Below are 72,089 nucleotides of genomic sequence, written 5' to 3' on the forward strand. Positions count from 1 at the left end.
ACGAAGCATATATATATGATATGAGACAAAAGATTCAAACGTTTCAGAAAAAAGAAATTAACTTTTTTCAAAACATTCCTTTTTTGCAATATATCTGCAAAATACTTCCCGGAGCTAGCAAAAATGCTGAATGAGCAAAAATGTAAAAATAAAACATTCGATGAATATGTAGGTGTCTTGCATTTTTTAATAGAAGAATATACTGAAAGATTTTTCAGATTTTGACTAGCACACTTTTGCTATGAAATTGGCATTTGAACCACATTTAGTATACACATCTAAAGCTCCTATGGAAATACAAAAGGACTTATTTCAGTTATGGGAAGGTAATACCCTCAAATCTCTTTTTGATGCTAAAAAGGATACCATACATATCTGGAAAAATGCTGTTAAATATTCACGCCTATGAAAGCATGCACGCTGTTTACTTTCCTGCTTTGGAAGTAGTTATTGCTTCAAGTCAACATTTTCTGTCATGACAAAAATTAAAACTAGTTTAAGAACACAAATTACAGATGCTCATTTAGAGGACCTAAGGCTGAACGTTGCGAAGCTTGATCCAGATATTCAATTATTTTCAGGCAAGAAATGCAAATATCCCACTAAAAAAAAAAAAAAATCTATCGGATTTTTACATTTCACATACTGTTGCTATGTTGGTTTTTTATTACTTAATACTATTACTTTTTCCTGTTTTTCTTTATAATGTATTAAATTTATTGAAAAATATTTCTCTTTTATTATTTTCATTTGAAGAGTATTTAAATATATGCAGTTGTTTATTAAAAATTATTACTGGCTAATTTAAATGTGGCCTCTCATGTTAAAAAGGTTCGCCACCTCTGATATAGAGTCTCAAAGCCATTTGCAGTTAACTAATAAGTGCAGTAAATTCATATACTACATATATTTAAATTAAATCAGGATTACCTATCAAAGTTATTGGATTGGAAGTGATCTAAAAGTTGATGGTCACTGTTGATCATCCAAAGGACTATTGGTGCACTTAATGTAGGCATATATATTTTATTAATATTAAATATAAGTAGTCTGGTTCCCATGAAGACTGGTTCCCAATATCCACAAAATGATAATCAGTGCAAATCAACCCATAGGAAGTGGAATAAATTTAGATAATTTTTCTTTAATAAAATTGAACCAAAGGATTCCTGAGACATGGTTTCTGGTAATCATACAGCTATTGGTGTGGTAGTTCAATTTAACTTTTAATGATAAATTTAGAAAAATTGATAAATTGAAGGAAAATATCAATTGTAATTGTAGGATGCTGGTGACCATCAAGTTAAATATATCTTGATTTATTGCTGTGCTCCATACTAGTGAATAAGTAATCCTCAAGCTGTAGATCATTGATGACTGCATAGACCAGCAATGTTGTGATTTAGTTTAAATACCTAACAAAATTTACTATACTGTCCATTGTATTTGACCCTCAATCAGTTAGTCACCAATGAACAACACTTTGAAATGACCAGTGTTCTCCAATTTGAATGTCTTACTACACTTCGCCACATCAGTGAGCCTAATGAATTTTACTTTGATATATCACAGGAAATTAAATTAATCTTGAACTTTTGTCACTATATTTAAACAAGAAGCACTATCACATATTGAGCACTGTTAAAATGAAGCACTGTTAAAAAAATTACCATAAAATATAATGTCATTTTATCAAAAGTAAATTACTTTCCTACTTAATTAATATTCATTCTTGCATGTATTTGGGGAAAAAATATTTGTAGAAGCATTTTTATTTGTCAGTATCCTCCATAATATAAGAAACTGGCAGTTTGAAAAATATTCAGCTATTACCATTTTTTAAATACATAAAATGTAAATTACTTGTGAGGAGAAAACTAAAATATTGTCATGTTTTAAAAATTTATAATTTTAATGCATACTAATTAATGTAATTTCTTAAAAAATTACATAATTAATGGAATTTCTTAAACAATTCAAAGTCATCAACAGTTTATTATTATATAACACATGATCAATAAATCGAAACTTCCTTCAGAAATGAGGATGAAAAGGATAAAATGTCAGTTTCAATAGTTAAAAGCATTAATTAACGTCCGAATACAAGATGTTTTAAAATTGCATGATATGATGACAAAGTAAAAATAATAGCTCTGTCTATTCAATGGGGAAAAATTTAGCATATACAGCACCAAACTTTTCAATATTTGCAAATAAAATAAACCTTAATCGGTTGGTATATTTTTTATCACAAAATTGTCTTTGACCTTCTTTACCATCACATTGGAAATCTCTCCAAACTCTTGCAGAATTTGATGTTTTAGGATAAAATAATGCAGGGCTGGGTACATTATCTCTCATATACTGCCAAATATCAGATAGTAAATTAAATGCTTCATAAGGAGTGATAAAGGGCAAAACTTCATCAATATAAGATAATGGTGGAGGCAAGAGCTGACCCATTGCCATTATATTAATAAGGCGCTGGCTAGTTTCTAGTTCTTTTGGAGAATTTGTTGTCATTTTTTCTTGGCTACTGCACCAAAATGAGAGGAGGACAGCCATAACTGCTCTCAAAAGGACACTACAATAACAAAGAGATGGGTGAACAGTAGCAACTAAAGATAATAAATCCCACAGAATATTATGATCTTCAAACATTCTCTTTATATGCAAATCTCTTTCAACTGTAACCTATGAAGAAAAAAAAAAAAAAAAAAAAAGTATATAATGGCAACTAATAAATAATACAGGAACACAAATTTCATCATAAAATTTGGAATAATTCCCATTTCTCCTTAAGGTAATATGTTCAAAATAAAATAACAACACTGTAAGTTTTATAGTCCAATTTTCATAGAAAACACATAGTTTTAAAAGATTAAACGTGTACTTAAGCACATATTTAAGATGGTTGTATGTAACAAATTATATTAGTGATTAACTGATTGCATAAAACTTCAGAAATACAGAAATTTCTTTACTCTGAAGACTGGTGCACCATTGGAGCGATTCCATATAGTGAGTGGTAGCTGACTGATTTGCATTTAGGTTAGGCTGTATATAATTGCATATTGAACTAAAAACACATTTACTATTAATCTAAGCTCTATTGACAATATAATAATGACAATTCATGTACAATGCATAGAAACAAATCATTCATAAGTTATTAATCCTTAACAATAAGCACAATATCTGAGGATCTCCCTAGCAGCAACAGTTTCTCTACTCAAGAGTCTTACAGTGTTCTGAGTACTTGCTCTATCTGAAACAGTTTACAAATTAGTCTTGCCTTTTTAATCTTTCAGTTCTATGTTCTCTGATTCATTATAGTTGAAGGCAATAACAGAGAAGATATAAGGTCATTCACTAAATGGCCTCTTGAATTCAAGACCTTGAAGACAGACACAGTGCAGATTGCTAAAATTACCTGACTGCTACTTGTGAGCAGACCGCACACATGAATTTCTTACCTCTGTGTGGTCTGTCACAACTCACTCAGCAATACAGCTTGCCCAACTAATAGGTAAGAGAACTGAATGCTTAATGCACGTGATCAGATTAAATAAACTGAATTCTAACAGCTGAACTGGTTAATTAGCTACCTAAACTATAGCTTATAATAGGGTTTCTGAAACTGTGGGTCGCAACCTGCACCAGGAAGGCACCAAAAATTTTAGCAGTTTTGATATTTCTTTAACTTATTATATTTACAATTATCAAATATTTTTACACAATGTATCTGAAAATACATAAAGACAAGACAATACAGACAAAGGGAAAAAATTGTTTTGACGCATTCTTTTTATAATATAAACGTTTATTTTACTTGCTTTCACGTGGAGCTGTCATTTTGTCTGTTACTTATTTAAAATTTTCACATTGTTCTATGTCTGAAAATTAGAAATTAATGACCTAAAACTGCAATAATATATTACAGTACAAGTGAAAAAACTGACAGTTTCACTCACGCGTGTGTTGAATTTGCACAATACTTATGAGGTCCCACAAAATTTTTGTAAGTATTACGGGGTCCTGCGGGTCGCGAAAAAATCTCAGTGATAAAAAGGGGGTCGCGACTGAAAAAAGTAAGAAACCCTGGCTTATAGCATTACTTGACTAGAAGTTATGGATGATATATTTTAAACCAAAAAAGCAGCTCAATTATCTTCCGTTCTGATTAGTTTTATTTTGATTATCTCCATCAGCCATGCTGATTCAAATAATATGCTACTCATGTTCAGGCCTCCCACATCAAATGCTTTCTATTTTTTTCTTTTGTATCCTTATTCGTAGATATCCATATTTGTCTTTGTACTCATACTTCCACAGGACTCAAAGTAAAGAAAATATAAGCAGTATAGTCTATTCAACTCAGATAAGGCTGGTATACACATGACAAGAACTAGACTATCATGTGTTGAGCAATTAATCGTTCTTGAACAAGTACTTGTAGCACATTACTCAAGCACTCACAAACGGTGTAAATATGCATCATGTATGCTTTTATCAGTCAGAAAAAGACTAAGATTTGTATTTTAATGATTTACTCTTCCCAATAATGCTGCAATTCCTAACTTGCCAAAGAGGTTTTAAGAAGCAATGGATATAGTGAATCTTCATATTCATGAATCAATGAATAACTACAATATTGCACAAATCAAATATTTGTATGCAAGCCTGGAAATGGTAATTCCTTTTTCATAATTTTAAATTTTGGGATACTTTATGATTATCTACACACCCCTGAAAAGTATTCCTGAGGCAATCCTTACTTTTGCCAAAACAGATAACTCGCAATGTTGCTAAAATATATTTATATGGCAACCCAGTTATGTTAGTGCATGAAGTAAACAACAGTCATTAGAATTTATTTTTAATCCATTGACTGCATATTTTTTTTCTTATAAGGAATTGTAATGGGATTGTGGAGTTTGTCAGATGATGAAAAAGAAAACATTGCATTTCTTCAGAAATATGGTGTTTTGTCCAATAGTAAAAAGGGAATAAAAAAATTTGCATTCGATTAACCCATACTTTGTAACAGATTGAATTTTATGGAAACAATTTATGCAATCCTGATAGTTTTTAAGCGAAAACAGATTGTTCTATGCAGGGGACAACAACAGTTTGTTCATTTATTGCATGTTTTTTGAAGGTGAAATAAATCCCTATGTATACAATGAGGAAAGGGGGAGGGAAGTGTTTATTGTGAATGTTTCTTGCGTGCTTAATTTTATTAACTGACTGTTGCTTTGTGTAATTCTTAGTGTGCTGCCATTTTTGAAAATGGCTTTTCTCTTTCACATCTTCACTTGTCAAAAAATTAGTTGCTAATGGTTGCAGACTTTTCGAAAAAGAAGTGCAAATATTCAGAAAATACTCCTCCACCCTGTAAATAGATAAAATGTACCACTCCAGTAAATAGATATTTTTGAGAAAATTTTAAAACTATTACTGGCATGTCCCTTTTTCACAGAATATTATATTCTTTAATCAATAATAAATATATTTCAATGAACTGAAAATTTTAATCTTTTAAAAGAAGAATCATATTATTCCACATATGGCATATTTGTTTCACTAGGGATACTTCTTTTGAGTTGGGAACATTTAAACAGACTTACATATTTGTCAAAATCAAAGAAATAACATTTAAAGTAAATAATGATCACTGTGAAATTATGATGGATGTAGAATGATGATGGTTGTCACTGTAGAAGATTGGTATATAACAATAACACTTTTGGATTAAAATTTAGCCTTGCAAATAAGCAGAAAAACTGTGAATATTACTTTACTGATAAATCTAAAATTGAAATTGTAAAAAAAAGTATTAGTTTAAATCATTATATTTTTTATGTTAAAAAAAAATTCAAAAGTACAGCAATAAATAACGACTAAAACATTACAACATAATGATGATAATAGTTAGCAGATATTTTCATTACCATTTCATTTATATTATTTCTAATATAATAAAATAGAAAATAAACTTTCTTTTCATTGAAAATATGACAATACCAAAACCATTCACACTGAAGCATTTTGCTATAATCCTATCAGTTGGATAGTTGAGTGTATAAAAAATGGAATTCACATTAAAAGAAGGCCAAATGGGAAAAATTTCTGATCTAAAATTATAAAAACAATAATTTCTTTATCAACATGAATATTAAAAGCCTACATTTAAAATTTATATTTTGAGGGAAGAAAAAAAGCATTTTATTTATATAAAAGGTGTATTTCATAAGCCTCATCCGATTATGAAATCCCACCAAACATGAAGTTTGTACAGCAGAAATGATTCTTTATTTAGTTCAACAAAAAAATACAGATATAGCACACAAAAAACTTAAATCACTCATCATAATTTTTCACATTACTTCGCCACTGTTCATCCATTCTTCAAAGTCATATATTGTGACTTTTTCTGATCTAGTAACACTAAAAATATGTTACCTTATGCAGTACCAAATATTAATAATTTTTTCAAATACGAGGGAAAAATAGAACTTAAAATTTTCTTTACAAAAATTAAATGAGCTTATCAAAAATTAATCAAATTTAATTTAAACCAAAATGAATTTCTTGTGATTATGTAGTGATGCCATTATTGTCACTAAAGCACACTGTCTGGTGAGAATGTATACTTGTTAATAGTACTACAAGCTCTAAAATGGCATAAAAAATATATCATTTATTCATTTTTTCCCCTAAAATTACTTTTGGTTACTTGAGCTTTTAAGGTTAGTTGAATGCCGGATAGTCGGGCTTTTACTGTACTTTCTGATTATTTGCACTTCAATTGAAAAGTTGAGTAAAGGTATTGATGAATTAACACAGCATAATCAGCAAAAATCACTCACATAGTGACTCCGGTACGCATATATGTAATCCCCATGTATTTGAATACACTTGGATTTGCACTTTTGAAATTCAATGTTGATTTTTCTGATTAGTCTGATTTCTGGTTTTTGCACCAAGTTCATTCGTTTTTGTCACAACAAATCTTATGTGACTGTGGAGTTTATCAGCTCATAGAAAAGAATGCATTGCATTCCTTCAGAAATATGGTATTTTACCCAATAATAAAAATACACAAATTCAACAGTTTTAATTTTTAAACAATCAAATTACATATAGAACTGCAATGTGGTAAATTGCAAGCAAAGTAACAGAATGCAGGTCAGAAACTTGTTTCCAGATAGTCTACAACAGCTGTTCTGGGCAAAGGAATATATGTCAATGAAATTCTGTGAAGAAGACTCTCCAAACACAACTATCATGTAGTATAATTATTTCCAAGAAGTATATGTGTCTTCTATGAAAAAAAGAAAAATGCAAAACAACAAGAGGCTTTTGGATGCATCATCGAAACAGACACAAGAATACCCAAACCAAAGTTTCTCTCCAGAGTTCAAGAATACTCTTGAAAGTTGCCTATGAGTTTGCAATTTTTCACTGAGGATGCAGATAATGAGAAAATACCCAAAATAATTATTAATTATGTCTTAATTATATGGAACTCATTTATGAGAATTATATGGAACTCCAGAATCATGCATTCCTAGAAGAGATCAAATATTCTTACTATTATGTTTAAAATAAAAAACTCGTAGATAAATAATGCAAAACTAATTTGCTTTATAAAAACATATTACAGCAGCAAAATTTCCCATCTTATTTGATAATATTCCTAGCATACAACAGCAAAAATAGCTTTATCAAAATGCTTTTTGCATATCAGATGTCAGAAAATCATATAAAATCAAATTTGATAATGTGAATTTTGGTTCAAAACACAGACCTATTTACTTACCTTTAAATAATCTTCATCAGGCCATGGTAAACCATTAAACATCACATCAGGTGATATTAATTCTACCATAAGCAGAGAAACAATCTTCATACCAGGAATCAGTGACATATTTGAATTTGAAATTTCATCCAGGGGAAATCGCCAAGATGCTTTACAACATGCCTGTATAACATCAAGTATTACTTGCTTATTAAGCATCACAATGTCTTTAGCCATCTTTTGCTTCCTATTAGCAACCCTTAATCCAGAACCAATAATACCAGAATGAAAAACTGAAGAATGACTTTGTGGAAGAGTAATGGATGACAGATATTTCACATTTTCATTCAAGAGATAAGTAGGACTGGGTGTATTTTTTAAATCAGGCTGCCCTTTTGATCCAAATATCACTGCATACTTTTTATCGATTATACCTTCCAAAAGCATGCGAATGACAGCATGCTGCGCGGAAGATTGCTGACATAAATTTGATAGTAAACTTTTAACATTATTAATTAAAGTAATCTTAATAACCAAATCCAAATTCTCCCTGCCTAAAAGATGAAAAAAATAATTGACAACAGATGAACACACAATAAAAAGAGAACTCATTGGCATCTGTTTGGGATTAACACAAATGGAAAGAAGTTCTACAACAGCATCTGAATAATCAGTATTTCTGCTATTTACTTGTCCAGCCAATACTTCTAAATTAAGAGACATACCTTGAGCTACTAAAGTATGCCACTGTTCTCTTTGACATAGATTAGTGATGTTTTGTATCAGAGTTACTGGTTTTTCAATTCTGTTTGATTTCAACTCTGCCATCTCATGGGAAATTGTAGAACAAAGGGCATTTGGTTGATGCATTCGGATATCTGTATAAATATTACTGACAAAGGGTGCAGATCCTTCAACATTACTTAACAAGAATCCAAGAACAAACACAGTTGCTGGATCTTCACCGTGGAAACAGATAAGCTTTAACAGATTTAAAACCCAGCTAGCTTTACTGGTATCTGGATTAGATAAACAAGTAATTAAATCAGCAACATGACTTTTAAGAAAATGCAGTAGTGGTATTTCAGCAGCTCCACCATATGCACGTCGTTGAATCTCTAATAAAACAGAATCTAGAATCAGACCAGCAGCTTCTCTTATCTAAAAGAAAAAATATATCATTCATTAATTATAAAACCAATCTTTGATGCTTCATTTATTATTATTATCACTAACCCCTCCCCCAAAATCTTGCTATTACAGAATGTAAAACAAGATTCTCTAAACTGCTGAAAGTTTTATGTGTAGATATTCATTAAAAATCTAGTCAATAATCAATAAGAACAAATGACTAGTTTAATATGAAATTATAAACTGACTACTTTGAAAACACATTACTATGGAAAACATCAATCTTTTGGGAAAGAGGGGGAAGTCATAAAAGCAATTTTTCTCCCTACTAACTGAGATTCCAGTATGTCGCTTTCAAACTTGAGCTGGTTAGAGAATCACAAAGTGGCCAATGATAATACATTGGTTGATGTTAGCCAAGACTACGCTTTCAGCCCTTGATTGGCTGCAAAGGGGAGGGTTAACATTTTTCTATCTCACATAAATAATAAGTGAAACCCCAAGGCATATTATTTGGAGTGGTATGTTGCTCATACTTGTTTCATTGTTTTCCATTGCAGCAGGAAAGAGAGAAAGAATTAAAGCCTGAAGAACTTAAGTTCAATCAATATAACAAATTGCACTCTTCTGTAACTTTCTAATTTGATCCAGTTTAATAGTTTTTACAGACTATAACTATTAAAATGTGAAGTTTCCATTATATAAAAAGTAAGTTTCTAATTTTGGAGCTGCAGCAGGTTCCGCAAAGTGAACGCTTATTTGGTACTTTCCTCCTATATCAGCCTTGGCGAGAGAAAATGCCTCCCCCCCCCAAAAAAAAACTTATTTTGGTTTATATTTTGAACATTATAGAAGGCAAAAATTTTTGATTACTGAAATTTGTGGAAAAAATGTGGAGAACTGATAATAAATAAGGATGATAAAACAGAAGTTTTCTATTATGATAGCAATGCCCCAAGCAACTAATGGACAGAGAAATTATATATGATTTTACACTACCGATACTGAAGAAAATGACAACAGGTTTTTGAAAACGAAAAGATTTCAGTTGATAGTTTAGTGCAATTCTTCTTAAATGTTTTTATTCATGACTCCTTTCTTATCATCGAATTTTTTTTTACAACCCTAGATATTAAATATATAATAAAGCAATTAATATTTTGCCGTAAGTAATTTATTTCTTTGGTAAACAGTATACATACGGAGAGTAATAATTCTAAGATTTGTTTCACCTGTTTAACCCTTTGATGTGCAGTGGTTGCACGTTGAAACCACCAATTTTCGAATTTTTTTCTCTTCTTCCTTCTGAAATTTTTGAGTGAAAAACTGATTGATTACTGATCTTTTACCTCTAAATAACACAAAATGATTGCAGAATCATACATTTTTTAGGTCTTAGTACTTCAAATCAAATGCCTTTTAAAATTCGTTTTCAATGAAACAAAATAACTTCCTTTTATTAATATAACTTTAAATTTCCAAAGTTATTCATAGCACAGCATTATTTATATCATAAACAATAAAAAATAGCAATAATTAAACTGCATATATAAAAAGCCTATGTATATTTATGGCATTTGCTTTCTGGTTTCAGGGCGAAACCACTGATCCACTAGAACATTGTGTCACAATGCTCATTATCCTCTAGAGGCTCAGTGGTCATGCCCTGAAACCACTGCTCTTTACAATGGTGTTTGCTGCTTTTCAAATAGGAATTTTTTTTTTTTTTTTTCTTTTTTTTTTTTTTCATGGACATAGATAAAGGGCTTTGAAATAACAGAGTTATTTTATTACTTGCACCAGTGAAAAAGTTCCCCCCCCCATAGATTTTTCTCTCATCTTAACACACTTGCTTTCTTTGATTATATAATATAAGGTACACTTTGCTATAATTAAAAAGAGAAATCGCATATAAGTTTTATTTAAATTAAAAATATTTTGGGATGAAATACGAATAGGAAAAGAAAGATCCGTACCAAAGCCAAAAAGACCAAGACCCCCCCCCTTCAAAAAGAGACTAAATAACCAAGACCCAGTAAAATGCAAATCCAGCCAGTGTACATTTTGTAGCACAAGGGAGAAACTTCATAGAACAAGATACATGTGCGAATCGTGCAATGTGGTCTACACATATACCAAAAAGACAAAACATGCTTTGAAGAGAGTCACAAAAAATTTCTTCTTTATAGGAAAAAAAAAAAAAAAAAAAAAAAACTAGGTGGTTTCCCCCCCTCCTTTTTTTAAATTATTACTTTACTGACATAAATGTTTATTTTTAAATTTTTCCTGACGATTCACTTTGTAAAATAATGCAAAAAATTTACATATAATGCATTTTTTTAAATTAGATTTTTTTTTAAATTCGCAAATTTTATCATTTATTGGAAATGCACATGGAAAAAGGTAAGTTTTTGCCACTACTACCTCAGTAAGTTTCATGGTCCTAGATGCGCGCTGGTTTCTTAGTGCGACTACCAACAACAGATCAATGGGGAACAGCAGATTTTTTTAAATTCATATATTATTTGTCTCTAGTATCATAATATTCAATTTCTAGAAATTTTTTGTTAAAAATTATGAAAATAATATTGCACACATCAAAGAGCCAAAGGTTAGTCAAAAGAAAATCACATTTTAATGAGATGGATCTGCTTGTTTTTTGGTGCATAAAAAATTAATATCTTGGTGTAATATTTGACACTGCTTAGCATAATACTTCTCCAATGTTTTTCAGCTTTCAATATCTGAATTTAATAAATGCTAAAGCTGGAAAAGTCATTTCATGTAAGTATGTGATGCTTGAATGGCAGAACATTTAATGTGATTTCAAAAATTTTGTGATTGGAATACTAGTTCCAATACCAAATTCAGTCACGGATTTTTGTGGAAACTCAGATTTTAAATCTGAATCACTCGACAGCTAAACAAATTCGTTTCGGGATTTATATGGTAGGTGTTTAATCTCCTAATTGTCAATTGATATAATTTCTTTAAAAATACCATTAATATACTTTCTCTAAATGCATGTATCTGAATTAATTTTTCCAACCTCGACTGAGATTGTTACCTACAGTTTAAGAAATGCTGGTTTAATAGAAATTCGTGATATGGCAATTACAAGACTTGAATAATGGAACTTTGTAACTAAAGAAAAAATTATTCTCATCTCTAAAATTAGAAAGAACATATTAGAACAAAAAACAGCTTAAACAAAAATTACATTGAAAGAAATGTTTAAAAACAAATATTTGATACGAGGGCCATCCAGGAAGTAGATTACGTTTCCGTCTGTGTCCGCTAGGGGCGGGGCTAGCGCGGCCATCTTGGGGTCAGAGCGTTGCGCAGCTGCTCAGTCTGCATCTAGCCATGCTAGTGAGAGGTTCGTGCTGTGCTCCGTTCAGATACTGTGACGGTTTGAAATGTCTGCGTTAATTGAAAATCCCGCGAGCTGCGAGGTGCGCTCAGTAATAAGGTTTCTGACTGCAAAAAACTGTAAACCGATAGAAATCTATCGGCAGCTTCGTGAAGTGTATGGGGACAACATTATCACTGAAGGTGGAGTGCGTCAGTGGGTCATAAGATTTCAAAATGGCCGAACCAATGTTCACGACGAAGATCGAAGTGGGAGACCCAGCATAGTGACCGCCGAACTTCTCGAAAAAGTCGATGCTAAAGTCCGTGAAAATCGAAATTTCACAATAACGGAACTTTCTTTGAGTTTTCCACAAATTTCGCGAAGTTTGTTGCACGAAATCATCAGCGAAAAGCTTGGTTACCACAAGTTTTGTGCAAGATGGATTCCAAAAATCTTGACAGAGGACCACAAAAATCAGCGAATGGCTGCAGCGCTGAACTTTTTGGACGCTTACCATAAGGATGGTGACTCTTTACTCGATCGCATCGTTACTGGTGACGAAACATGGGTGAAACATGTGAACTGTGAAACGAAATTGCAATCAATGCGTTTTGATGACGACGCACAGCTGCAAGAAGAGGTAACGAAGTGGTTGAAGGCGCAGGCGGCCGAATTTTTTGACGAAGGAATTTCCAAGCTCGTACATCGCTACGATAAATGCCTTAATTTGTATGGTGACTATGTAGAAAAGTAGTATTTGAGTGTGGCTTTCATCTGTATATAATAAAATTTGTTTCCTATACTTTGTTTATTTTTTTATTCCAAAACGTAATCTACTTTCTGGATAGCCCTCGTATTTATAAAACAAACAAATATTTTGATTCATTTAAGATCATAAATGTTTTATTATTTCCTAAATAACTATTTAATATATTTAATTTTATAATTTCTATATGTTATCTTATTAGATTTAACCTGATAATCTAAAATCTGGAAATTTCCAAAATCTAAAATCACCGAAGTCATGATGATTCTGGATCTCTGACATCCTATTACTTTCATAAATTTTTATAAATGCTTGCATTTATATGCTTTTAATTTTGCTTTTACGTATTTCTGCAACTTTAAATATTATTTGTATTTACTTATTTATTTATTTGATGCAAAATGAATGTAATATTTTATTTATTGTATAATTTATTTAATTTTGAATTTGTGGTCACTTACTGAATTTTATGTGTTACAGCATGTATCATTTTATAAAAATTTTGGTACTTTTATATTATCAGGACCAGATAAAGAAATGTATGTATGTATGTATGTATGGATGGATGTGTAAACGTATGTGTGCTGTTTATACATATGCACATACATACACACATGTATACATTCATTACATTTCTGAATCCAGTCCTGATAACAGAACAGTACCGAACTTTCAATACCGAGTTGAGTGACATTAAAATTGTAAAGCTAGTTCAGGTAAAACTAAAGAAATGAGTAGAAACACTCCTACCGAGGCTTAGTGAACACTTTCAAGGAAATACATTTTTAAAGCCCCTAAGAGTGATTTTCCAGAAAGGGTCTTACTACAGTCAAAAGTCGTTAATCCGGACTCGTCGGGACTTCGGCGATTCCGGATTATCGATTTTTCCGGATTAGAGATCATCAGTTTAAATCTGGTAAAATGGCATGCAGAAATTATAAAATTAAAAATATGAAACCGTAATTTACGAAATAAAGAACAATTATGATCTAAAAAGTATCAAAATTTACAAAAAAAAAAAAAAAAAAAAAAAAAAAAAAAAAAAAAAAAAAAAGGGAAAGCTTAATATTTATTTGTTTACTTTATTAAACATTTCTTTCAATGTAAGTTGTTTAAGTTGCCTTGTTTTTTATGTGATAATACATTCTCTTTAGTTCCTTAAACAGACATAATTTCTTGTTCAATTACAAAGTTCCACTGTTCAAGTCCTATAATTGCTGTGTCGAGAATACCGACTAATTTGTCAATCGAAATTTTTTCGTTTTCAATAACCTCGGTGTCACTTTCTTCGCTATCGGAAGCGAATTATAATGACGAGGCATTTGATTTAAATCATATCAAAGATGGAGTACATCGAGGGGAAATACCACATTTAGTAAGCAATTATAAGCCAAATAAAATAAAAACATCTGCCCTTAAGATAAGGATAGTGTTGACAGATCAACTTCCAATTCATTGCGCTCCGCGGTGTTAAAGATAAACAAAGTTTAGATAAACAAACGTTAAAGTTTAGATAAACAAAGGATATGCCTTTATCCATTTTTTGCAGCAATTCCACTTTTTGTTTAATGGACTCCGAAAGATACTTTCGCTTTGTATATCTTTTACATATTAGTAAATATATATCGGAAATTCTATTTGAAATAATTAAAAGTTCACGCTTACTTTTATAAAATTGCTCTAACAGTCTGCAAAAAATAATAAGCCAGATCCAATTCGAAGATTAAGGAACAACACAATCTGCAACATTAACTGAAATAGATAATTAGATAATTTTAGCTTAGCTTATCCCGTCCATTATACATTAAACGCGCATTTGTAAACGTATTTTGTGCACACGCAAATTCGCAGGCGTAAAGGTCTTACGTCAACGCGACGCATGCGCAGAAAGTTTGTAGCTTTGAGGTCCGGATTATGGGTGTCCGAATTAACGACTTTTGACTGTATATCCTTTTACTAAAGCTATCAATAAGAGGCTCCAGTGGATTGTGTAATTGGTAAATCTAAGCTATTAGTCATGCAACTATTACTATATTGTTCAATGATTACTGCTTAACACTTTGCTTTTGAGCCATTTTCATTACATGCAATATTCCACATCTGTTGGCTTTATCTTTCTCTCTCTAGGTTATTTATAGCTGTTTATATTGCCTGTAAAAGCTGTTATTCAATGTAGTTTAAAGTCTTTCTGCTGATCTAGCTAACTCAGTTAAAAAGACATCCTCAAATCCACAGAAAGTAATAAATAAATCTTCTATTTGGGTAAGTGGGTTAAAAAAATTAAACAAGTTATATGCTCAACTATTAATTATAGTCCTTTCCACACAGGGAAGTTCATTTTGAAATTTATGCCGATCAATACTCTACTTAATGTGACTGGACTAAAATAATATTTTAATAATACTGGTAATCCTATACCCAACAAATCTAGTTTTCAGTGATTTTTTTTTAAACCTGAGAAATAAAAGATCTGATTATTGTTAAGGTTTTGATCTGCTGGGCATTAAAAAAATTAAGAATATCCCAAATACTTAATTTTTGTGTATCACTGAAAATCAGTGAAAATGAAAGTGCCAAATTAAAAATAAATTATTTTATGATTTTAAACTGCAACTATATACTAAAATTGTTTACCTTCCTGTACATTAAATAAAACAGATCATGGAATATAAAGTTAGATTTTAATGTACAGCACTTGATTAAAGAGGACTATCAAAAAATATGTTTTCCACTTTAGTTTTATTCACATTAAAATTTATATTCCATTTTTTATGTAAACAGCAAAATAGCTATCACTGCTTCTAAAACTTCTATAGGTTGCATACACATAACTGTTTTACATTTGCGCATTACAATTCCTTAAAAGCAGAAAACATTCATTCAGTTTACACTAAAAATGAATTTTTCTTTAAAGAGTGAAACTAAGTCTCAATTTATGTAACAAAATTAAAACAATTAATTCAACTGAATTGAATTAATAAACTTCACTTAAAGTGTACATACAAACTGTGAATTATCAAAAATTTAATATAATTGTCCTTATTTTAAAATGTTTATAACCATAATTCACCAAAACACAAAACTGATGCTATCATAATTACTTAATAAATGCATATTTTTTAGAATCTCAGAATTTAAGGAAAGCAGTATTTCAACATTCTCCATATGTAATAGTAAAGCAGAAATTAAGGTTAATTCTCCTTGTGATAGAACAAAATAATGTAAAGTGTGCAACATAATTCGTAATGCAGTGATTTTTTTGCAAGAAGACATTTTTAATTCCATAATCAAAGAAGAAAAAAAAAGCATTTTGTCTAAAGCAACTGTGAATTTTTAGTACTTTTAAACTGAATAAAAAGTAAATCAACAGAAAACTAAGAACTCATCAAGTGCTTAAAAATAAAAAACAATTAAATTTTTTTTAATAACATTTTAACAATATTAAGCTACACAGTAAGATTTTTGACAAAACATATCAATTATGCATTCATATAAGAAAAGGAGTAAACTAAAAAAAGTATGGAAAAATATATTGATTCAATTAGCCTGAAGTCATCTCTATTTTCTAAATCAACTTCTCTTTTGACCATTTCATTATTTATAAGAAAATATTATATTTGCTTGCATATTTTTCCCTACTTTTTTTCAGCATATAATTTAGGAACTACTCCTTTATGGCAAAATGTACAATTTACACACCAGAAGGTAATTATTTTGTGCAAGTAAAAAGAATATTATTGAAATTGATAAATCCTTTGAAATATGTAATATATTAGTGTAATTTTACGTGTGCTTTTCAACATACTATATTTATTATTTAAGCCATTTCTTTAGAAATAATATACATAGCATATTTTTCCCATTCCATGTTTCAAGCAATAAAATTGATACGAAAAGCGCAAAAATATACAAGTAAATGTGCTATATATTTCAAAATGAAAGATTAATTAAAATATACAAGTAAATATGCTATATATTTCAAAATGAAAGATTAATTATTTAAATCAATATTAAATTTTATTTAAATGACTATTTGTATCATGGAAAAATAAAAAAAAAAGTATTTCAGAAATATTACTGCTTTCTAATTATCAATATCCCAATCAAAAGTCTCAAAGTACTGATGAGGCAATGCACCATGCCACCAAAAAGGCATCCAGATATGCATATAGCACACATCTGTTTGAGTGCATGTGGATTTGTACTTTTGAGATTCGATTGTAATTTTTCCAATTAATATTTCTTTTTGCTTTGAGTATAATTAATTTTGCATAATGATTTATAATGAGACGACTGTGGAATTCACTGGACTATAAAAGAGAGAGCATCACACTTCTTCAGAAATATACTACTTTTCTTGACAATACAGAATGATAAAATCTGCACTCTGAAGTTGTACTTCTTAAATTGCAAATTTTATGAAAATGTTAAATGAAAAATAATGCAGGCTCGGAAACTGCTTTCAAGATAACAGTATCTTCTTTACAACAGCTGTTTCTTTACTTATAGTTGGACTAAAAAATACGCATCAATGAAATTTCATGAAGAAGAACTGCGATTATCCCCTAACACAACTATTGATTGATGGAATTACCTCCGAGAAATGTGTGTCTCATCTACTGAAAAAGAAATCATTGTGTTTCTTCAGAAATATAGAGTGTTCCCCAGCAATACAGAAAGATAAAATTTCTTCTCTGAAGTTGTACTTCTTATACACCGAATTTATGAAAATGCAATATGAAAAATTGCAAGCAAAGTGTTAGAATGTGGGCTGGAAACCAGCTTCAAGATAGCAGTACCTTGTTTACAATAGTTGTTTATCTTATTTATTATTGGACTAAATATACATAAATGAAATTTTGTGAAAAGAACGGGGATTATCCACTAACACCCCTATTGGCAGATGTAATTTTTGGCTGAGTAAAATTAAACATGCTATAAATTAATTTATGTGGTTTCAATTTTTTCATCAATTTAAATAGCATAAAAATAATGTATATAAGAGTATATAGAGATTTTAAAAAGCTACTGAATTAATTAGATGAACACTCTTCTTATTAACTTCCACAATTTTATTTGATTGGAATAATTAATTTCTTAACTTTATGTCAATAAAAGTTAATATTGGCTGAACTGTAATTACAGTACTACTTGCTTATAACAAGCCCTGATTTAACAAGAAAATCAAAAATATTTGATTGGTACAATATTAAGTCTATGGGAGCATTAACTCGCTCTTAAGGAGCAAACTCCAGTTTATAGTAAGCAATAGTATTGTGATTCATAAAATTTCTATTGACTTCGATCTCTCCATCTCAACTAATCCTTTCTTGGAAAAATTTCTTCAACATTTTAAAGTCAACCAAAAGTTAGTAATTGTCATAAGCCTTGTGCATATATGACGGCAACCTTTTCAATCTCTGGGAGTGATCAGGACTGAATTTTTACCACCGAATTCTACATGTGTTAACCAGCCAATGGACTAAGGAATCATCAGAAGTAGAATAGAATCATCAAAGATAGAAGAGAAAAAATAGGAACAACCTCAAATGCTAATGTACATATACTCAAAGCAATAAGTTAAATGAATTATGTATGAGAAAATGTTACATCAACATGCATTACCAGTTGCTTCTGTAAGGCTGAATTGGACATTTCTCAAGACGGCAGATCACTAAAGAGGAAGTGGAGATCTTGGTAAATTTGGAAATGAGTGGAGAAGAATTTGGAAATTTGTATATGTTGACAGTGATGTTAATTACTTCCAAGATACCTACTCCCAAGGTTACTGTAGCTGAAATTCAAGCAAAAGCAGATGAAAAAAATAATGAAAAAGGCGTTGATAATAACAAATGTGAAGAATTTTAATCTGAACTGCCCTAAACACACTCAATAGCTTTTGAGTTCAAAGTATATTAACCAACTTCCTTTCACCTGCACAGAAATAAAAAATAAAGCATTTATAATACAGTATGTGTGAATTTTTATGATATTTTCCTAAACCCATTTTTTTACAAGCACTTGGTTATAGTGAGCAAATATCATGGTCCCTTCACGCTCGTTATAAGAGAGTTCCAAGTTTGTAAATTCAAATAGGTTATACATTTTGTTTTATGCATAAAAGTAAATTCTTTGTTCCTTTTTAGTATAGTAAAAGTAAAGAAAAGAATTTCAGAAGTATTAAATTAGTTTTGTGTTAGTGCTTATACAGTTAAAAGTCTTTAATTCGGACGTCCATAATAGGCCCACAGGCGGCCGAGTGGTAAAGTCGCTGAACACTGGTAGTTCGGTCCGAGGTCGCTGAACACTGGTAGTTCGGTAGAATCCCGCGAACGGGCTGGCTGCATGGGTGTTTTCGTGGTTTTTCCCCCATGTGTAACGTGTATAGGAGCCAGTTTCCCTTAGAAAGCCCTCCACGAAGGCATACCTCCCCTTAGGCAGATAGCCCTTGAGGCTTTGCCGTAATTAAATAACCTAACCTAACCGGGTGTTCATAATCCGGAATGATCTATAATTCGAACCTCAAAGCTACAAATTTTCTGCGCATGCGTCAACGCATAATGCGCTACTGCATGCGCATAATACCTTTACGCATGTGCATAATACATTTATGCATGTGTATAACGGACGGTACAAACTAAGCTAAACTGATCTAATTATCTATTTCAGTTAATGTTGCAGATTGCTTTGTTCCTTAATCTTCTAATTGGATCCGGCTTATTATTTTTTGCAGACTGTTAGAGTAATTTTATAAAAGTAAGCTTGAACTTTTGATGATGTCAAAAAGAATTTCTGATTCTGGAGCTACCAAAGGATCTACAAAGCGAAAGCATGTTCCCATGTCCATCAAACAAAAAGTGGAATTGCTGCAAAAAAATGGATAAAGACATATCCTTTGTTTCTCTAACCATTCCGAAATCTGTTTATCAATTTCACACTGCTCCGCCGGGGAAGGGGGGGGGCACGCAATGAACTGGAAGCTGATCTGTCAGCACTATCCTTATCTTCAGCGCAGATGTTTTTATTTTATTCAGCTTATAATTCCTTACTAAATGTAGTATTTCATCTCGATGTACTCCGTCTTTGATACGATTTAAATCAAATTCCTCGTCATTAGAAATATCACGAATCCACATCAAATAGTTTTTTTATTGGTATTTTCTAATTTCGACTATGAGTAATGTATGCTTTACGCATGCGCGCATTGAAAGAAATGTTTAATAAAGTAAACAAATAAATATAAAGCTTTTTTTTTTTTTTTTTTTTTTGCAAATTTTGATACCCTTTAGATCATAATTGCTCTTTATTTCATAAATTACGGTTTCACATTTTTAATTTTATAATTTCTGAATGCCATCTTACCAGATTTAAACTGACGATCTATAATCCGGAAAAACTGATAATCAGGAATCGCCGAAGTCCCGACGAGTCCAGATTAAAGACTTTTGTCTGTATAAATAAAAATAAATTTTGCTTTATTTTTATTGGAACAGAAATAAAGGTCATGTTCAGATAAACAAAATTAGTTTCATTAAATAAATTTTTCAAAAAAATCAAAGTTTATTTATCTTTATGGAAATAAAAATATTCTTACTAACTGTATAATTTTTGAAGTTTTGCAGCAATTTAACTACCTCAATGTTTTGAAAATCCAACAGCAAAATGAGTTGGATAATCTGTAATGCATATATAATAGATCTTCAATTATCCAGCTGTTTGAAGATCTATTTATATATGCATTACAGATATAAAGTTTAAACTTAAATCTAATTTTAAAGTAACATGAAACTAATAGAACTAATTTAAACTGTAAAAGAACAGAAAAAATTATATAACTGAATCAATTGCAATCAGTAATTTTCTAAAAATATTACCCCAACATGAATATACATGGACGATGGTGGCATAATATTCAGTAGACATCTAATTACTTGACAACCACCATCACTACGAAGAAGCAGATGAACCACTAAATTTGCTAATCCTTCAGTTCCAGGAATTTTGGCCAATTTCCATTTCTCGACCTGATGATACATCTTATTCAAAACTTCAGGATTCACTTGAAAATAATTATAAAAAAAAATTTTCTACATAAAAATACAAAAAAGTACAGTATATAATTTTTCTATCACAAAGGAATATTTTTAAAATAACAAGAAGGAATAAATACATTATTTAATTCAAAAATTTTCATGGCTACTATATTTGATTAGCAACTGCCATTCTAAAAAAATAAAAAAAACAATTTACAAAGTAAAGAATATGTGGTACTTGCCAGTTTTATAAATGATTCCCTTGTACCAAGAAACCCAGCACTTTAAAATTAAGCTCAGTGCTTCACAATATATAGAATAGTATAAATTAGTTCATGTAGTATAGTTAGTGCTGTATTTCTCCTTGTTTGTTGTCTTTGCAAAATAGCTTTAAGATTTTTTTTTTTTGGGGGGGGGTCTTCTATCTTTGACGATGGACCAGTTTTTTAACAGTAATAAACATAATAGTGCAGATTTAAAGTATGTTTTTAACCACTGGCATTACTGTGAAGAAATGAAAATATTGTAAATATGAGGATGGTTATATAGAATTTGATTTTTCAGCAACAGAAATGAATGGTGAAGATAGACCACAATGTGTACTGTGTATGACAGTTATTGAGGCAGAGTGTATGCTTCCAAGTAAATTAAAGAGCCACTTAAAACCTAATCACCACAGTACAGTTGGCAAACCTTGTGATTTTTTTGCCAGGAATTTACAAAACCTGGGAAAAAAACGCATCAATATCAAACAGCATCTTACAAGACGACTTACAGAATCTCAAAATGTAAGAAACCTCATACCATCAGAGAACTTATTCCACTGCCTACTGTAGATATGGCAAACATCATGATTGGTGAGTTTGCTGGGAAGCTGCTTGTAAAAGTGATTTTATCCAATAACAGAATTAGTCGGAGAACACAACATGTAGGAGGAGATATCAACCATCAATTAATTGAAAAAAATTAAAGGAGTAGATTTTGGATTGTGGCTAGATAAGTCCAAATATAATAAAAATAAGGATGCTCATTTTATATGCTATGTATGGTTTATAGATGGTACGGTACAAAGTCCGAAATCTGGACTTCGAGACTTCGACGATTCCGGATTTGGAATTTTTTCCAATATTAGATCATCAGTTTAAATCTAGTAAGAGGGCAGGCAGAAATTATAAAACTAAAAAATATGAAATCGTGATTTATGAAATAATGATGGATTTATGATCTAAAGGGTATCAAAATTTACAAAAAAAAGCTTAATACTTATTTGTTTACCTTATTAGACATTTCTTTCAATGTAAGTTGTTTAAGTTGATTCGTTTCTTGTGCTAATACTTTCTCCTTAATACTGTAGACAGATATAATCTCTTGTTTAGTTACATTGTTGAAGTACTGTAACTGCTGTGTCAAGAATTCCGACTAACTTGTCAATCAAAATTTTTTTCGTTTTCAGTAGCTTCTCTGTCACTTTCTTCACTACTGGTAGCGATATTTTTTGGATCTAGAACCAGATTTTGTCATTCATTAATTGATTGATGATTGAGAAGCACTGTCATCACAATGAAAAACTTCTTTTATATCATCTTCATTTATTACCGCTTCTCCACATTTCTTTACAAAATCCATTAATTGGAAAATTTCACCTTTGGTTTGCAATATCCAAAAACCTTTAAAATTTGCGGCTATCATCATAAAATTTAGCTGTCATTCAGTATACATGTTTGGCTATGTATCATGACATTGGTGACTAAAGACACGTTGTTCCGCTAAATTTTATCTTGCTTCTGTCGTGCTCTGCCTGAATTGTATTAGTTATTTATTATATTCATGTCTATTTCTTGTGCATGCTTAAGGCTTATCAGAGTTAAATAATAATAATAAATAAATTCGTACATACACCTAAGACTTATTGAAGGCCGGTGCTAGATATGTTACCGCCTGATGGCGAGGGACTCTGTGGGTCCTAAATTCTATGACCCGGTGCAGCCAAACACGGAAGCAGCACCCTGGTGCTGCTTCCGTGTTTATGTGAATAACAAAGTCAGTTATTCTTAATTCAAATAGCACTAAATGTAATCTTTGGGTGTATGAGTAGCATCAACAAAATCTATTTTTAGCATATGAAAAGAAATTTTTTCTCGTCAAAATTTTTTAGCACATTTAACTTAAATCTGTATAAATTGCCAAGCGTAATGTCAACATAAAAGGTTACCATACTCCTTTATTATTCAATTAGTAACATAAAAAAATTGTTTAGGTATTGCTACATGAGTCATTACTCAAGTTGTCATGTGTTGATAAAGATGCGGTGATGAAAGGAAAGTATAATAAATGATTCGCCAGGTTGGCGTCAGATCAACAATGTATCTATTTGGAATGTTTAGGTTTAAGACGTATGCCAAGCAGATACACATACAAGGGTGCCAAATTACTGATCGTACAAAATGATTGTTTCTTCAGTAACAAGGTATTTTATTCAGTGTCAAAGTGAAATTAAGAATCAGGACTCTACAGCTGTTTTATTGTGCGCGGAGGGGGGAATTAAATGCACATGCGTAAAACCTAGGAGAAAAACTTTGTTAATGATTTTGAGGTCCTGATATCGGACGTCCGGATTTCAGACTTTGTACTGTAATAATATTAAAGACGCCCTTCTGTTTTGTCAAAACATCACTGCTGAAGCCAAGGCTCAGGACCTGTTCGAGATTCTTGATACATTAATATCTGAAAATAATTTGAACCGGACTAAGTGTGTTGGTGTCTGCACTGATGCAGCTCCATGTCTGGCTGTTATGGAGGATTACAGGCACTTATTCGAAGCAAATCCCCAAAGGCACTATGGACTCTTTATTGAATAAATTCTGTCAATAAATACACTCATAAACATCATAGAAATAATATAATTACTCTTGAATTTTGGTTGAATAGGTTTACTTTCACCATAGTGGCACTCAGGCCCTATTCTCAATATTCAACTGGCCCTATTCTCAATGTTCAATTACAATTACATACACAAAAAGAAAGTAAAAGAATATCACATGATGAGTTATCAAATCATTGGCACATGTTCGATGCAAATACCATAATAAAACTCAAATGATATGTATCAGAAATAATAATAATAATAATAATAATAATAAAAAAAAACAGTTTTTTCATTCAGAATTCAGTGACACTTGCAACTAACTTGCTTGCTCAGCAAAGTTCTCCTCTAACTAAGATAAAACTGGTGACTGTATTCTCCTATTATTTCCTTATACTTCCAACTGTTAAAATTAACAGTTTCAAAACTATTATTACAAAGAATGTGAATATAACTGCACTACAATAAAATATTAATAATACGACATTATAACACTGAAGAAGATACACTTAAATTATTACAGCAAAAATTTTCAGCAATTACCAGCTAACAACTACTCAAATTTTAGAAACAAGTGTTTACAGTAGAGATATACAAAATCATTCTACAAGAAGGAGATAAATATCTCAACCATTTCATTTTACCAAATTTTGATTAGGCAGTCATACAATTACTATTCTTTACCCTGTTATTCCTACCATGAGTTCCAACAAAAGCTTCTAGTTGCTTGTCTTCTTTTAAAAGTTTCCACTTGTAACGTTCTGGTAAATTTTTAAAATAATCTCATTTCCAGATTTGCTGTGTGTACTTAGTAATTCTTTGCTATTTAGAAAGTCTGTTTTCACGTACATTAGATAAATCTAGTTCAGTTAGAGTTGTGAGAGGTCTATCTAAAAACTGATCTGTGGCTGTAGTTGGCTGAAACCGGACTGAGAGTTCTTCTGTTAGAACAGTTAAGAATTCTTCCAAAGTTAAACAGTATATAACAACAATTCTTTTCAAATGACTTACATGATTTAACACTGGCTTCCCAAATTCTGCTGAAATTTTGTTACCCGAGCAGAATGAAATTCCTTCATTAGTACAAAAATTCACTACATTCTCATTTGGACACTCAATCAATTTTTGCAATTTTTTTAACTCTACATCAGTTCCAATAAAAATTTTAGAATTATCACTCAATATTCTAGCACATTTTCCATTTCTTGAGAAGAAACACTTCAAGCTTGCAATACTAGATTGGCTAGTTTGGACTGTTACGAAGTCTAAATGTCTGGCTTTTGAAAGAATCGAATAAGACAATTGTCCACCACTCTAATTAGTCCCATGTTATCAAGAAGGACATTCGGGGACACTAGTTTACTTTTGGAATGAACAGACTTACCCTATAAGTTATTGTCTCCCTCCTTTCTGCATGCCTTCATGCCTTCGTAGTATAACTGGAAGCATACTCAGTGAGCATTGGAGAAGTCCATAGTTCAAGTTGCAGTAAGGGCTTTGAAAATTTTTCACCTCACCCACTTCAAAACAACCTAATAACTCTACAACCCCTTTTTAGTTGTTTTATTTCCTCTCTGAACTCATTTTTTGGAAGGCCTCGAATAAAATCCCGACCTCAGCTGTTTTTGTCCATTTTAAAGATAGTACTTACAATTATGGGATTCTTACAATTGATATGGATAAATCTGAAAATGAAACTTAAATACAAATTAATATTAATTTAGAATAATCAACAGACAAATTAAGAATATTATTAAAAAGTTTAGTTCACTACATGCACTTAAGTCAGAATTGTTATGCTGTTCGTTGTCCTTTTTAAGCTTGTTTGGACAAACTTCCTCAACAAGCTCCATTGGCAAGGCCTGTTGTGGAATCTTGAGACGTGTTAGAAAATCACAAAATGGAACTGTTCACAAGAACATCAGTTCGAACATCACAGGACAGAATATCTGCTGGATTATCTTTCTTTGGACAATAGAACCAGTCTCTCAGCTGTGTTAACTTTCTAATATTGTTAACAACATTGTTATATTGTTATTGTTAATATTGTTTCAAATATTGTTAACAATTTTAGCAGATGCTGGTACCCTTAATCCAGGAAACACAATTTTAGCATCTGTCCAACAGCATACTATTGAGGGTTTCTTTTGATCAAACATTTTTTTCACCTCAGAACCTAGATGATCTGGCAGTAATGCTTCAGGTAACTCAAAACGAGGTAACATAGCTTTTTATACGGATGCAAATGACATTTCAATGCAATGAAACTCACAGAATTTTTTTCTTGATTATGAAGTCTCTTACATAAACCACAGTACTGTATGCCCTCTAACTGGTATGTGAGAAGCAATGTATCTCTACAGAATCAGCTTCGGGATTCAACACATGTCTAGAAACAGTAATCTTGTTTAGGTGTGGACACTCACAACAACAATTTGTCCACTCTTGAGTGATATCTGTACATACTTTATCATCCCATATCAATTTTCGAACCCAAAGTTCTTGTAGTAAGAATTTTAGTCTAACAGTGAATAAAGTTATTACCCTAAAGTAGACAAGTATCTTCCCTACAATTTTTAAGATGAATTGTTTAATTTTTTTTTTTTTTAAAGAAATTCTATCAAACTAGTTGTGCCTATGCTCACACTGCTTTGATTAGTATCTCAGGACATTTCTAAGACCTTACGAGTCTTGTTTGAGCCATCAACTTCACATGAATAGATTTTGAACCCTTCTTCTTCCCACCCTTTCTTAAAGAGAAAGGATACAAAGGTGCGAAAGATTGGCATATTTATGCAGCACTTTTTAAAAGGTTAATTCCCTAGTCTCTCTCTACAGGGGAAAACATACAACTTTTGAAGTCAAGAGAAAAAATATCAGCTTTTATAAAAACAACTCAAACTATGGAAAGGAAAACTGAATGATGATGCAGGCAAAGACTTTTTTAATATTATAACAATTTTTGATGTCAAATGAACTTGATCATTTTCAAGATACAAAAATCATGTTTGAAGGGCACTTATCACAGCTAATTAGCTGGTTTGAGAAATACTCTTAAAATAAAAATTTTGATAGGTTTGAAAGGATTCAAGATCCATTTAATACTAGTGCTCCATTTGAATTGACTTCTGCGGAAGAGCGGAATCTTATTGATTATCTTGTGACAACAGTTTCAAAGCATAATTTGGCAACGCAGAATTGACAGAATTTTGGATTTCAATTCCTTATGATATTTGCACAAATATGATGTTGGGTTTTCAGCAGTCACTTCAATAAAAAACAAGTATAGAGCAAAAATCAACATGGAAAAGGAAATGAAGGTAGCTGCATCCATTTTAATTCCACTATTTGAGATTATGCACAATGATTTGCAGGATCATTCATCACATTAATTATTAGTTTAATATTCAAAGTATTAAAAAATTTTAAATAATATAAACACATGTATTTCATGTTGGATATATGCATGTTATTTATTTTTATCTTACTTTTGATTTTACTTAGGGTAGGGTGGCCTGGAAAATTTTATTTCAAAAAAGGTGCTGTGACTTAAAAAAGTTTGAGAACCACTGTATTACATGATACTTGTAATAACAGTATGCATCATATTATATGATACTATATAATGCATACTTTTCATTTTCAGTTCATTTTTTAATGAAGCTGTATGTATTCTTAGGATTGTCATCACTTAGTTAGAATTTGTACCAATGTTTATATCTGCTATTAAATGGCACCACATTAACAGATTCGAGTTCAGATTTAAGAACATTCTTTTTAAAGATTTTAAAATTGCAACTCAAAAAATCCATTTTAAAGCTTTAAAATTTTCACAAGCTATATAATAAACATTTTGTCCTCTTTTAAAACAAAATAAACAAACAAACAAAATGACAAATAAAATATCAATTATGTGATCTTCTAAAACCTTTTTTTAAAAGTAGCCACATGAGCAGACAACCTTTAGCATGCATAGACCAAATGCATGCTAGATGATAAGTTGGCCATGCAAGTGGCTAGTAAATGAAAAATTTTAATTACTTTTTTGAAAAGCATTATAAATACAATAAAAAATAGCAAATACATTTAAATATAAACAACACCTTCCAATTATTTGAATTCCTGCCAAAGTCTTGAAAACGTACAAGGTGTTTTAAAAAAGAAACCGAATTTTTCAAATAGCATACCAACCGGCAAAGGGAATGCACTGCAGCATGTAGTAGCAAGTTTAAACAACAAACTGCTATTTGTCACATTTAGCTACTACTGGTAATTGGCAAGCTAAAGCTGCTGAAATGGGACACGTACAAGCCATTCATCAGATTAGTGTCAAAATAATAATGAAAAACCTTGAAGAATAACATGTGTTTGTGTTAGTGAAATTTGACACAGGCATTTCAGTTGCTTAGTGAAGTTTATGGGGAGCAGTGTACGAGTCACACACAGTACTATAAGTAGTTTAAGCATTTCAATCATGGCAGAATGTTGGTTGATGACGATTCCAAACCTAAGCAACCTTCCACGTCAAAGTTGCTGACAAAGTGGGCATCAGCATAGGATCATACCATCACATTTTGAGTAACAAAATTGAGATGCATTGCATTAGTGCAAAATTTGTGGTGTATTCACTGACTGACAATCAACAGACTCATTTTGAAATCAGTCAGGAACTGCTTGCCACTATTAATGGCAATGAAAACATTTTAAGAAATATCAAAACAAGCAAGAAGATGTGAGTTTGCTGTCATATTAAAGCAAAGTTGTAGTCATTTCAGTGGGTAGGCAAAGAGTCTCCTTGTCCAAAAAAAAAAAAAAAAGCATTCATGAGTCAGTCAAAGATCAAGGTAATGTTGGTTGTATTTTTTTATTGCAAAGATATTGTCCATCCAGAATTGCTACCACATAGTCATATTGTAAATAAGAAAGCCTACCAAGGAATTCTAGTGCATGTTTCATGCCAGCTAGCGTGTTGCTCTTTGCCTGGTGCTATCTAGCGAAACATCACACTCCAGTTGTGCCTCATCCATTGTATTCTTCAGACCAAGCCCCAGCTTCACAAATCAAAAGCCATTTTGAAAGGACATCATTTTCAAACCATAGAGGAGATTCAGGACAATGCAAAAAGAGACCTGTATGCTGTCCTAGAAATGCATCCCAGTGGCTTTCAAGAAATGATGGGAATGGTGTATTGCCAGTCGAGTGCACAATTTTCAAAACAGCACTTAAAGTGTTGTACAATAAGCAATAAAGATGATATAGCAGAAGTTTGTTTTCCTTTTTAACATACCTCTCGTATACTACAGTACAAAGTCCGTAATCCGGACTCGTCGGGTGATTCTGGATTAGGGGTTTTTCCGGATTACAGATGATCAATTTAAATCTGGTAAGATGGCATGCAGAAATTATACAATTAAAAATATGAAACCATAATTCATGAAATAAAGAGCTATTAGGATCTAAAGGGTATCAAAATTTACAAAAAAAAAAAAAAAAAAAAAAAAAAAAAAAAAAAAAAAAAAAAAGCTTAATATTTATTTGTTTACCTTATTAAACATTTCTTTCAATGTAAGTTGTTTAAGTTGCTTCGTTTTTTGTGCTAATACTTTCTCTTTAATTCTATAAATAGACATAATTTCTTGTTAAGTTACAAAGTTCCACTATTCAAATCCATAATTGCTGTGTCGAGAATACTGACCAACTTGTCAATCGAAATTTTTTCATTTTCAATAACCTCTCTGTCACTTTCTATGCCCACATAAGTAAATGCGTTACGTGTATGCATGCATCAAACGCGCATGCATGAACGCTTTACACGCATGCGCAAGTTTTTGGCTTTGAGATCCGGATTAAAGATCATTCTGGATAATAGATGTCTGGATTACAGACTTTGTACTGTATATGAAAAAAATATTTTGTAAAAAAGTATTTAGGCAAAGAAGTATGTTGCCAAAATAGTTATTTGGCAACACATGATGTTGCTGAAAGTATTTATGTTGCAACCTAGGTATAGTCAAAAGTCGTTAATTCGGACACCCATAATCCAGAATGATCTATAATCCGGACCTCAAAGCTAGCAACGCATGTGCGTAAGGCCTTTACGGCAGAGAATATGCTTGTGCGCAAAATACATTTACGAGTGCACGTTTAATGTATAACGGACGGTATAAGCTAAGCTAAAATTATTTAATTATCTATTTCAGTTAATGTTGCAGATTGCGTTGTTCCTTAATCTTCGAATTGGATCTAGCTTATTATTTTTTGCAGACTGTTAGAGCAATTTTATAAAAGTAAGCTTGAACTTTCGATTATGTCAAATAGAATTTCTGATATATATTTATTAATGTGTAAATGATCTACAAAGCGAAAGTATGTTTCGAAGTTCATTAAACAAAAAGTGGAATTGCTACAAAAAATGGATAAAGGCATATCCTTTGTTTATCTAAACTTTGTTTATCTTTAACACCGCGGCGCCGCGCAATTAATTGGAAGTTGATCTGTCAGCACTATCCTTATCTTCAGGACACATGTTTTTATTTTATTTGGCTTCTAATTCCTTATTAAATGTAGTACTTCATCTCGATGTACTACATCTTTGCTATGATTTAAATCAAATTCCTTGTCATTATAATTCGCTTCCGATAGCGAAGAAAGTAACAGAGGTTATTGAAAACAAAAAAATTTCAATTGACAATACACTGTGTACATGGGGAGAACAGCAAAAGAGATTTTTTGAAAAAGTTTTCTTGAAACATCAATAAAAAAAGTTTCTCTTTTATTATTGATATGTCTTGTTTCTTTTTCAATTTGATTCATTGATTGAGTGCTTCTGCATGGAATTTTTACAGGCCCACCAGTTTGAAAATACCTGCTACCATTTGAACATTAGCTTGGCAAGAAAATTATTCTGCAATGAGTTTGCAAAGGCTTTCCAAGCTTGCCAATGAGTTCAAGACTTTTTGTGGAATACAGATATTCAGAAAATACCATACAAATGCAAAATCTGCTGCTTTGTAAGGTACAGAAAACAAAAATCTTCAGAAACAAAGGCTATCTTGACTGCTCTAAAAGCTGGGAAGCAACTTCTTGAATGCTAAATAGATTTTGGAATATCATGTAATAATAAACTTTCAGTTGATTGTTACATGCATAAGTAACCAAAAATGTTTCAACACACATATCAGTAAATTAAAAAGAACATATATTTAAAAGAAATACTAACCTACTTTTACAAATTCGGAGGAAATGACATGTGACAATGTGTCAGACATTGCAGCTAAATGAAGTAAAAAAGGACCTGCAGCTAATTGTTCTCGAGATGCATTGTCAGAGAAACTCTCGTTAAATAAATTTCTTATAGCAGATCGGGTATCACTATCATGATGAGTTGCAAGATGGCCTAGAATTCCAACAACAGATGCTATTTTAGGGTTTTTATTTGCACTTATTTGAGCCTCATCTGTCACATCTTGATGCATAAAGTCTTTCATTCCACAAGCCAATACTCGAGTGATTACAGTATTTGGAAAACATGAACCAATATGTGCAACAACCCAGTCAAAATGAGGCGAATGTCGCACAGACGTTTCAATTAAAGCATCTATGCATGTATCAGGATTACTACTAACCAGTGTTGAAAGGCATTGTGTTGTCAAGTCAATAAGCGTTCTAGTTGGGGGACACGACATCCATAGTTGCAATACTTCTGGAAGACTAGAATGCAGTACACCTCTACGATCTGCATACTTGCTACTAAGATAACCTAAAAGATCAAGAGACCATGTTGAAATCACAGGAGCCCATGTTTCAGGTTCTTTGTCCACATATTCAGAAAGAACTTTATGAACTTCTTGAACGATAGCATCATTGGAACAAGCACTATCTGAAGTTCTATCTTCAATTTCGAGCTTGAGAAAGTTATTAACAGACTCATCAAACAGATTGTATGCATGTTCTAAAGCAGCATCTCGAGCAGCTTCTGTAGATTTAAGCAAACATATTGCTGCTTGTGCAACTTCAGCATTTCGTACCTTAGCAATTCTAGTAGCTCCATTCAAAAATACCTGTAACTGCTGCAATACAACTTCAGGTTTTGGAAAGCTATCTGTTTTCTCATTTGCACTCTCAGGAACCATTCTAACCTGATAGAAGAAAAATAATACATCTTAATTAGTCAAGCAATGCAAATGGCATTTGTTGCAACTCGTACACATTATTCCTTATTCATAGCTTGCTCACCTAATTACTAAAAACATATATTTCTCATCATATGCACTCATTATATATAATAAATTTATCGAAATCGTATTTGAAATGAAGAACGTTTTTTTTGCAATATCTGTTGACTAATTATAGTACATCATACAAGAACTATTGAAAGAAAAATTACAGCTAAACAATTAGAAATATTTTTGAACTGATGTTAGAAACAGCCATAGCAAAGAATATGCATGTTAAGAATGAAAGCTTCAGCAAAACAGGCGTGGCTCCCTCAGACCAGAGAGAAATGGGGGCTATTCATCCAGCCTTAATATCATTTTACGCATAAACAAAATGAGCTGGTGACGAAGGTCAAGGTCACATATATCAAGAATTCAAAGTTCTATGACATCATTTTCCCCCTACCATATCAACGTAAATCAAATCAGTGATCAGCACAAGTAAATTAATTAATGGATTATTTATTTTGAGTAACAAAATCTACAAAAATCCAAGTTTAAATTATTGCAAAATGTTTTGCCAAAAAAGGAATCCTATACGTTCTTTGAATCTGTACACCTGGTGATTTGGCAATGAGAATTTGTTCCTCTGCAATATAGTGGCACAGTAGTCACTGGTTTATATTATGTCTATAGAAGCTTTCCTTCTTTATATACATAATTTTTGACCACAGCTCAGTTTCTGCCCATTACATTACACTATCAGGATATTTAGCATTCACCAAGCTTGACAAGTCTTAGGAATCATGCAATGGCTTGATGAACTAAGCCATTCCATGATGCATAAGACTGTTTATTGTTTATGCTGCAAGGCAAAGTGTCAATTCTCAGACGTATTGTTATTTTACGTTTCATAATACATTTAATTTACCTTTTAAACTAAAACAGTGTATTGTTTAACTACCTGAGCAATTTAAAATTACCATCATTTAATTAATAAATGAAGTTTCTGATGTGACATGTTGCAAACCTCAGTACAAAATAATCATTCATATGATGCCTAACAGCGTCATTTTCAAAATAGTGAGAATGTAATAAGGATCAAACATAGTGTAAATACATGCCATCTTTACATTAATTTTAGTAATAGAAGCAGTCCTTAACTCCCGAAGATTTGCTTTTATGATGGCCCAAAACTATGATTAAAAATCCTCTAACTTAAGTTTGCCAACAGGATATACATACATATGTTGTTATTGTATGCACAACTCAGTGTGACAGTTAAAATTTGCTGTGCCGACAGAATGTGCTGTAAATCATTTGCTGACATTTATTTTTCATTATTTGTTTGCTTTGGTAAGTAGCATTAAGCCCAAGCAAGAAGTCATTAAACAAAACCTATTAGCTGCTGTTAAGAACTGCCTATTTCTAATTCTCTTCCATACTGGCATGTTAGTATTTTGTTGGCAATCTTATATGTATGTAATCTTACTGATATTTCATCATAATGCCTAGTAAACAAAATAATATTGATGAAAATTCCATCACGAAAAAAGAAGATTGCAACGTTCAAATTTTAAGTTTTAAAATAATGATTATAAAAGCTTAGGAGGAAGCTAAAAAAGTCAAAAACAGATAACACACATCAAAAATAATAATTATTATTATTTTAAAGACAGTAATAAAAGATCGCAATAAAGGATAGAATTAAAAATGGAGTGAACAAGAAATGCACAGTTTTGGAAAAAAAAAAAAAAAAAAGCCTTCATGAAGTGAGAAAATAGTTAAATTGTTCATATAAATAAGAATATTCCTTTGAAATGAATTTATCAACTAAGCAAGCAATGTACATAACCTATTTGAAAATTTTAAAAATCAACAAGAAAATAATGTCAGTAAAGATTGATTTTATTGATTTAAAAGTTGAAACAATTTACAAAACACAGTACAAAGTCTGAGATCTGGACTCGTCAGGACTTCAGCAATTCCAGATTTTTCTGGATATTAGATCATCAGTTTAAATCTAGTAAGATAGCACGTAGAAATTATAAAATTAAAAATATGAAATTGTGATTTATGATCTAAAGCATGGGTGTCTAAACTACGATCGTTTGAGGGCCACATTGCAAAGAAAAAAAATTTGTGGGGCCACACATACAATTTTTTTTTTAACAAATTGAAATAAAAATTACTGCTATGCTGTTTTGTTAAAATTAATTAACTTCTTTTTATTACTGAATTTTAATTTGATTTAAATATGTATAGGTACATATTTATTATTAATTTGTAAAAGCTTCATTTCATTCAGTTTGGATTTCATATAGCTGGAAAAAATTCAAATTAATGAGATGGATGAAATTTCTTTTGTTGAACAAGCAAACTGATATCGGGTTCAATAGATGAAATTGCAATTCTTAATGCATTTTCAAGATGCTTATCAGTGATCCTTGTCCTATTTTTGTTTTTTGTATCCTTCATTCTTGAAAATAATTGTTCACAAATATAGGTACTGCCAAAAGCTGAAGACATTAATAAAGCATGATTGTGAAAATTAGGATATTTATGATGGGATAGGTAATCTTTATAAAACTCCAGTAAAGAAACATTTTCAAATTTTTCTTTCAGTTGAATGTCACTTTGCAGTTCAATGCATTCCCATTTAAGATTTGAAGGTAATTTACATATTTCCAGAGAAAATGGGGTAGATAATATGTTGAAATACTCTTTAGTCCAGTGAAATGAGTCCAGAGCTCTACTCTGGTGCTTTGCTGTGAAGCTGTTTTCACCGTTACAGCCGGACAGCCTGAAGGTTGTGTCGCTAACTGTTTCAGCATGCTTGTCGTAGTTTTCTGATGACTGTAAACGTGTTTTTGGAGCTGTCCTGAGTAATATCAGATAAACTGTGTTTTCATTCTTCATCAAGTGTTGCCGTCAATCACTCCAAATCCACAAACCCGTAAAAAATGCAACAACTTGTGTCAGAAGTGGGATTTGAGAGTGAATGCCAGTGACCCGCTTGCAGGAGAAAGTCATGGCGGAGGAAAGGTAGGCTTTGATGGACTTTTTAGCCAAGATAAAAGCCAGACAAGAAGAGATGAAGCTGTATGAGAAAAGATGAAATCCGGACAGAAAGAGGTGAAAGCCAAACAGGAAGAAATGCAAGCTGGATAGGAAGAGATCAAGGCAGGACAAAAGAAGTTACAGAGCGAAATAAAATCAGGTCAAGAAGAAATAAAAGCTAGACAAAAAAAGCTGCAAAAGAAATTTGAACAGATGGAAGCGGAACAAAATAAGATTAAAAGCGATATCATGGAGCTTAGAGAGGAAACTGTAGCAAAAATAGCAGCTGTGGGAGAAAGATTTGAAGAAAAATTGAGAAATTCCCAGGAAGAAGTAGATGTTTCGAAAGAAAACCAGACTGAACCCAAGAACGAAGCTGAAGATTTCAAGGTTCCCCCAGCACACTCTCATACGGTTATCAAACCAAGCACATACGATGGAAAATCATCATGGAGTGTATATAAGACCCAGTTTTCCATCGTGGCGGAAAATAACAAGTGGGACTCCCACATGAAGGTTTTGCAGTTGGCTGCGTCACTCCGAGGAGATGCTGCAGACATCTTAGGGGTCCTCTCCGAAGACCAGATTTCAAACTTCAATGCCTTCTCTAATGTGCTGGAACTGAGATTTGGGAAAATGTGCACAAAGGACTGTAGCTTCCTGCAGTTGAAAACTCGACAACAGAGAAACCACAGAAAGACTCTAGAATTGGTGACTGACATTAACAGTTTGGTGCATCAATGCACTGCCCACCTGATATCAACGAAAATCTGGCCCCGATGCATTTCATCGATGCAGACATTCAGAAGGCTCTCCGATTGGCAGATTTGAATGACCTAAAATCCGCCTTGGTCTATGCCAAGGTTTCTTAGACTTGCGTTCGAAATCGCAAGACCTGCAGCACGGAGGGAGGGGGGTAGCTAAAATGTTTAGCAGTTTTGATATTTCTTTCACTTATTATAATAAATTTACAATTACCAAATAGTTTTACACAATGTATCTGAAAATAGATAAAGATAAGATAATACATACAAAGGACGCATTCTTTTTATACACTCTTTTGCGAAAAAAGTCATTTTTGTTGAAACTGAGTATGTGTATGAGCTATACACATATTCAGTTTCATCAAAAGCAACCACTTCATGGTGTTTCGATTTTTTTGCAAAAGAGTGTTAATTTTACTCTGATAAAAATAAATGTTCATTTTACTTGCTTTGCATGTGACGCTGTCATTTCATCTGTTACTTCTTTAAAATTTTCACATTGTTCTATGTCTTCAAATTAGAAATTAAAGTTAATGACTTAAAGCTTCAATAGTATATTACAGAACAAGTGAAAAAATGGGCGGTTTCACTCATGTGTGTGTCAGATTTGCGCAATGCTTATGGGATCCCACAAAATTTGTGTAAATATTGTGGGGTCCAGGGGTCGCGAAAAAAATGTCAGTTATAAAAAGTGGTCACGGCTGAAAAAAGTTTAAGAAGCCCTGGTCTACGTCATAAAGTTTGAGGCAGCTCAACAAGCGACTTGAAAAGATCACCATTCTATTAGTGTGGCTCAAATAGAAGATCAAATTTTGGTATCGCAAAACTGAGAGAAGAATTAAAAGAGATTTGGGAAGCGTTAAGAAGGCTGAATAAAAGCAATACTGGAAAGAAAACAATAAAGTGCTGGAACTGTGGGTTGAAAGGACATCTCCGCAAGAACTGTCATGTGAATCAAGACTAGGAAAAAACTCCCACGAAACAAAACAAGGGAAACTAAAATGCGGTAATCTCATGGGGCAGAGGTTGCCAGGCAGAGATGCAGCCCCTCTGAAAGTTCTTTAGATCTCTTCAATGAGTGGCGGAGATAACTGATTGTTCGTCGAAGGATACACGAATAAGTATCCTTGTAAGATGATCATAGATACAGGAGCAAATGTAGCTCGGGAATTGAAAGAAACGTTGCACTGGATTCCACCCTGTGCGACTTCACAAACGGTGACAGGTGATAAGATTCCAACTGAAGGCTAAATTGACATCTCTATTAACTTCAGAAATGAGACCTACTAGCACTTAACTTTCTCACTAAAATCTTGGACGACGTTTTGCGGAAGTACGACTTTACACTGGACTTCAAACATAACAAAATGCACTCTGCAAAGGAAGATGTAACCGTGTTTGAAATGAAAAACAGTATTTTTTCTGCTCAGCAAATAACAACAAAAATTGGAACTGATATGGAATCAGAGATGCCGTAAGGGTGTTTCTCCCAAATTGGAGTCGCATTGGAAGGGTCCCTATACAGTCCTCAACAGACTGAATGACGTTGTGATATGGATCCGTAAGTACCCCAATTCGAAACCTAACGTCGTTCATTATGACAGATTAGCCCCATACTATGGCCATAGTAATTAGTGCTTCTTATTCTTAGGGTACCCAAAATTATTGTACATTAATTATTCTAGATGATTTATGTATATAACTTTTATTTAGTTACTTGTAAATAGTGAAAGTATTTGTTACTAGAGTTGGTTAGAGTAGATTTAAGGGTGCCCCTTGTATTATCACGAAGTTGCTTCATTTATAGTAACCTGAGTAGTTGAATGTTATGGATTTGATTGGATTATTTAATCATGGCAAAGCACACGAGGGCTATCTGCCTAAAGGGAGGGGTGCCTTCGTGGAAGATTTTCTAAGGGAAACTGGCTCATATACATGTCACACATGGGGAAACCACGAAAACGCCCATGCAGTCAGCCCATTCGCCGGATTCGAACCCCAGACCAAACTACCAGTGTTCAGCATCTTTACCGCTTGGCCACTGGTGGGCTGAATGTTATGGAAACCCTATTATGACACAATTGGTTGCATAATTGCAGTGAATTTGAATGATAGGAAAAGACTAGCAAGGGCTTGTGGTGTGCGTTGGTTAGGAAGTACGTTGCTGTTTTGTGGTTTAGATGGTAAAATGGCTGAATGTGGTCAGATTAATTTGAAGTTTCTGTACGATTTGTAACGAAAGGGGAAATGAGCATTAACTGACTGGTGTGTAAATTAATGTTTAAATAGAAGCCATTTAAGTTTCCTGTTTGTAGGAAACTTTGGAGGATATTTTTGACTCTTAATTTCGGGAATTTATGTAGTGATGCCAGTATACAGATTCTGGTTCAGATAATTTTAGGAAGTTTTTGGTAGCTGTTAAGGAATTTTGCTTGCCTGAAGACAGGGAAATTTCTAAATAAGGTAAGTGGATATTTCCTTTGTGCAGTGCTAAGATGAATTCACTTTTTATATTGTTTGATTTAAAATGTAGTATATTGAGATTATATATTTTTTGTTGACTGCTCCTTTGACATTTTAAGTGAAAATAGATTGATGTGTACATGGGCAAAGTCAAGGGAGTGCGCAATGCTAAGTTTGTACAATTCCCTGATTTTTTTTTTTTTTTTTTTAAGTGAAAATAGGTTGATGTGTACATGGATACTGAGTTTATGAAATTCTTTGACTTTTTCTTTTGACTTTGTGTAGTGGCTATTTTTGGCGCAAAAATCGCTGCTACACAAAGCCAAAATAACAAGTCGAAGAATTACACAAACTCAGTATCCATGTACTGCCAAAAATTGAAAAAGGGCATTCGTAAATATATTTTTAGCCATTTATGATTTTATGGAAAACAAAATAAAATAAAAAAAAAAAAAACTCTATATTTATTTCTGTGCTTTATTAAATTTTTTTCAGTGTAAGTTAATGTAATATTTTAATGACGTTACTTCACATAATTTCCCGTTCAGTTTCAAAATTTCATTGTTCAAATTCTGTAATTTCTGAGTTGAGAATTTCTACTAAATTGTCTACTGAAAACTTTTTCCACTCTCAGCAACCTCTTCATCACATTCTTCACTATCAGTTGCAAAATGTTCTGCATTTAGAACCATACTACAGATTTCTAGCAGTACTTTGTACAGTACAAAATCTGTAATCTGGATTAGAGGTTTTTACGGATTATAGATCATCAATTTAAATCTGGTAAGATGGCACGCAGAAATTATACAATTAAAAATATGAAACCGTAATTTATGAAATAAAGAGCAATTATGACCTAAAGGGTATCAAAATTTACAAAAAACAAAAAAAAAAAAAAAAAAAAAAAAAAAAAAAAGCTTAATATTTATTTGTTTACTTTATTAAACATTTCTTTCAATGTAAGTTGCTTCGTTTTTGGGCTAATATTTTCTCTTTAATTCTATAAACAGATATCATTTCTTGTTCAGTTACAAAGTTCCACAGTTCAAGTCCTGTAATTGCTGTGTCGAGAATACCGAGTAACTTGTCAATTGAAATATTTTCGTTTTCAATAATCTGTCACTTTCTTCACTATCAAAAGCGGTATTTTCTGGATCGCGAACAATACTACAGATTTCGCCGTCCGTTAATTGATTGATGATTGGGGCATTGTCGCCACAATGAAAAACTACGGCTATATCATCTTCATTTATTACCACTTCTTCACATTTATTTACAAAATCCAATAACTAGAAAATTTCACCTTTAGTTTGCAATATCCGAAAACTTTCAAATTCACGGCTATCATCTTCATCGTCCTCACCATGAAATAGGTAGCTGGCCATAAATTATGCCAAGCATTTTTTAATGTACCTGGAGACACATCCTCCCAACGCACATGCTTAAAGCATACAAAAAGAAAAAAAAAAGTTTGTGGCTTTGACGTCCAGATTATAGATCATTCCGGATAATGAACATCCAGATTACGAACTTTGTACTGTATTAGCTTAGCTTCATGTTTACTTAGCGTCCGCTATATACTGGTGATAAAGCATGAGTCTGGCAACTAAAAATGAGTTATTCTTCCAGTACTGTGGAGTTAGAGTCATGGAGTCGGAATTGGAGTTAGGCAGATTTTTGGGTAAAAGGTGTTGGAGCTGGAGTCACCAAAATTATGTCGACTCCGACTGCAGTTTTTGTTGGACAGATTGAATTTGAAATGAAATTAAAGTGATTTGAAAAAAACTTCTATGACAAATTGAGTTATTATTTTTATTTTTTGACTACATACATTAATAAATAGTTATTTTCTGTTTTAGTGACATATTAATAAATAAATATAAGGGAGGAGGATGTGATATTTGCCATTATTGATTAAACTGACTCATTTAGTTACAGATCTCATTGATAAATTTAGGTAAGCAGTAATAGCAACAAGAACTCCCAAAATTGATGCCATTCTTAGGCCCAAGGCCCAAGGCGTTTTGCTTCCGGAGTACCTTTGCAAATAAATGCAATAAGCTCCACAACTTCGCTAAGAAAATAAATTGATTAATTAAGAGTGAGCATAGCTAAAGTAAAAGAACAAAACCATTAAAGGTTTAAATACCAGAAGTGAGTGAGAGGTCCACTCAAGGGACGAAAAATTCCTTCATCTTTCAATTTCGCTTAGGAAAGGGTCAAAGACCTCAAGCGATAAGAAAGATAGAAGAAGAATAGAGGCGATTCCTGCACGCAATGCGTGAATGCAATCGAAACAGTTGAAAGAAAATGGGGTGAGAGGAACTTGCCTCCGGCCCCGGGAAAGGTTATGTCATGGCTACTCTGAAAAGCAGCAGATTCGCTAATGCCTTGGGATGAGCGGGGGAAGGGAGCCGGTCTGACGACCAAAGATGGCTGAAGAGGTGGCCAAAAATGGCAGAGGAGAGAAGCGCAGGGATAGGTGGGTTGGGGAGTTAGCACTCCGACCGCCCGCAGGCAACCCTACGTCGCTTAACTGCGAAAAAAACTGGAGAACTTTTTCGAAGTGCAAGGAGTAGGTGAGGGGGGGGAGTAGCATTGGAGGGCTATTGTAATGGTAAGCAAAGCAAAGGAGAGGAGAAGTTTAATGGTAAAATTTAAAGGGATTATTTTTGTGTAAGAGTTAACTGGCTGTTAGTTAAGGTTGGATTCTGTAGAAAGAAATGCAAGCTTGATGACTGTTGCTGAAAAATAAAACTTATGAACTGTTGTAGGGATTGATGTGACATAGAGCTTCAATTAATTTATTTAAGATTAAAATAATTAATTTAAGATAAGATTGTCTGGCAGTAATTGATTAAGTAGATGATGATTAATTATTGCTGGATGCAGGTGGTACATTTAGAGATATTGTCTGGATATAAATGATGGTGCCATTCTTAGGAAGCAATAAGAAAAAGGAAGAATTATTGATCAAGCAATGGGATGTGGAAGTACATATTTGATGATATAGAGGTTGCCAGGATTAAGAAACTTTTTAAAAGATGTAGATAACCCTAATGTTTCACCGTGAATGCAAAATTCAAAACTTTTCTTTCTACACTGTATATAGCCACAAAAAAGCTACAATCTGAAGAATTAACACAAGGCAAAAATGGAAGAATGTGATGTTTGTTCTTTCTGAATTTGGAGAGATTATTGCAGAAGGAATCATTTCTTCAATGAAGAAAAGAGAAACTAGTTTGCTATACAATGAGATCTTGTTGGGTTCAATATATGTAGATCCCAAACACCAAATTTTGTTGGATGACAAACAAATTATTAAGGCAAAGAAAGCCATCTATAAACTTTCTTTAAGAATAAAATTATTCTCTGAACAACTGGAGTATTCAAATCAGGACAGTCAAACTGCAGACATTGCAATTGAGTCTCTATCATCGTCTTCCGGTGATGAATTAGATTTTAAGAAATATTTTGATAATATTGAAAAGATTACGGCAAAGCAAATGAAAATAATGAACCAAGAGCCTTTATATATAAAAATGAAAAAATACAAATATGATTTCAACATGGCCTTTGAAAAAATAGAGAAATATGATTGCTCTTGGAAGACACCTCTTTTAGAACTTATAAAAATCTATACTGAAAAGTTAAAAGAAGTAGTTATAACAGTAACAGCTCTTCCTTCTATCAAGTCAATGTGGGAAGACTCTTATCAGCTCTGGAGTTTATCAAATCGGATCTATGATCCTCTAACAAAGAAGATCTTGCTAAAGCTATACTGTTTCTTAGAAATTACTAATGCCAGTTTTTCTATTTTATAACAAATGCTAATTAATATAAATGATTTGATACAGTATAAATTTTTTTCTGTAGCATCTACTACTTCTTTTATATTAAAAAAATACACTGTAACCCATGTGTATATGCTTACATATATATGAGGGAGTCGGAATCGGTCATTTTCCTTACCGACTCCACAGCCCTGGTTCTGCTAAATTTTGTCTTGCTTATATCACATGGTGCAAAAGATAAGAATAAAGCTGGAAAATCTAGTTGTGGCTCTCACTGACATTTTTGCTTTCATCACTGCAAGTTTATCAATACATGGCAGCTTTGGTAATAAGCCATGCAGTGGTGTCTAAACTTTTTTTATATATTGGTAGGTCAAAAGATTACATTTAGTGCTATTTTAATTAATAATAACTGATATGTTATTCACCATAAACCCAGAAACGGCAGCAGAATATGTCGGCACCGGACAGCAGAATTTAGGGAAGACGAAATTTTTGGAATTTGAGGAAGCACCAAACAGCAAAATTAAGGAATGAGAAGGTTTTTTTTTTTTTTTTTTTAATTTATTTATTTTTATTTAAGAAAAGCACTGGGATTCAAAATTTAGGTGTGGTGAAAATTTAGAACTTAGGAAGGCACTTTGTAGCAGAATTTATAACCCGTAGAGACTACACCATGAAGTATTTAGCGCCGGCCCTAGATAAAGCGTTAAGTATACAAGGGAGTTTATTTATTCAGGACTCAGATTAGTTTTAAGCACGTGCAAGAAATAAATGTAGGTATAGTAAATAACTAAACTAATACAATTCAGGCTTAATTCAGTATGCAATAGGAGCAAGACAAAATTTAGCTAAACAACTTAGCTTTCGTCGCCAATCTTGTGAATACACAGCCATTAATGTATAACGGACGCTATTAAGCTAGGCTAAAATTATCTTTACTGATTCTAAGGCATTTCAGTTAATGTAGCGGACTGCGCTGCTCCCTAATCTTTTAATTTGACCCAGCTTATTATTTTTTGCAGACTGTTATTATTACGACAATTTTATAAAAGCTAAGCTTGATCTTTCGATTATGTTGAAAAGAGTTTCCAATTCTGGAGCTGCCAAAGGATCTACAAAGCGAAACCATGTTTCGATGTCCATTAAACAAAAAGTGAAATTGCTGCAAAAAATGGATAATGGCATATTCGTCTCAAACTTATGTGACGAGTATGGCATTGGAAAGTCAACTGTATATGACATCAGAAGAAAGAAAAAGGAACTTTTTGAATTTTTTGTGGAAGCCACTTAAACAACTTACATTGAAAGAAATGTTTAATAAAGTAAAGAAATAAATATTAAGCTTTTTTTTTTTTTTTTTTTTTTTTTTTGTAAATTTTGATACACTTTAGATCATAACTGTTCTTTATTTCATAAATTACGATCTGATATTTTTAATTGTATAATATCTGCATGCCATCTTACCAGATTTAAATTGATGGTATAATATCTGGAAAAACCCAAAATCCTGAATCGCCGAAGTCCCGACGAGTGCGGACCAAACTACCAGGGCTTCAGTCGTTTTACTGCTTGACTGCTGATTGTTATATATGTAACTGTTATTAATCATAACTGTAACACAGATTATTAGGCCCATATCACACAGCGTTTATTTCACACGAACAATTGTTTCAGACAATTTTTCTGCCTGGTTTAATATTGAAAGAAAGACGTGCAACTTTTTCCTTCCTTTCCAAAAAAATTGCAAGTTGTTCATTTTCAATCAAATCAGCTATCAGCATTGAATGCTATGTATGAGCCCTTTTGTAATGAGGAACTAGTTTTCCCTGTATTAACCCCAAAGTGATCTACGATGACTGCCTGTTCTGACAAAGCAGCAAATTGTTCCAAACAGTTATTCTTCTGAAACAAATTGATGTGTGATAGCAGTCTTAGAGTAGCAATGTAGAATAAAATAATGTTTGTCTGCATCACTCGTAGTTATCACTGAGCAATTATCCAACATATAAAATGATACATGGGGCAGACAGGGGTAGATTAAAAAAGAAAACCTTTTTTTAAACAACCATGCAGCATCATTTGTGAATAATGGTAAAGACACTCTAAACTAAATCACGATGGGATGCTGTTTACAATGAAAATCAAAACTTATCTAACATATAAAATGATAAGTGGTAAGTGTGTTGCTTATTTTTATTTGAAATGGCTAAAATACATATATATAAACCATTTAAAGTCTAAATACATATATATAAACCATTTTTTAATTAAATAAGGATGGATTAAAGCCACCAAGTAATCCAAATTTCGAAGGTAATTTAAGCAATAATTGGAAGAAATGGAAACAAAAATTCCAAATTTATATGCTAGCATCTGATGGTATTACTAAATTAACTGAAATTAAAGCAGCTATTTTATTGCATATTATTGGTGAAAAAGCCCTTGAAAAGTTTAATACTTTTAATTTAAGTGAAGAAGATAAGAAGGATGTTGACAAAGTAACTGAAGCTCTCGAAAATTTTTGCATACCGAAAGCAAACGAGTGTTGCTAGACATAGATTTTTCTATCGAACACAACATGTAGGTGAATTGTTTAATGATTTTTCAAAAGAGTAGTAACTGTGGAATTTCAGAAATAAAAGATAGTCTAATTAAAGACAGAATAGTAAGGAGAAATCTAAATAAAAATCTTAAAAGATAGGTTATTAACGGAAGATCAGTTAAAATTGGAGAAATGTATTAAAATGAATAAAGCTTCTGAATTACCAGAACTTCAGCTGAAAACTTTAACTGAAGAAAATAAAATTAAAGTGATTAAACAGAATAAAATTCCACTTTTAGAGGAAAAAGTCTGCCTTGTAAGAAAAAATATCATGTAAAACAAAAGCAACAAAATACTAAATCATCTTCAAACTATCAAGGAAATACATACAATAATCCAAAACCATGTAGAAAATGTGGAATTTTTTATAAGTTATACAATTATTCTGCTTATAATAAGATTTGCTTGTACTGTAAAAAGAAAAATCACTTTTCTTAAATGTGGACTTAAATAAGTGTTAATGTTGTGTAGAATAATTTAGAGCATGAGTTGCATTATAATGGTAATGAATATATTTTAGGGTTAGTAGAAGATACAAATCCATTTTCTAAAAATAGAACTCAATGGTTTGGAAGACTAAAAGTAAACATATCTAAATATTTATTTGTTAAGTTGGATACTGGTGCTCAGTGTAATGTGTTACCATTGCCTAAATTTAAACAATTAAATTTAAGAGATAAATGTTTGACTAAATCAAAAGTCAATTTAAATAATTACAATGGTACTACAATTGATGTAGTCATCGGAAAATGCAAATTATTATGTGAAACATCGAAAAGGGACAGGGATGAAGTAGAATTTCAAGTAGAAGCATGTGATAGAACTGTTCCAGCTATTTTAAGTTTACCCTACATGGCAAAAATTAAACCTAATACAAAGAATTTGTACAGTAAATTCTGATTTTAATGAAAAGTTACCAGAATCCTTTAAAGAATATCAAGATTTATTTAAAAAAACTGGGAATTTAACTGGGCATACCTATAACATTAAATTTAAACTAGGAGCTGTTGGTAAAATAGAGCCCTGTAGGAAAATTCCACTTACCTTATTAAATCCATTAAAGAGAAAATTGGCAAGAATGGAAAAAGATGGTACAGTCAAAAGTCGTTAATCCGGACTCGTCGGGACTTCGGCGATTCCGGATTATCGATTTTTCCGGATTATAGATCATCAGTTTAAATCTCGTAAGATGGCATGCAGAAATTCTAAAATTAAAAATATGAAACCGTAATTTATGAAATAAAGAACAATTATGATCTAAAGGGTATCAAAATTTGCAAAAAGAAAAAGCTTAATATTTATTTGTTTACTTTATTAAACATTTCTTTCAATGTAAGTTGTTTAAGTTTTGCTTCGTTTCATGTGATAATACTTTCTCTTTAATTCTATTAAACAGACATAATTTCTTGTTCAGTTACAAAGTTCCGCTGTTCAAGTCCTATAATTGCTGTGTCTAGAACACCGATTAATTTGTCAATCGAAATTTTTTCGTTTTCAATAACCTCTCTGTCACTTTCTTCGCTATCGAAAGCGAATTATAATGACGAGGAACTTGTTTTAAATCATATCAAAGACGGAGCATATCGAGATGAAATACTACATTTGGTAAGGAATTATAAGCCAAATAAAATAAAAACATCTGCGCTGAAGATAAGGATAGTGTTGACAGATCAACTTCCAATTCATTACGCGCCCGCCGCGGCGATCCCCCCCGCCGAGCAGCGTGAATTTGATAAACAGATTTCGGATTTCAAAACATACTTTCGCTTTAGATCCTTTACATATTAACAAATATATATCGGAAAGCGCATGTGTCAACGCGGCGCATGCGCAGAAAGTTTTTAGTTTTGAGGTCCGGATTATAGATTATTCCGAATTATGGGTGTCCGAATTAACGACTTTTGACTGTATTATAAAAAAAAAGGTAATCAACCTACAGAATTTGTGAGTTCATTAGCTGTAGTAAGAAAAAAGGATGGTAATTTAAGAGTGTATTTAGATCCTCAGCACCTTAACCAAAATATACTGAGAGAACATTATTACATACCAACCTTTGAAGACATTTCATCTCAAATGACAAATGCAAAGTTGTTTAGTATTTTAGATGCACACAAAGCATTTTGGCAAATTAAACTGTCAGGTTCAAGTTGTGAATTTACTACATTTAATACTCCTTTTGGTAGATATTGTTTTTTAAGTCTGCCATATTGACCGAGTTTTCTGAAGTTTTTTTCACCAGAAGTTTTTCTGATATTTTTAGTTATTTAGAAGGACTTCAAATATATATAGATGACTTATTAGTTTGGGGAATAAAAAAGAACCTGATTTAAGATTAAAGAAGTTGCTGGACAGAGCCAGAGAAAAGAATGTCAATTTTAATTTAAATAAATGTGAATTTGGACTGAATGAAATTAAATATATAAGCCACATATTTTTGAAAGATGGTTTAAAACCAGATGAAGACAAAATTATGGCTATTCTACTAATTTTTCAACTGGAAACAGAAAAAGATGAAGAACTACAAATTTTAAAAAATTAATTAAAACTGGATGGCCAGATGAAAAATATATGGTTCCAGACCTGACAAAACCATATTTTAATTTCAGAGAACTATGAGAAGCAAATGGATTATTTAAAAATTCGGTACTTTTCCGTTTTGCCGGCGCAAGCGATAAAGTCACCAATAATGGTAGAACCGATGCCAAACGGAATATTCTCGCTGGTAACCTCATTCAGATAGTTCAGTTTTATGTCTAAGGCCATTTTCGGCAATTAAATCAATTAGGATGCAATCACAGCGCTTACCCGAAGCCGAAAATATAGAAAAGGTAAAGTCAAGGGTTAAATTCATCAATTCTAATGAGAATGCATTAGCAAAGTAAAGCACTGCGGTTTACATAATTTCTGAGTAAGCTATTCGTACGAATTGAATTCTTGTATTTAAACTTGTGTTCCAAATTAAGATTTAACTTGAAATTAATGTAGATAATTACTGAGAGCATTATATTTTTGTAGAGTAGTATACGTGAGATGAGATCGCTTGGGGTCGCGTGATATGAACCGGCGAAACAGGATGTTGAACCATGAAAGCATAGTAAATTCTTAAATTAATGTCTTTTTATAAATTTATGGTCTTTATTTATTGGCTTTTTATAAAATTTTAAGCGATATTAAAATATTTATGCCTTCAAAAAAAGAATTCTTAGGACTAACATTTTTTTTAATATTTTTTGTGTGTATAATGTATGTTGTCGCCAATAAAGTCTGCTTGGCGAGATTTGCGCTGGCGAAACGGAAAAGTACCAAAAATTCCTGTGTTGTACCAAGAAGTTTACGGAAATATATGTTAAGAAGAATTCATTATGGTCATTTAGGAGTAGTAAAATGCAAGAACAAAGCAAGAGAAATATTATACTGGCCAGGAATGTCAAAAGAAATTGAAGATTTGATACTGAATTGTCCAACATGTTTAAGTTTACAAAAAGCTAATACTAAAACAATGATATCTAAAGAAATACCTAATGGTCCATGAGAAATATTGGGTACAGATCTCTTTTACTTTCAAGGATGGGATTATCTAATAGTTATAGATTATTTTAACAAATATGTTGAAATTCAACATTTGGAAGATTTTTCAAGTGTAGCAGTGATAAAGCAATTCAAATATTTTTTTGCAAGACATGGTATTCCGAAAATAGTATATTCGGATAATGGTCCACAATATTTGAATAATGCCACAATACAGTTGCAGGAATTTAAAGAATTAGCAAGAAAATGGAATTCTGAAATCAGAAATTCAAGTCCAAATTACCCACAATCTAATGGAATGGTTGAAAGACATATTCAATCTGTCGAGCGAATGTTAGAAAAAGCTGTGGTTGCCAACAAGGAACCATATTTAGTATTACTGGAATATCGTAACTATCCTATTTCAGCTGAAATTACGTCACCTTCAGAATTGATGTTTGGAAGAAAAGTGAATGGATTGATGGGAACTTCATCCAAACTAAACAATATGAAGAGCATAAACAACATTTACTGAAGAGACAAACCTTACATAAAAGCTATTATGATAGGAATGCAAGACCATTAAAACCACTGAAGGTAGGAGATGATGTGTACTTAAAAGAGAAAGGGGAAAAAACAAATGAAAGAGGAAACCATATTTTAACTTCAGAGAAGAACTATCAGAAGCAAATGGATTAATATTTAAAAATTCCCGTGTTGTTCTACCAAGAAGTTTACGAAAAGATATGTTAAGCAGAATTCATTATGGTTATTTAGGAGTAGCAAAATGCAAGATCAAAGCAAGAGAAATATTATATTGGCCAGGAATGTCGAAAGAAATTGAAGATTTGGTACTGAATTGTCAAACATGTTTAAGTTTACAAAAAAGCTAGAAACTAAAGAACCAACGATATCTAAGAAAATACCTAATGGTCCATGGGAAGTATTCAGAATAGATCTCTTCTACTTTCAAGGTAGGGATTATCTAACAGTTAAAGATTATTTTAGCAAATATGTTGAAATTGGACACTTGGTGAGTTTCTGAGTTTCATGTCACATAATCTTAAAGGTTATAATATGCCAGACGAATGATGAGAGTTTTGAATGTATCCAGGTGAGAGTAAAAACAGTATTAAATATATGTTCATGATGATGACAAAATGACTATCAACATAATGATTGAAACATGAAATATAGATGGAAGCATGTAGACTAGACACAAATAAGGTACAAAATACACATTAAAATATTTGGAACATTAATAAAAACTACAAAGTAAATCAAATTAAATGATAAAATTTAATCTCTTTTAGATATGAAAACAGGTTACCATTCACCTCTTTCCTGATCAAATGGTGAAGAGGTACATCACAGCATTAGCATAGGTATTAAAATATTCAAAACGAAGTTCCTTAAAACAGGGGCAGTCTACTAAAATATGATGAACTAATAAAAAAGCCACTTTGAACAAGTAGGTTCACTCTTGGCTTTTAGGAGGTAACTATGTGTAGCTCGACAGTGATGTATTTTAAGACATGTTAACAGAACGTCTTCCTTCTGGCTTCTAGTTGCATCCCAATAGTCAACCAGAAGTTTTACAGTTTTTAGCTTGTTGTTGGGCTGTAGATTCCACAGCAATGGCACTTATCTACGACTTTCCTCTTGATGACCTTGCAGATGTCTCTGAATGGAACAAGTTGGCTGCACATATCATGAACCAATTTAGCTGTGATGTCTGCCAGCTCGATTCCTTTTATCCCCATGTATCCGAATACCCAGCAATACAAAGTTTGATATCCTCACCTCCACAAGTTTAGTTTAAGAACTTTAACAGTTAGTGGGTTGTATATCCATGTATATCAGAGTACAACTGTTGTATTTTTGCCTGTGCTCAAGGATTAGCTGAGTGCAGATGATATTGTTTGCATTTCCTTTCTTGGATTGCCAGAAACATCAAGGATTCACACTTGTGCATTCTTCTAAAGCGGGATAGCAAAGTGCTTTATAGGCTGGCAATTTATATTGGATAACCCATACTCATCAATCAGTGATCAGATGTGTATGGAGAGATAAGGCACGAAGGATGAACATGCTTGAAACAGACATTCAAAAATGCTATTTTATTCAGTGATCTTAACTGGGTTGTTCTAATTGTCATTCTATTTTGAAATAATGGCAGAAAGACAACTGGTCATGCCTTAAACGGAGAGATGGTTCAAAACTGTCTACATACAGACTTTCGACAGGAGATGTTCTAAATGCTCCAGAACATGTCCTCAAAGCCTGATGATGAATAGGATTTAGTTTTAATAATACAGAAGGCTGTGCTGAACCATAAACCACTGAGCTGTAGTCCAATTTAGAGCGAAAGAGACTCCTGTAAATACGCAGCATAGCGCAATGATCGCATAGCTCCCCAAGAGGTATTTGCCAAGACTTAAAGAAGATTTAATGCTTTAAAACATTTCTTCCTCAAGTATAGTACCTGGGGGAGGAAGGTCAGTTTATGATTGAATATCATTCCGACTCATGAATACACAGTTCAGGCTCAGGAAGAAAATTTGCTTCCTGCAAAAATGTACACAAACAGTCTTCTGGCTTGAAAAGATGAATCCATGCTGATTGGACCAGTTCATGGTTCTATTAATTGAAATTTGCAATTGTCTCTCTCTGTACCTAATGTCCATTCCTTGACAACTTATTTGGATAATCCATACTCATCAACATACAATGTACCAGAAACAGAAAGAGGAAGTCAAAACAGAATTTATTTTTAATCTAAACAATGTTACACTTAAAACACTCCTTAAGGCAGACCCTCTTCCTGATAAAAGACCTTGGATAGTACAGAACCAAGTCTCACTTGCAAAGTACTAGCCTTCAAAAAAATTATTCATAAAAATTGGCATGTTACCATGCAAACTACAATCACAGAGATCCCGGAGAATACAATATCTTCAGGTCTTGTCATATGCCTTCTCCATATCAAAGACTATTGAAACCAAGTGGATTCTTTTTACAGTGGCTTGGCAAATATATGTTTCTAAATGTACTACATTTTCTATTGTAAACCACTCTGATAGGTGAAGATTATACTGTTTTCCTCCAGTAATTTACCCTTTTCTCAAAAAATTTGCAAATGCAACTCATAAGTGCGACTGACCTGTAGCTTGAGGGATTTCTTGGGACATTACCTGTCTTAGTAATAGGTATAACGATAGCTTAATTCCATGTACTGGGGATTATGTTCTCTTTCCTCACTCAATTGAACAGAGTAAAAAGGACATTCAATGATTTATAGGAAAGATTCTTTATCATGCCAGTGCATCAGGACCTGGACTAGATTTAAGTGTCTTCATGAGAGCTCTTTTTAGCTCTAACATGGTAAAATTCACATTATATGACTTAAGAGTTGGGAGAGTTGAATATAATAGAAAGTTTCTTGGAGCATTGCTTGAGAGAAAGAAATGCTTGTGGATACCTGCTGCTGCCAGAGAATGCAGCAAAACTCTCAACAACTGCATTTGCAATTTCTTCTGTTTTGTTTATCACTCTGCCATCTTTTTCCAAAATAGAAAGTGAGTGGTTATTGTCATGTGACATTAATGGACGAATTACAGTTCTTTAATCGGAAAAGGGGGTAAATTTGGAAAAATATCTGTAGTACTATATTATTTTGTATTAAGCTTCATTGTGTGTTGTGTGAAATAGTGTTGATTAATTTTTGGATTGCATGGCGCTATCTAAAGTTAATTCTAAATTTTTAATGCATTTATCTGATAATTCAAAAAAATTGGTTGAATGGTGTATGAGTGTAGGTTTAATTGCAGATAAGTATGAATGTCCAAAATGTGGGAATGAAATGAGATTGTGTGAAAGGAAGGATATTACAGATAAGTTTGAATGGCGGTGCAAGAAATCTGGTGGAAATGGACATTTTGTGAAACGGAGTGTAAGGAAGGGTACGTGGTTTGCTGAAAGTAGTTCGAGTATGGGTGAAATTTTATTAATTTCTTATTACTGGGTGAATAGACTGCCAGTTGACTACTGGATTTCGGATTTAGAAATCAGCAGTAGTACTGCACCCGATTGGAACTCTTTCTGTAGGGAAGTGTGCATGCCACGTAATGAAGATGAGGTAAGTTAGTATTTTTAATTATTTGAGGATATTATTTTTATGCATTGTTCTAAATGTAAGGAGTAAATAAATTAATATGGTATTATTGGAAAATTGTTATTAGCAATGATTTAGTTTAAAGTAATTAGGATTGTAATCTAATTTTTATTAATTTAATGTATGTGCTAATTTACATTTTAAGTAGTGTTTTTTAATTTAATGATCGTGATTTTGTGAGTTATATGTTTGTAGTATTTTGGAATACGTTTGAGTAGTATACATTGAGTATTTTCATGCATTTTCGTGAAATTTTTCTAATTTATGAGAAAAAAGCAGTGTACATGGATATAGTGACGAGTGTGCGCAATGCCATTTTTGTGCAATTCTGGGATGTTTTTTTAAGTAAAAATAAGTCGACGTGTACATGGTTTAGTGATATTTTAATTAAATTATAGTTATTTTGTGAATTTTATGTTTGTAGCAATTTGGTATACGTTTCAGTTGAAGTAAACGTGTATGGAAATAATTTAAATATTTGACACTAAGTATTTGTAACTATTTTTAATGTTTGCGGTATAAATTCGTTGGTAACGTTTATAATATAATAGATAATTTAGAGGTAAAAGTTTTTGGATATTTTATTTATTTTATAAGTGGAAATGTTCATCCTTGGAAAGGGTATATACTTTTTCGCGATCAGGTAATTTCATATATGTGCTTTTTACCGAGTTTAAAGATTCACAAAATTTTCCTGCATTTTCGTGCAAATTTTTGTAATTTATGAGAAAATAGCAGTGTAGATGGATAAAGTTAAGAGTGTGTGCAATGCCATTTTTGTGCAATTCTGGGATTTTTTTTAAGTAAAAATAAGTCGACGTGTAAATGGTTTATGTGCATGGGCTATTCTGAAAAATGCGCAAGGAGTTTGCGATTGTGCACTTTTTCCCAATTTTGCAGTTAATATTTGTCATGATTAAGCAGTTTTTTTACATAAAATTTCTAGCATAAGTGTAATTCGGCTAGTAGATTGTTGGAAAAAGTGTTGACTAAATAAAAAGAAAAGAAACATGTCTTTACTTCGTGAAGACAAAATGGCGGCGAAAAAAAATAGAGGGTTGCTGTAGCAGAGTTGATCGCCAAATTTTCGCCAAAAAATCGCCAAGTTACCATAATCCAAAGATCAACCAATACATTGTTTTCTCTGCTAACTTGAATTTATGTCACTTATTAGTTAATTAATCGGTAAAAGTTTACAATTGGGTGCCCCTTGTTTTTTGGCGATTCTTTTTTGACGCCAAGATCGGCACCAGGAAGCCACAATTTCAAGATGGCCGCTAGACAAAACCAAAATAAGAAGTCAAAGAATTGCATAAACTCTGTGTCCATGTACACATCGATCTGTTTTCACTTAAAAAAACATCCCAGAATTGCACAAACTAGGCATTGCGCACTGCTTTAAATTTGTCCATGTACACATCAATCTATTTTTATTTTTAAAAGAATCAGAAGGCTAAAGCAAAGTTAAATTATCATGCTAACCAGAAATGTGATTTCATCGCCAAAATTTTACAAAAAATTGTTGCTAATTGAAGGGGCACCCAATTCTACGCTAGAGCCAATTAATCTTGATTATATACACTAAATATCACATTTACACAACTTAATTCCATGTGTTTTTAATACAGTCAAAAGTCGTTAATCCGGACTCGTCGGGACTTCGACGATTCCGGATTATCGATTTTTCCGGATTATAGATCATCAGTTTAAATCTGGTAAGATGGCATGCAGAAATTACAAAATTAAAAATATGAAACCATAATTTATGAAATAAAGAACAATTATGATCTAAAGGTATCAAAATTTACAAAAAGAAAAAGCTTAATATTTATTTGTTTACTTTATTAAACATTTCCTTCAATGTACGTTGCTTCGTTTCATGTGATAATACTTTCTCTTTAATTCTATTAAACAGTCATAATTTCTTGTTTAGTTACAAAGTTCCGCTGTTCAAGTCCTATAATTGCTGTGTTGAGAATACCGACTAATTTGTCAATCGAAATGTTTTCGTTTTCAATAACCTCTGGGTCACTTTCTTCACTATCGGAAGCGAATTATAACGACGAGGAACTTGATTTAAATCATATCAAAGACAGAGTATATCGAGATGAAATACTACACGGAATTATAAACCAAATAAAATAAAAACATCTGCTCTGAAGATAAGGATAGTGCTGACAGCTCAACTTCCAATCCGCAGCGTTAAATTGATAAACAGATTTCGGATTTCAAAACATACTTTCGCTTTGTAGATACAAATTACATATTAGTAAATATATATCGGAAATTCTATTTGACATAATCTTTCTAATCTATCATAATCTAATAATGACGTTTCTGCCCCCCCTCTGCCGCAGAGCAGCGTGAAATTGATAAACAGATTTCGGATTTCAAAACATACTTTCGCTTTGTAGTAAATATATATCGGAAATTTTATTTGACATAATCGAAAGTTCAAGCTTACTTTTATAAAATTGCTCTAACAGTCTGCAAAAAATAATAAGCCGGATCCAATTCGAAGATTAAGGAACAACGCAATCTGCAACATTAACTGAATTAGATAACTTTAGCTTAGCGTATAACTCCGTTACACATTAAACGCGCATGCGCACAAACATATTTGCAGCTGTAAGGGTCTTATGCACTCTCGTAAACGCCTGTGCGCATGCGTGAACTCGATGCATGCGCAGAAAGTTTGTAGCTTTGAGGTCCGGATTATAGATCATTCCGGATTATGGGTGTCCGAATTAACGACTTTTGACTGTATCTGATAATGCCGCTCACCGTCAACATTGATCAACCATTGGTGAGCTTGGCAAGTAAAACTTCAATTGCGCCAATGGGTGCTTTGCAGAAGAAACCCCGAGTGATGTTTACTTTTTTTCACCCCAATGCATAATAAACATAAGAGGTACTTACGTATTAACGCAACCAGGTGAAAATTCGCATAAATCGCCAAATTTGGCGACCCTACTTACGGCAACCCTACGTGTGTGAAAATAGACGAAAGTTTATTTGTAAAAAGAAAAAAATAACACTGAGCGTATACTACCACAGCAATCGGTTTTCGGCGGAATTTGCCGAGAAAATAAAGAGACATTTTTGGTTACTGCACCTAACAGAAGCGCCGTTACCCTCATGGAAAAAATTTCCGAAAATATCAAGGAAGGAAGCATCATTTATTAGGATTGCTGGAAAGGATACAATACAAGTGAGTTCGAAAATGCTGGATTACTGCATGGAACTGTTAATCACAAATATAATTTTTTGGATCCCAACATGGGTGTTCACACATAACACGTAGAGCGCATGTGGGGCTCAGCCAAATGGCGCAACAAAAAATAGAGAGGAACAGCCCGTCATCATCTTGACTCATACCTTATCGAATTTATATGGTGCCAAGCTCAAGCTGTTAATGGCGAAGACGGTTTTCAGTCAGTGCTAAAAGCAATAGCCAAAAGATTTCCGCCGAAAAAATAATTCTGCAACTTATTCAAATTCGAAACCGGAAGGGTTTAATTGCTATTTTATATTTTAAAACAAAATAATATTAAAAATTATCTGTAATTAATAAATGTACATTTTCTTTCTATTCATACTTTTTTACTCAAACTTACAAATCGCGCCAACCTGGTTGCGATAATACGTAAGTACCACATAAGATTTAGAATGATATTTCCAAGTTGCAGATATATTTTCTGAAAGAAAGGGTGTTACAATTTACAACAATGACAATCAAGTGGAAGCTGATATATATATTCATTCAAACTCTTGAAGTAGTAACATTTATTCGCATAGAGAACGTGTCCAAAAAATTGTTATTATATTCGGATTTCATGTTTCCTATTCAGAAACTAAAAAAATCAAAAAACGAGGAAGATTGTCGAATAAAGAAACCTTAAAAGAGGCTAACCAATATGACGTTTAAGATTATAATATCCATTTTCATGTGCTAAAAACGTAAATGTAATTTATAATACAGTTTACTTCAATACAAATAACTAACAAATTTTTTTTTTTAAAAATGAATACTTACTAATGAGGAAACAAATTTTTGTCTGCACGTTATTTAGCAACGTAACTGCAATTTACATATCAGTTTACTAACATGTAAACAACTGACAAACAGGTTAAAAAACTGTAATATAGTTTTAAACAAATATCAAATGTTTCCAGTGAATTATTTTTATTTGTTATTCTGTTGTCCCACACAGTGCCTTTCCTACGACATTAATAACCTATCGAAATGAGTGGATAGGCATTTTTCTCAGTAACGTTCCGAATCTCTAGCAGATTCTTTAGCTCGATCAAAGTATAGAGAGATGTCGCTTGTTTTGCATTCCTTAAATCTTTCCGCCCAAAGGTGCTTAGCTCCTAAGTTGCCAGTATCCAGGACCAAGGAAGTTAATTTACGGAGTGCGCTTTAACTTCACATCACCAGAGATAAATTAATTATATCATAAGAGGGCTTCATTTAATACGGGAAAACTTTAAGAGCTAATTTATAAAAATAAAAGCTTTTCAGATAATACCTTCTGCACGAGGAAAAAAAAGGTGAAAACTCATAGAAGGTCTTTTATTTAAATTTCGTGTCTAAAAAGGGCCAGAATTCAATATGGAGGTCAGTCATCATTCATAAAATTTGGAATAGAAATAAGAGGGACAAAATGTTTCCTTAGTTCTTGATATCAGCAATAAAATAAAAATCCTAAGATCAAGCAGTCCGGATGAAAAGAGCTAGTACAAGTTCAGTGCACCCACTCGTGGTAGCTGGGCGAAATAGGCGGGGTGCTCGTTAGGCGGGTTCTAGAAGCAGCTGATGGAGGGAGAAGAAATTTTGCCTACCACCCCTCGTGTAATAGCAAAGTTGAGCGCCTTCATTGAACATTAAAAACAGCATTAAAAGCCCACAACAACATATCTTGGACGGACACGTTACCAACAATACTTTTGGGTTTGCGTACTGCTATTCAAGAAGATACCAATCATTCTATTGCGCAAGTAGTTTATGGCCAGAGTCTCAGACTTCCTGGAGAGTTTTTCAGCGAATCAAGTATCCAGACATCATCAGAGACTTTTGCTAATAAACTCAAACAGATGGAAGTTGTTGGACCGAGACTAATTCTTCAAAATTCATCTGAACAGATATTTGTAAAGACTTAAAAACTTGTTCTCATGTGTTTCAGCGAATAGATCGGGTAAAAAAACCTCTGGAACCTACTTATGAAGGACATTTCCTGTTATTGATCGCAAGGACAAATATTTTACTATTAGCATAAAAGGAAAACATGTTAATGTATGCCTGGATCGCTTGAAACCAGCATATATTTTAGCTGAGGAAAATTCTCAGTTGATACAACCTGCCTACACTAATTTGCAGAGACCGGACTCAAATTCGGATTTGAATCAAAAACATTCTCGCACCGGCAGAACTATACGTTTACCTGTTAGATTCCAGGACTGACTAAATTATTTTGATAGTGGTTAACACTGCAATACTAGTTACTACATATTTCTCCATCTTCGTAACGTAACTTAGTTACTGGTGGGGGAGTAGTGTAGTGGCCCAGTTATTGCATGAGAAATTATTATTTTTTATTTCATATATTTGTTCACGTGTTTAATTATTTTATAAAATTAACTTTAATATTTTGTTAATATTCATATTTATATTTCTTTTATGCTGAATGGCAACTAGTTCTAGTTCTGATTCATGATTGCTAGGTTTTGGTTTTCAAAACGTTGCTCGTAGCGTCGCATTTCGATAGCTGGAAAATAAAATGCAATAACTTAGCTATTTGTTTATAATTCATGCTGTTCCTAGTCATAAATTAATTTTAAACATTATTAGCCAAGGCTACACTTGTTATTATCTCTTTTCAGTTTCTTATTTTTATTTTACCGCCGGGTCGGCGTAGTTTGTGAGCGTCAAGAGCACGCATTTGTAATTTCTAAATTTGAATAAAAAGGGATTTAAACCCTTCTCAAGACTTTGGTCTATTTCCAGTTCTAAGCAGTCACAAATTTGTTGCGTGCAGGTTGGAAGCGCGCAACTTTACATTGGCGCCCGAACACTTGTCGAACTGAAATGGCCGAAAATTGGATGGAAGCTGCGGGACAGCAACAAGAAATGGCAAGCCAATTGGAAGAATTTGGATACCTGGTACAGACGTTGAGAGCGTCAATAAAGCCAAACGTCAATTTCAACGGAAAAAATTCGGTGGCGATATTTCTAGAAAGCCTCGACAATCACTTCCAGCTCTACCCTGTCCCTGAAAGACAAAAAGTTGCCATCGCCACACCTGCACTAAGAGGACAGGCCGCGCTATGGTGGAAGAATATAGGCAAATTTTTATTATGGGAATTCGGAGGCCAGACATATACATTTGAAAATTTCAAAAAATCGTTATTAAAGGCCTTCCCCATAGTGAAAGATCGAGCAAGGCTAAAAGCCGAACTATATAGTTTCTATCAACGGAATATAGAAGAGTTGACGGACTTTATTCTGCGAAAAATTAAGCTGACGGATAGACTGTATGGGAAGAAACCCGACGCGGAGATTATTGAAATAATCTTACCAAGATTGTTACCTGCTGTTCAAGATTACTTTGAAATTAGAAACCCAAGCACATTGCAGGAGCTCTTCGAATTGGCGGTCAAGTTTCAAAATCGCAGAATAGCGGAAAAAGCTAGAGGGGCATCGTATTCTCAAAGTATCCGAAGGCAATCTTCAAATGAGCAGACCCGAAATGCAAACCGCTCTTATGGGGGAAACAGCTATCAAGCTAACTCATCGAAGCTCGAAGATGAAGGCCCAAAAAGGAAATTCGAAAACAACCGTCCGCGTACCCAGAAGGCAGAAGTTGAAAGGAAAGCTTTAAATGAGTGGAGGGGCCTATGAAAGCGAGGGTCCAGACCCCGGAAGTTTTGAAAAAACCCTCAAAAAGACACTTAAATACGGTCATCGTAAAAAACTTCCATCTACCAATTATACAAGTCCTGGTTGGCGATGTACCAGTAGAAGCCCTCATTGATACAGGGGCAGAAGGTAATTTTATGAGTGATATTTTTTTAAGAACTTTAATAGGTTACGATTATTTAAAAATTAAAACACAGAAATTATAGCGGCGCAAGGAAAAACCTGTCAATGCATCGGGAAATTATCATTAAACATACAGGTAAAAGATGAAAGCCTCAAAGTATTAATTTTTGTAGTAAGGTATGGAGTTTTTAAGGGCCGCGAGGGCCAAACTGAATTTTCAGGACAGTTCTATTGTGCCGGAGATGGACCGGAGGGTGGTGGAACCAGTGGAACAACCGCAAGTTGACCTTAGCCATTTGAATGACCATGAAAGTCAAGCCATCCAGCAAGTGGTGAGTACTTTTTCAAACTTGTTTTCAGAACGGCCTGGTAGCTGTCAAATAGTTACGCATGAGATACAGTTAACTGCCGGCAAACCCTGTAGGACTAAACCTTATCGCTATGATAAACAGAAAGACCTAATCATAGAAGAACATATTCAGGAAATGTTAAAGAACAAAATAATAACGCCCATAAATAGTGAGTACGCGAGTCCAGTCGTACTATGTAGGAAAAAGAACGAGTTTCCTCCTTCGGATAAAAGGGCTCGGAGGTTTGCTATCGATTACAGAAAACTGAATAGTATTACTAAATTCCCAGTTTACCCTTTGCCGGTTATAGAGGAAATTATTAGAAAGATTAAATCTACTAGATACATGACTACTTTGGACTTAACGTCTATCAAATAGCTATGAGACCCGAAGACATACATAAAACCGCGTTTATAACAAAATCGAGCACTTATGCATTTTTACGCATGCCCTTTGGGTTGTGTGGGGCCCCGTCCACATTCCAGAGAGCTATGGACATTGTTCTAAAGCCTGTCCTAGGAAAATCGACTTTAATCTATCTAGATGATATAATTACGACGAGTAGTGCGTTGGAACAACATATTAAAGACTTAGAAGAGGTTTTAAATTATTAAAAGAGGGCGACCTTACAATTAACGCATCAAAATGCAAGTTCGCAATGAAAGAACTTAAATATCTGGGTTATAAAATTTCGCAAAAGGGTATAGAAACTCAGGATTCAAAAATAAAAGCAATCAAGAATTTCCCACCTCCCAACATCGCCAAGAAACTTTCTTTTTTCCTTGGGTTATGTTCTTATTATCGGTCATTCATAAAAGATTTTGCTAATATTGTTGAACCCTTGTTAGTAATTAAAAGAAAGAAAAGTAAATTCATGTGGACAGTGGAAGCAAATACCGCATTTGAAAGGTTAAAAGAAGCGCTCATCAATGCCCCTGTTTTGAAATTCCCGGAGGGGGACGAAAACCTGGAAATTGCAGCAGATGCGTCAGACTATGCGGTGGGTGCGATTCTTATGCAAAATGGCCATCCTTTGGCATTTTTTAGTAAAACGTTGAATCATACACAAAGGAATTATACAGCTACAGAGAGAGAAACATTAGCCGTATTAATGGCTGTACACAAATTTCGAGTTTATTTCGGCAAAGTGCCAGTAACAGTCTTTTCGGATCATGCGGCTGTTGGTAGACTTTACTCGGGGAAAAACCTAACGCCCAGGTTAATAAGATGGGCTTTAAAACTCCAAGAATATAATCTAATAATCAAATATAAACCGGGTAGCGTATTTCCAAATCCTACCCCACTTTTCGAATATTTGACGTCACGGAAATATCAACTAGTTTCACCTGGCAAGACAGCGTACCCCAAGGAGGTATTCTAACCTCCTTGGCGTACCCCACTTTTGAATACTACGGCGCGCTTTCGAAAGAATTGTGGTTCTGAATAGTGTGTTTATGTGCTAATTGTGAGATTTTCGCAATTTAAATTATTATGAGTGGAAATTTACGCAATATCTTTAGTGAATGGTTATTGTTTATCGCCGTAGGGTATTTGAGGAAAGAGGAGAATAATTCACTGCTGATGTATATATTAACAGTATGAAAAATTTGGAAGGTGATACTCGGCAATAAATGTGATGCATTCATCGCAAAATTCAGCGACGCTAGTAAAACAAACGATAGTGTTCGAGAAAATTATCCACATCTGAAGTCACTATACAAAAATTGTATGTGTGCCGACACAGATATTTTAATTAAAAAAAAAAAAAAAAAAAAAAAAAAAAAAAAAAAAGCATTTTCAGAAAACTTTAGATCAAGGAATAAGAAACAATTGCAGTGCCTCTGTGTGCTTAAAAACTACGAAGCATTCTTCAGACTTTTATGCCAAAATCAAGGTTGACAAATAGATTAATAAATGTTTCTTATAGTGTATATATTTCAAAAGTATTAAAATAACTTGGACAGTTGTTTAATTGCTTAAAACAGCAATGAAGTTCATTTATAAAGATATATAAGGAACTTCATAATTATCACAATGTTTCATCGCTTTGGTGAAAAACTGAAATTTACTAAATTATCTAACTTTTATAACATTAAATATCTTTGTAACTGTAGTATTATGCTCTGTTTTATAAAAGCTTAACTACTTTATTCATTTGTTATACATTAAAATATTTTCTGATTTATTTACTAAATGTGTAATCAATTATCAGGATTACTAAATGTGTTAAGAATTTCCATACATGCTTGTGCAGTGTGATTGCATGTTTGTGTAATGAACTTTGATTTTCATGAACGAAAAAGAAGTACAATCTCTGAGTAAGTACTTTTTCGTTTTCCAGTTCCTGTGTTTAGCTGTAAAAGTAAATTCACTTCAAGTATGTGTCTGTGCAATTTTGACGATGTAAATTCTGAAATGATTGTACAGTAAAAACTCAACTAAAAAAATATCCGGAAAGCTCTTGAAATTTTGGATAGTCGAGCATATAAAAAATGAAATACTGTAATAAGTGAATAGAAGAATAAACTACTAGTCTAAAATCATAAAAACAGTTCATCTTATTTGCATCAACTTGACAATCAAAAGCCAATATTTAATATTATGCACGATTTTGAAAAAAATGTATGCTGCTGATCTTTGGATTATGATAACCGGTGATTTTTACAATGGTTGTTATGTGAATTAAGACTGCAAGTTGAGACTTTAAATATGAACAACAGTAATCTGAAAATTTTAAGTAGTAATTTTATATTCAACAATCTCTGCCAAATAACTTCCATGTTTTAAGTAATTAAAATATATATTTTTAACCACTTTTTATTAATTTTATAAAGTACATTCTATAATTTAAATTTTACTTTCATCTATTTTAATGTTTGCCATTATAAATTTTATACTACTTTTTTAAGATTTCATAATTGCTAATTAAACTTCCTTTACAATTTATTTAGTTATTTTATGCATACATTTATATTTTATGTAAGAAAGGGATTTATGTGCAATAGAAATACAGTGAGAATCATTTAACACAAAACTGAGGGGACTGAAATATTTTTTGTGTTAACCCTTAGCCTGTCCAGTGATTATCTGCGAATCTCTTTAAAACTGTCGCTAGTTTTGGACCGAACTTCCCATAAAATGTCGCGAAAATAACCCTAAACCTCTGAAAATTGTCAAGCAGTTCTTTTGTTATTTCCCATCCCTCCCAGAATTTTACTTCAATGATTCCGCTAAATGAGATTGATTGCTATATATTGCTCGGTAGCTGGGAGCTCTCAAGAGAATTGCAAAAGGCTAGACTCTCCGTGATGATCGTCTTAATGCCGCAGGCTACAGCTGCGAAACTTGGAAGTTTCCTTCCCTTAAACAATCTTATCTCTACATATCTTCTCTACATATAATAAAAGAAGGAGTCTGTCTGTGTGTGTGTGCGTTTCGTTCGCGCTGCGCGTAAGCTAATAGACCCACGGCTACGAAATTTGGTACATAGGTACATCTACACAAGAGCACTTCGAAGCGATTTTTTCGAAATTCGAATTCGAATTTTTTTATTTCATGTTTTGTGACGAAATCGTGTCATTTTGAAACATAATGGGTTATAGGAAAGCGAGATTTTACTCTACACACTCCATTTTCACATCGTCATGAAACGTAGGCACTTAGCTATTTTACGAACTTAAAATAAATTTCGTGTTTCAATAAATCGATTAAATACGAATTTATTTAACAAAGGGAGCTTAACACTTTTTCAATGGGATTTTTTCTAAAAAAGTTTATTTTTAAAAATGTACAGTTTATTTTTCTTTGATTTTTGGACACGTTAAACTTTCGTCCTTGCGAATGCTTTTACAAAAACAATTTTGGAAAAATGATAATATTTTGTATTTTTAAAAGATTTTTTAAATGAAGCTTCCGAGTACATTTCTCACATCTCACATCTTTAAAAATGTGATTTTGGCAACAATTTTCCTGTCTTATTGTTGTTGATAGATTTTTTATGAAATCACATCATTTTGAATAGTTTCATTCTTTTAGAAATATGGGTTTGGCAACAATTTTTCATTGTATTTATGTCACTGTTTTTAAGAGATTGGCATATTTCATTGTCATTTTTATATAAATATATTATATTTTTATTTTTATTTATTTATTTTTTATTTATTTATTTATTTTTTTTGATAAAGTTGTTCTGTGGAGTAAAATTCTGCGCGGAATTTTATGTTTTTTGAGTTGCTTTCATGTCATTTTTTTGCTTATTTCACTGTTTATAAGATATTGAAAAGCTTTGCATGATTTTTGTTCTTCTACGGAAAGTTGGTTAATTTTTTAATTAGGATAATTAATATTTGTATTAAGAGATATAGCTTATTTCATTGTAATTTTTTGGTACTTTTCCGTTTCGCCGGCGCAAATCTCGCCAAGCAGACTTTATTGGCGTCAACATACAGTATACACATAAAAAATATTTAAAAATATGTTAGTTTTAAGAATTCTTTTTTTAAAGGCATAAACATTTTAATATCGCTTAAAATTTTATAAAAACCGATAAATAAAGACAATAAATTTGTAAAAAGACATTAATTTAAGAATTTACTACGCTTTCATGGTTCAGCATCCTGATTCGCCGGTTCATATCACGTGACCCCAAGCGATCTCATCTCACGTAAACTACTCTCTACAAAAATCTAATGCTCTCAGTAATTATCTACATTAATTTCAAGTTAAATCTTAATTTGGAACACAAGTTTAAATGCAAGAAATATTTCAATTCGTACGAATAGCTTACTCAGAAATTATGTAAAACTGCAGTACTTTACTTCGCTAATGCATTCTCATTAGAATTGATGAATTTAACTCTTGACTTTACCTTTTCTATATTTTCGGCTTCGGGTAAGCGCTGTGTTTGCATCCTAATTGACTTAATTACCGAAAATGGCCTTGGACATAAAACTGAACTATCTGATAAAAATTCTATGTAATTATATGTCAGTATTGAAAGAAACAATCAATCTGATAAGAAAAAGCTGCGACTTGTTTTGAAAATGAGGCGTAAATGGTTACCAGCGAGAATATTCCGTTTGGTATCGGTTGAACCATTATTAGCGACTTTATCGCTTGCGCCGGTAAAACGGAAAAGTACCTAATTTTTTCCCTTGAAAACATAAGATAAAATATCATTAATTATACTTTGCTTTTCAGAATTTCTTGTTTTTGGCATTTCTTTATTTTATTTATTTCTCATTTCACTGTTTTTAAGATATTGAAAAGTTTTGACTGATTTTTTTTAGGAAACGAAGTTATTAACCTCCTTCATACCATTTGAGTTCTTAAGATTTTGCAAAGGGAATTTGATTAATTTATTTATTAGGATAATTAATATTTGTATTAAGGGACATTGCTTATTTCATTGTAATTTTGTTATACGTAATAACTTTTTTTATGAAGTTGTTCTGCAGAGTAAAATCCTACGCAGTTTTTAAATTTAACATTTGGAGTTCCCTTCAGCCATTTTTCCGGTACATTTAAAAGCCAGACGAAGGCTCGCAGCGAAGCTGATAGTTTTCAAATAAATTGGTTTTAAAATTTACCCGGTTAAATTTTAAATTATTACGCATTTTTAACCTAAGTAACCTAAATCTGTATGTCACTGATTATAACCGGAATTTCAATGCAGACTGATTAAATGCTATCACTAAAATTATATTCTGACAAATATCTGGTGCAATTTTCATTCCTTCTGAGATATTTCTGAAACATTTCGTATTATTTCCGATTTTCTGTATTTTTGTCATTAATTAAAAATCTTTAAAACTTTCAGCATTTTCCTATATTCTTCAACTGCACGCAACTAATAATTATTTTAAATAATTTCTTTTTTCCTTAATTATTACGTAGTTTTAAGAGAATAATAAACGAAATATTTGGGTGTTTTTAAGGGTGATAATATTAATATTAAATTTGAATTTTACTTTTTCATATACATTCAAGATATTCAGAAAGGGAATTATAACATGAACCCGTTTTCAGAGTATCATAAATTTATGGATTCAAATTAAAAATTCTTGCTTTCCTGTCCAAGAACCACTAGTAAATTTTATCTGAAATAGGAAAGATGAGACATATTAATAACGAACAAAGCAATTAATTTGGAAGTCAAAGAACAAAAGTCAGCGTTATATTTTCAAATATAACGCTGATTTTTGTTGTTTGACTTCCAATTTAATGTTTGTTCGGCTTGTTATTGTATCTTAATTAAACAAAGCAATGTTGTTACTTATTAGTTTACAATATAATTTATTCAATATGGTATTTTTGTAAAGAGTGTTGCTGTACATTTGGTAAAGTATAAATAAGCATTTCATTTAATAATTATAAAAGTTATTAATTATTTAATAATTAATCGTAAGAATATGAATAATTAAATATTTTTTCGGAGATATATTTTCCGGCGATATTTTTTTTTCTAGGGATCCCAGCATACATTTTTGAAGCATTATGCTCTAAATAAATGTCTTGTTTAAACATAGCATTTATTATTGACAAATCTCCAACCAAAGGAAATACCTTACTAGGGAGGATATTCAAACAAAAATTTTTATTAGAATAAATATTTTCGTTATTTTAATACTACTAATAATATACAAACATTAGTTTAAGTTCACTATAGTTGAGTGAATAAGATTGCTGGATGTTGGTATTTTGTTGTTGGCAACCGAACAGTTTAGCTGCTTGTGGTATTTATGATTTTCTCGATGCGTAACGTGAATTCAAGCCAATTTTATTTAGAAAATTGACCACGAAGGTGTTCTCTTAAAGCAGATAACCCATGACTTCTTAAAAACTGTAAAATATAATCTGTGGATATTTTCCGTTATACGATAACACGAAGAAAATAATTTCCTATACGTATCAGGGTCAATGTTCCTTCTTACCTTCTTCGGGAACATGCAAGGACCTGACTCAGAACAGAGCGCTTACTAAAGCTATGTTCACTAATTGTGGGAAGTAGACAGGATACACAAGAAGGGTATACAAAACCCTTTATTTTTCTCTATTTTACAAAAACTTCCGTACTTCGGAATATACCGACCCGCTACTTGGGGTCTAACGTAAAAATATAAAAATAGACTAAACTCTAATTTAACTTTAAAATAATAAACGTGGAAGATTGGCCTTATATTAACAGGAAGCGTATGTAGTACAGAGAACTGTGAACACTACAAAACGTTTAAAATTTATCAAGAGGATTAAAACCTCTGGCCTGGAAGGCAACAAGCAACTGCGTAACTTCTAAGGTAAGCGGCCTGCTTCGACTCACTGCTTCCTCTCTCTCGCTTGGCAAAAAGCCACAACTTAAATACTTGGCGTTCGCCAGACAAACTTTGCATAAAAACCTTAACGCTTATAATTCTGGCCGGAAGTAGAAAATAAGAAGTGATAGTAAAGATTTAAAATAAAATAAACGTTAGTAAAACTTAAGATCCTTACATACGAAACATATGATCAGCGCTGTTATTGCCCGCCGTTTAATTAAATGCATCCATCTTATTCCTTACAATAAATTTTCCTTTTTCAAAGAAAGTTTGATTTCAGTAAAATGTGCTATTTACAATGTGTCATTTTATTTTGCTCGTTTTTTATGCAAATATTCAAATTCAGATAGGTATTGCATAAGTTCAGAAAGCCAACTAGTCTCCAAGCGGTAAGATAGCTGAGCACCGGTAAATTCTAGCGGCTGCATGGGGGGTTTAGGGGTTTTTCATAAGTACAATTGATTGTGAATTAACAGTTTGTTTCCCACAAAAAAAAATCTACCCCGAAGACTTCCTTTCCCTTAGACAAATAGGTCCTGTGTGCTTTATCATAATCATAATCCAAAATCTTAAGCGTAAAAATCTTTTATCATAGCCGATGATGACGATAAAATATTTTCTATCTGATGTGTCAAGTTAGCATAATTGTATATTTCTAACGAAAATTGTTTGGCTCATGTTACCCTATAATGAAAAAAAGATTCAAATCGGTTTTTAGCTTAAACAGTATTTTCATTATTAATTATATCACGAATTTTATCAATAGTATTTTTAGTATTAATTGCAGGCATATATTCAAGAATATAATATACACAAAGCTGTGTCTAATGATTACGGCTAATTTTTATATAAAATTTTATAGTATAAAAATTTAGGTTCATAGGTCAGCCATATTTGAAAGAGTACTTGTGTATTATAAGAAAAGAGAGAGAGAAATTTAAGAATCAAAAAATTTACCACGAAGTAATATAAAAATGCAATAGAATACAAAAGAGTACAATACTATTTCATGTTTTGTGGATATACTTGAAGACAGAAACATGTTTCAGCTGTATTCGTTCATCGGAGAAAAACTTTTCATATGAAGCTATTTTTTTCAAATCTTTCAATATACAAGTAATACAAAAGCAGTATAGGAATTTCTTTTCTTAATACCCAACCGAAGAGCTGAGGGGACGTACAATGATTAACATACAATATGTGCCTTGAATTATTTTGCTTTACATGCAATTTCCTTATATATGTAAAACAAAATAAACTTTCGCCCATTCCAAGATTTCAAGAACTCACAGAGAGAGAGAAATATCTATAACAAATTTTATTGCTGTTTGACTGATTGCTTCGGGAACAATAAGTCTTCCAACTCAAGCTTTCAAGCTTCAAGCTATTCAAATACGAACGCTTCTCAGCAAAGCCATTTAGACCGCATCTGCTTTGTTAAAGAAAACCTTTTGGGGGTAAAATCATCAACTTCATCGGTTTTTTTCAAACAAAGCAGTCAGTGGTCCTGTTACTACCTGCTGACCTAGAGAAATTTCTCAGAAACTTTTGTTCGAAGAAAACGAGTTTTATATTTTTAAGAATTTCCATTCTGACAGCAAGATTTTGTTATTTTCATATATAGATGAAAAGAAACTAATTTGTTTTTAATAAAGAAGAAAAAATTAATAACCTTATTTAAATTTTTTACACAGCACCGAGTAAGGAGACGAAATTTAATTTTCTTTATAAATATTTTTTTCAGACAATACTTTAGTGTTTTTCAAATTACGAGAATAGCGCGTTAGTGCATGCATTTTCAAATCAGATTTATTTAATTAATATATATGGATATGCCGAACAAGCACACTTTCGCACACATACACTGTATATTAGTACATACATAAAAATGAAATAAAATTTGAAAACAAGCAATTTTAAAACTACTGTATTGAAAAATTATTGAAAATTTGTTTTTACCTCATTTTTTTCGTTATATACATTTACTTCAGTTTTTTATATGCATTTACTTAATTTATTTTCTTATATGCATTTACTTAATTTTATTTTGTTATATGCATCTGTTAGTGTTTTTGAAAAATTTTTAGATTTTTTGAGTATGGCAAAGGAAACGAGATCTATCAGCCGAAGGCAATGAATGTCTCCATGGACGACTTTCTAAGTAAAACGTACTCATGTTCATGTTACACATAGGGGAAATCACAAAATTCAACCAGTTCGTTTGTTTGGGTTCGAATACGAGTCGAAATAGCAATAATGAGATATCTTAGCCAGGAGGCCATTGATTGGGTTTGACAGATTTGGAAACCTAATAAATAGTATTTAATAAATATAATATTATTAAACAAATTGGATTTATATAAACCAAATAAAATTCTTATATCGAACACAACTCAAACTTGATATAACTTACACTGATAAACTGATGTGTAATAACACTGATAAATTAAAATACTAAACGGAATATACATTAATTCTACATAGATAATTTTTTGTAATGTATTTCGTTGCGAATGTCTGGCCGCAAAATCCTGATTATATATACCCTTATTTTAAGGTTATCACATATCTGATGGTTTGACTTTTACCTCAAAACACAAAGAATCCACAAAATTCAGTAAAATTAATAACTTTATTTCCCAGTTGAAAATTCTCTGAATCTTTTTAAATATAAAAGCACACGCGCCAAAGCAGTTTGCTTTAAATAAATATATGCAGCAACGAGAAGATGCGCTTTTGACAGCAACTCGTTTCGAAAATCGAAAATTTTTCTAACTGTAAGAGATTTGTCGCTTAAATTAATTTTTCATTAAACAAAAAAAAAAAAAAAAAAAAAAAAAAAAAAAAAAAAAAAAAGAATCGCATATTATTAAAAGAATTTTATTGATAATTCAGATTCTGAAAAAAAAAAGAACATTGTTGTTACAAAAAACAAAGAAAAGAATTTAAAATATTTAAGAAATTTAAAAGAAAAAATAAACAACATATTTCATTCAACGGGGGCCAAATTTGGCGCATGAACTTTTCAACATAAAAATATTTGAAGCATGTTATGAATAAAGGTTTATTTGATTATGGCAAAGTACTCGATGGTTATTTGCCTAAGGTGAAGGATGCCTTCATTCGAGGACTGCCTAACGGAAATTGGCTTGCATACATGTTACACATATGGAAAACTAAGAATATCATCCTGGCAACCAGCTCGTTTGCCGGGATTCGAACCCCGGACAGAACCACCAGTTGTTCCGTTAGACTCCGCTCAGTCCCTGGTGGGCTGTCCGATAACGGAAAAGTTCAAAATTTCATATTAGAGGAAAAGTGGTAGCATAGTATAATTCAAAGTTATTGCCATTTCAGTAATGTGAAGAGATTTCAAGAATGTTTAATTATTTTATTTAGCTTATGACAAACTAAATAAAATAATTAAACATTCTTGGAATCGCTTCTCTTAACATACTGGTAGTTTGACCTGCATTCAAACCCCGTGAACAAGCTGATTGCATGGGGTTTTTTATGGTTTTAACTTTTTGCAGTGCGAGATTGTTTCCCTTAGAAAATCTGTCACGAAAGCATACCTCCCCTTAGACAGATCGCCTTCACGTGCTTAATAATCTAACAAGCCAAACCAAACACAACCCGATCGAGGACTCGTAGTCAAGGCACGTCATCATGAAAAGCTAAATAAATTGTCTCATATTCACATTAAACATGCGCAACAAACATTCGCTAAAACTGGTATGCAGGCAATCCATTCATCAGGATTTGAACCCGTTTCAAACTATTAGTATTCAACGATTTTACCGCTACTTCGTTGGCGGCCTTTTGTAGTATCTATAAGAAAAGTAATCGCAAAGACACAATCATTGCGTACCGTCGGATGAACTAAGTTCGGAATTTAAAGAATAACTTTCATTCGTGCTATTGCTGTTAGCATTGACATTTGGACAGATGTTAATTTATTTTAAATTCTTTTAATGTAATTAATTTATATCTTTAAATAATTGATCTTCTGACTGTAATATTTTGTGCGCGGTATATCTAACCCTTCCGTACACTAACTGTTTTAATTAATTTACACTCCATTAATTTTAAGAGATTTTATATCGATAGATTTCTTTCCAAAAATGTTTCAAGGATTACATATTTTTTTCTTTAGATTTCAAAACATTTTGTATTTAAAATCTTAATAATAAAATTTTTAAAACAAATATTTCTAGAAATTCCTTCGGCGTATTCATTTATTCCATTTAGTTGAAGTTTCGAGTAGAATATCTTCCTTTCAACGTTCATATAATTTTTATATGTCAGTTCGCCATTTCTACGGAGCATAGAGCCACACATACGAGTACAAAACTCAGGCATGCTGAAAGCACAGTTTTAACATTTAAGAATGTAAAAAGAAGAATATAACATTATAATAACGCGCATTTGAAATACGAAGACAAACAAGAAAGCTGGTTGCAACATTTTATATTGTTTCCTGACGAATCAGAAATTGTAATCATCTTTCAATAAAAAAATAAAATATTTGATTCTATAACATATAGGCGTAAAGGCGTCCTCCGTTACAATTCTTATTTTTTCTTGTTTCTACTAAAATTCGGCAATGTACTATAACAACGTCGGATCCTGTTTGACTTTCATTTGTATAAAGTACCACAAGGCAAACAGTTGTAAAACGATTTATCTTCTTTCGCAAACTTTTAGTCGGCACACAGATAATACATACCTGCTGTCTGACAAAGATACTTCACTCTAAGGACTTTTTGTGCTCTTTTCAAAGAGACTTCACACCCTATTAAGACCTTTGTGTCAACTGACAGCCGCCTGCAGAAAGGTAGGGGAAGGAAGACCAGATCGCGTCGTCTAAACACGTCTTAAGCAATCTTCGCGAATTCGGACTTCGTGT

At 32.3% G+C, this 72,089-nt stretch overlaps 1 protein-coding gene across 2 annotated transcripts; it reads right to left on the minus strand.

Moving 5' to 3' along the window:
* Positions 1-1,975: 1,975 nt before the first annotated feature.
* Positions 1,976-56,813, minus strand: omd (integrator complex subunit 5 omd). Of its 2 annotated transcripts, XM_085825281.1 has the most exons (6): positions 56,512-56,813; positions 45,839-45,999; positions 31,172-32,090; positions 20,931-21,115; positions 7,826-8,965; positions 1,976-2,694 (listed from the first exon to the last, which is right to left on the minus strand). In XM_085825281.1, exons 3-6 carry the CDS (start codon positions 32,082-32,084, stop codon positions 2,158-2,160), a joined length of 2,775 nt encoding a protein of 924 aa, XP_085681407.1. In that variant the 5' UTR covers positions 32,085-32,090; positions 45,839-45,999; positions 56,512-56,813; the 3' UTR covers positions 1,976-2,157. The 2 variants fall into 2 exon arrangements, with proteins under 2 accessions (XP_085681407.1, XP_035211004.1); XM_035355113.2 differs by lacking the exon at positions 45,839-45,999.
* Between the last annotated feature and the right edge of the window lie 15,276 nt (positions 56,814-72,089).

Source organism: Stegodyphus dumicola, chromosome 10 (genome assembly GCF_044657685.1).
Source record: "Stegodyphus dumicola isolate Sdum_Otavi_A_Nest chromosome 10, ASM4465768v1".
Taxonomy (NCBI): domain Eukaryota; kingdom Metazoa; phylum Arthropoda; class Arachnida; order Araneae; family Eresidae; genus Stegodyphus; species Stegodyphus dumicola.

Coding starts and splice junctions, on each gene's coding strand:
- omd (XM_035355113.2), bottom strand. CDS start 32,084: ATGGTTCCTGAGAGTGCAAATGAGAAAACAGATAGCTTTCCAAAACCT. Junction 8,966..20,930: donor CCATGTATATTCATGTTGGG/GTAATATTTTTA, acceptor TTTTTCTTTTAG/ATAAGAGAAGCTGCTGGTCT. Junction 2,695..7,825: donor CTGATGAAGATTATTTAAAG/GTAAGTAAATAG, acceptor TTTTCTTCATAG/GTTACAGTTGAAAGAGATTT.